Genomic DNA, 72,089 nt, shown 5'->3' with positions numbered 1-72,089 from the left:
ACAATTTGGGAAAGACTATTGAGAATTAGGAGATTAAGATACATCTCTTACTACAACAACTGAATGGAGCCAATGATGCCTTAAGAAGTTTACTAAAGAGAAGGAAAGAGATTGCTATAGCTGAAAATGACAATCAATACAAAGAGATTGACACCTCAAATTTATTTGTAGATGCTAACTCCTATGAATTTGATGTAGTAATTACAAATCTCATGGACAAAAATAGAGCACAAGCTGAGGAAATCACAAATCTCAAGTTGGAGCAAGAATCACAAGCAATATTGTTATGTGAGGTAACTGAACAAAAGAAGAAAGCCATAGAAGACAAGGCCATGATTGAAGAAGACAAAAGAATCTTGGCAAAAATATTGGAAGAAAAATTAGTAGAACTATCTAGGATCTCAAACATGCAATTGGACACCCTAGGCCAAATGATGAATGCCCATCATGAGTTGAATGTCAAGTACATTGAGATAACCACATTAAAGTTGTAGAATGAGAAATTGCAGAATGACCTAAAAAGAGAGAAGGAGTTTGCTGAAAGTTTCAACAAACCAAATGAAGCTATCAAGTACTTTGAACAATTACTAAAATCCCCTAGATCTAGTAAATACACATTAGGATTGGGCTACATAAACACTGAAGAAGGAGAATCATCCAAAGTTGCTGAGGAAAGAAGCAATAAAGGTAAGAACTCTAAACCTACTTGTCATCATTGTGGAAAGAAAGGGTGCACAGCTAATGTTTGTAAGAGCAAAAATGATAGTAAGAATACCAAGCCAAAGAATATGAATTATTGTTACAAGTGCAACAAACAAGGTCATTAGGCACATGAATGCAGAACAAGGACCATGCATGCACCAAGATTTGAAGGATGCTACTACAATTGTCATAAATTTGGACACAAAGCCTTTGAATGCAGATCCAAGTCCACATGGTCATCATACAAGGGAAGAAGCCATGAAAATTCCTATAATTGGGATTACAACACAAGACTTAGCTGTCATTATTGTTAAGAGTATGGACACATCCCTGAGAATTGCATAAGAAAATATTTTAGAGGTGTAGACACCTAAAATTGTCCAAAACCCATTTCCTAGTCAATTAAATAGATATTTATTATCTATTTAATTACCCTGTGTTAAATTAAATAAATTTTCATTTATTTAATTATATTCCCCTTTCCTTGATTTAAATAAACTAAGGTTTATTTAGATCTTAACCTATTCCCCTTGCATCCTAACCCATTCCTTTTAATTAAGTACTTCATTTACTTAATTAATCCTTTCATGCATTTGATCTTGACATCCTATCCATATCTTCCCTTCCATAGTTCTTGTCATGTTTATTTCATCCATTTTCCATCCATACTCCTACATATTTCCATCCCCCTTTCATATGTCCTTGGTCTTGGTTATCCCATACCTTTCCTCCACTTCATATCACACTTTTTATCCATATCATCATCCCCTTTTTCATACCTTCCCTCCCATATTCCTTATTCATTCCACTTTTATAACCATGTTCGTGATCACTATTAGGGGCACAATATCAGAACATTCATACATGCTTTGGAAGAGCACATGCCTTCCTTTCCTCCATATGGTAGCCTTCATTCTATCCTTCCATTTTCATGCATCCTTTCCCACCACATTTTCTTCCATTTTCATATCCTTGGTATGGGGCATTTGGACTCCTTTGAAACATGATCCTTGGCCCCACATTTTTTCGCCACCATATCATTTGGCCCCTCATATCCTTTCACTATTCCTTGCATCCACTAACATCACATTGCTTTTCCTCCATTTACCATACCTTGACCATCCCTTGTCATTGGTTCCATTCTATTCATTCTATCTCACATTCATTCAATCCATTTATTTTATCCATTCTCTCACACGTTCATCTAATCAATTCATTTCTATCCATTCTATTCATTCATATCACTTCAATCCAATTCATTCATCCTCTAAGTCAATCAATTTTCAATTCTTCTACATTCTTTCACATCACATCTATTCTACTCTCATCATTTTTCATCCTATCAATATCTATTCTTCCAATCTCATCCACGTACATTCTTCTATCCACCATAAAATCAAAAAATCAAAAAACATATCACTTGTGCAATCAATACTAATTCAATCAATCTAATCTTGTAATCTTGTACATCAATCTTTAATCAATTCATCACTTTGACCCAATCAGCTGATAATCCATTGACCATATTCAAACATCATTATCATGGGATGAATGCTTCCCAATCCTTGGATGTGCATTATGCTTAGCATTAGCTTTGCCATCCTTAATCAATCATCATCAATCAATCCATTCATGGGTTTTCAGCTTGACTAGGGGCAAAATGGTGGTTTGCTTTTGGTCTTTTGTGCATGGTTTCTTGATTCCTTGTATGCATTAGCATTTTTTGCATGTATCATGGTCTTTGCATCCTATTGTCCCAAGAATCATGATCTTCCATATCATGGTTTCATAAGGCATATGGTTGTATTAGACCCTTTTTATCACGTACTGGACACATTGTCATCTTGGTTCATCATACCTTGGTGCATAGTGTTAAGTACAATATCAAACTTAGGTTGTTCACACCATTGCAGCATAACTTTTCCACTTCCTTCCATCTTCCTATCCATTTCAAGAGAACATCCATGTTCTCCTAACCCACATGTCCTCTTGAGGGGGCATACCCTTCCACCCTCATCATCCTTCCTCATCCTTCCATGACTGGGGCATCATGCTACTAGTCTTATCCTTTCAGCCACTATATTTTATTCTTCTTTGATATAACATTACTAATGCTATATCAAAGAGGGGCAAAATGTAGACACCAAAAATTGTCCAAAACCCATTTCGTGACCATTTAAATAAATATTCATTATTTATTTAATTCCCCTACCTTAATTAAATAAATTTACATTTATTTAATTGCATTTACATTACCTTGATTTAAATAAACTAAGGTTTATCTAAATCCTAACCAATTCACACTTACAACCTTGTCCCCCTTCACATGTGAACCAAGGTGTCTCACACATGTGTGAGAAACCTTGAGCCTCCAACCCTCTTACACATGTCATTGACCCATCACTTTCAAAGGTGTCTCACACATATGTGAGGAAACATGATCTTACACACCTCTTACACATGTCATAGACATGTCACATCAAATATTTCTCACACATGTGTAAGCATCTTGCGCCCTTTGCATGGTCAAAACCCTAATCCACATGGAGTCTACTTGGCCTCCACCTCATGGACACCTCATTGATCCTGAGAGATCCTAGCCATCCATCTTGCATTCAATCTTAGCCGTCCATTGCATCTATTTTCCTATAAAAGGAGAGCCCTCTCCTCATTTTCACAAGCACTATCTACCTCATTGTTATGCTGCTAGATTTGTGAGAAACCACATCCCATGAGTGATGAAATCAATCACTTGATGGTTTCATGAGGTTTGCATAGTGATATTTTGAATGCTTTTATGCTCTTTTTTGTTTCATGTTGCTTATTTACATGTCTTCTTTCATATTTTGAGGTTTTGCATGATAATGTAGGAATGTGCATTAGTTGCTTAATGTTATTTCCTTGGTTACATTTTTATGCAACACAAGAGGTAGCTATAGTAAATGGTTGAGTCAAACTACATGCTTTAGTTGTTTGAAGACTGGTCATATTGGCAAGCACTGCCCAACAAGGACAAAGGCACCTAACTTAGAGTCAAACAAAGGGAAAGGCAAGGTAGATATTGAGCACATCAGAGGAGAGATGAACAAGACATGGAAGAAGAAAGATGGATGCAACACATCAAATGAAGGGATCGCTACACCTGAAGGGTCAAGTGGTCACACTTCATCAAACTAAGCAAAAGGAGGTATGTGGGACTAATTTTTAAATGCCTCATCATACATCAGTTCCAAGATAAGGTGGGTGCCGAAAAGGACAAACTAGAATGAATATATATGAAAGTTAACAAAGAAAAACCAAGGTCAAAATTTTAAGTTTTCATCTTACTGCTGAGTGTGAAAAGTTCTCTTCAATTGCTGAGTAAATTCTAGTGTATACCAAGCTGTTAGCCAAAGCTAGTTAAAACTGAGTTAGTAGTATCTTTTCAGTAAAGGTAATTCCTATTGAAGCTGAGTAAGGGTAATTGTAGTGGCTATTGAGTGATGGAAAGTCAATGGATGTTGAGTGAAGAAAAAATTGCGTGGAAGTCGAGTTTATAGCTGTACATGCACCATGCATTAAATGTTACATTTTGAAAGGGTATAAGGTAAATTTTTGCCCATTTTTTCATCATTACAAACATAGAGAAAGAGCAACTAGAGAAAAGAAGCGATTGGTGAGTAGAGATTGAAGCATTTGCATGGAGTCCAACAAAGATCAAGCATCATTTCATTGATTTGAAAGGTATTCCTCATGTGCTGAGTTACACAGTTTAATATCTATTAAAACCCTAGCTTGTAAAAATGGCCTATAGCTCTAGAAATCCTAAGGATAAGGAACCTTTTGAAGTTTAGTTGGTTAGTAATGAGGTTAAGCAACTAGATTTTAGGCCTATTCCTGAAGTTGCATATAAGAATGACCCGATAGGTGCATTATCAATCATTCCACCTAAGGTCATAATGGTTCAGGACATAAGAAAATGTTAGAACTACAAGGTTGGAGGGATAGAAGACATGGAAATTTTCCAGGCATATGACTAATTGTGTAAGAATGGAGTGTTGAAGGAAGAATTTTAGATCATTGAAAGGAAGGTAACCCATGCCCTAGATTTCCCCATTATCTTTAAGACTAAATGGATACGAATTGTTTTGAGTAGAATCCATGATGGATGCTTATGGTTGGAAGGTGGACCTATCAAATTGTCAAAAAGGATTATGCATAGGGTTACACAATATCCAACCCTAAAATGGCCCAAAACCCTAAGAAGTGATTCTAAAGAAGTAATTGAAAGAATATAGGGGCAAAGTGGAATAAGAGGGGAATGACTATTGACACCATCAAGGATCCACTTCTTGAATTTGTAGTGAGGGTCATATCTCACAAATTCTATTAGTAAAGCCAACTAAATAGTGTGCCATACATAGCAATTGATGTAGGGTACAAAATTGTGAAGAAAGATCATACTTTTGATCTTGCCAAGCTATAATTGCAACAAATCATGGAGAATTTAGAAGCACTAAGGAGATCAAAAGGTGCTCAATGCAAATTTGGTTCAATTTTGATATGTATATTTTTGTATGTTCAGAATGAGTTTCCTTCTTTTGGTAAGGTAGGATGGAAGACTAATAGGTTTGTAGTTGTACAAATTAATGAGTACATAGAACAAATGGGAGATAATTTTGAATCTGTAATGACTAGTTATTTCAAAGACTTCAAGCAAACTGTTGGTGTTTTAAAAAGTACTAAAACTACTAAGTGACAAAATGCTTAATACTAGAATGACAGTAGATACACAATCTAAATACTATCCTATTCTTGTTAACAATTGCATATGTAAGGTATTTGGACCCAACTTCAACAAAACCACAGATGGTTTTCTACTCTTTTGGTTCTGCAAAACCAGGGTGGGTGTACCCAGGGATGGTTCAAAACTGGAACAACTGTATGAGGATTATGTTGGCATAAAGTTATTTGCCATTAGTGACAACACTTTTCTCACAGTATTAACCGAGTAAAGAAGAACTCAGTGTTAACCGAGTTCAGTCGGTTAACATAGAACTTAGTATTAATCGAGTTCAGTCGGTTAACTAAGAACTCAGCATTAACCGAGTTCGGTTGGTTAATTAAGAACTCAATATTAACTGAGTAAAGACGGATGTAGTGTTAACCGAGTTCGATCGGTTAACATAGGACTCAGTGTTAACCGAGCTCAGTCGGTAAACAAAGAAGTTTGTTCTACCGAGTTTGTTTTGCTATTTGGCCGACTCAGTTAAATTTTGTCTACTTTTATTCAGCCGACCATTGCATGTAATTTTAATTTGGATGGTATATATATGTAATGTATTGTATCATTCTAAACGTAATGCAAGGTATGAAAAATGTGTGAAGTAATGTGAAGAATGTGTGCGAAAGCATGTAAGCTGAATTTTGAAGGTTTTCAGCAAGGTCAGCATTGGAGCATAAATGTTTTATCTGTCATATCAAGGACAATCAGAGCATAGCGGATCTTATCAGCAATCAGTTGTATTCAGATCCACTGTTTCATTCTAACAGGTGAATCAGTTTTTATAAATCCTTTAACAGGGTAGACTTAACAGTCTTTGTACTAAATCTCCTAACAGAGTGCATACTTATGAAGTATGTTTCAAATCCTTTAACAAGGTGGATGTAACAATCCTTTATGCTCCTAACAGGGTAGATCACCAGAAGTGATCATTTTATGCCTTAACCGGCTAACTTCCTACTGCAGTAAAGAAGATTTGTGGGTTTCATCCCCACCCCAGTTTTACTTTCTATTTTGGAAGGTTTCTGGGTCACCAAAATCTCTGTGCTTATGTGTTATGAATGTCTACATACTGCAGATTAGGTGATTAAATATTTTACTGGTTAATATGAATTGATTTAAGATTTTATGTTTACTGATTCACCCCTCCCCTCTCAGTAAACTGTTATATCTTGAATAGTTCCAACAATTGGTATCAGAGCTAACTTGGTTCTCAGGACAAAGCTTGACAGCTTGAGCAAAGATCAAAGTCAATGGAGATATTCAGATTGGAGAAAGTTATAGAAAATGAAAAGTTAGATCTTGAAATGGCCATGGTTCAACTTAAAGAAGCAAAGGAACATCTTTCTCAATCCCTAAAAAGAAGAAAGGATCTTGCAAAACAAATGAATGATCATCAGTATGTTGAAGTGAAGATTGAAGACCTGTTACCATCAAGCAATTCAGAAGAAGCTGACCAAGCAATCAAAGAACTTCTAGAAAAGAATGAATCTCTGCAAGAAGAGGTAAGAAAGCTTAAGAGAGAACAAGAAATACAGTCAATCAGGCTATGTGAAGCTTTGGATCAAAGAAACAAAGCACAAGAAGAACTGGAAGATAGAAGTCATGAAATCCGCAATCAAACTCATCAGTATGAAGATCTCATAGACCAACTCACCAATACAAATGAAGAAATCAGGATTCTCAGAGCACAAAATGAAAGAATAAGGAATGATTTGAACATTGAAAAGCAAATCAATGAAAGTCTACAGAATAACTTGAGATCAGAAAGACAAATCAATGAAAGCTTGAAAAATGACCTAATCTCTGAAAGGCAAGTCAATGAAAGGATGATGAAATCTCAGGTAGACGTAAATCAATTGAATGAGCAGAATCTTCAAAGACAAACAAGCAAAGCTGGTCTTGGATACAAGGAAGATGGTGAATCCTCCAAGCAAGGTGAACAAAGGAATAAAAGATCCACTTGTAATCATTGTGGCAAGATAGGTCATACATCAAACAAATGCTGGAGCAATGGAAAAGCAAAATTCAATGGTAAGTGCTTCAACTGCAATTAGCATGGTCACAAGGCAAATGAGTGTAAAGAAAAACCAAAATTTGAAGGCAATTGTTACAAATGCAAAAAGCATGGTCACAAGGCATTCCAGTGCAAATCCAAATCATTCAATCTAGCTGAACAACTTGTCAAAGCCATATTTGGATGGGACTACAACACCTGGTGCAGATGTCACTATTGTGGAGAGTATGGACATACTGGCATGAATTGTGCCAGACATCACCTAAGGAAAAAGGACACAACTGTAAGGTGCTATACATGTACAGAACTCGGTCATATAGCCAAAAATTGCATGAATATCAAAAGAATTGAAGATGAAAAGAAAATCAAAGTAGATAACATTCGAAAGCAAATGAAGCAGCAATGGATTCCAAAATCTACCGAACAAGATAAGTCAGATAGGAGTGTCACTCAAGAGGTGGGTGACTCTACCATTTCCAATTAGTATTCATATAAGAAACATTGGAACTGCATCTTCCAAGATTTATCCTATGCAGCTCCAAAGGAAGAAGATGGATCAAATTAGTATTGTAGATACATTCTGACTCTAGGATGGTTCAATACTTTACCAAGTTTGGTTGGATGTAACAAAGCTTCATTAACCGAGTAGCAGTTATCGAGTTGAGTCGGTAAGAGACTTTGCCGAGTTTGGTCGGTCACAACTAAGTTTCATTGACCATGTTGTGTCAACCGAGTAAGGTAGGTACTTCAATATTTTCTTTCGATCGCCGAGTTGATAATATCTACCGAGCTAGTGGATGACAACCTGTCATTTCTTCTGCCATCGTACCAAAACATTTATGGCAAATTTGTTATCAAAAGGGGCAAAATTTGATCTAAATTTTTACTACGAACAAAGAGCTAAGGTATTTTCTGCAATTTCAGAGCGAGCTTAAGACATTTCCGAGCGAATTTTTCAAAAGAGCAAAAGAATCAATTCAGAATTTTTCTACACCTACCAAGTAACAATGGCATCCGGAAGTGGAAGCTCTAAGACTAAGAAAGGCTCAAAAATGCTGGTTAGAGGAGAGGAATGGAAGGCGCCGAACTTCAAATTAGCACCAGCTATTGCAGAATCTCTGGACCCTAATGGTGCTCAATCTCAAATTCCTTCAAAGGTTCCGAATTCCACCCAAACTAGTTGAAGAATACAAGGAAGACATATGCTTCATGGTAGATTGTGACAAGGTATACATTCAGGCAGCCAGGCCTCGAGTAGCATGGGTGAAACCTTTTCCCTATGAGGTAAAAATTGACGAAGCAAGGGATATCATAGAAGCACTGGTGAATGAACCAGTAGACCCAAGGCAACCAATTTTTGGAACATATGATCAAGCTAAGGCCAGAATTGAGCTCCAAATTAAAATCCCTCAGGCCATTAGCAAAGGAAAGAGAAAGATAACCCAACTGAAGACCGAAGTTGGCTCTCTTATGATAACAGAAGGCAAAGGAGAAGACGAAGAAGAAGAAGAGGAAACCGAGTCAGACAAGGAAAAGGAGCCTCAACAAAAGAAAGGCAAGGTGATCATCACCAAACCTAAAAGGCAAGCCTCTGCAGTCTTCTCCAGGAGAACAAGACAAGGAAAGAAAGAACCTGTACTTGTTAAGCCTCCACTCACATTTGAGGATAGATTAAAGCAATTAGAAGCAGGTGCTAGCTTCACAAACTTCAAAGCATTGAAGTTTGAAACCAGAACAGAACAAGAAAAGATGCAGATTGAGGAACTGGTATTGAACAAGATGGGTAAATGGAAATACTCACCGGACCAGATAGCCTCCCAGATCTCCAAAGAACTATTGGAGAGGTTGCAAATCAGATGGGAAGCTGCAACCAAGACTGTAAAAGACATCTATGAGCAGACACTGAAGAATCTCCTGCCGAGTTTCACTAATGCTGAAGTGAAAGCATCACTGAAAGATCACGAAGGCAATATGATGATTAGATTCCACACCTGTTTGATACTTGTCAAAGACATTGAGCATGTGGTAAATGATGCAACAAACATGTGGAAAAACATCTATCATCTACACAAATCCAGTGATGATACTATTGAAATCAAGGACATTGACAACAGTGATGATGATGAAGATGATGATGATATTGAAGATATTCCAGAGGATCTTCATTCAATCATGTTAGAAGTGGAAGAAGAGGCTAAGAAATAATTAGAGGAAGAAGAACCTGAAAAAGAAATGGAGGAGAAAGAACAAGCAAAGGTGGAAGAAGATCCAACTGAAGTCATTGCATCTCTTCCACACTCTCCATCCAAAATAGTTACATCAACTATGGAAATAGCTTCTACTGGTAAGTCCTCTCAGCTCCGTGTACCATCTATGCAAGTGCTAATCACTTCATTAACCGAGTTGCATCCACCTTCATTAACCGAGTCTCCATCAGTCTCTGCAGTAAGTTCATCATGCACATCAACCTCTACTGCAGAATGTATAATAAGTGTACCTACAGATACTACAATTTTGACTTCTCTTAATCAAATTTTGGCAACTATTAGCTCTTCCACTCCATCCTTTACAGCAACAATTTTTGATACCATTTGCACATCTCTTAGTCTTCCTTTACATAGTCCTATTCCGGTCTTATCAGCCAGCCCTGCCTCATCAACTATCGTCTCAATTCACAAGGGTCAAGATGAAGTCTTTGCTGAAAAAGCAAAAAGATACATGTTTTCCAGCAAGACACTGGATGAGGAAATTGATTTGGATAAGGACATTATCCTTCCTAAAATAGATCTTGATACAGCATCAGTTGATGAAATGAGAATGCTCAGTCAGCTATTAGAGCAGAAGGCTAGGCAGAAACAGCTACGACATGAAAGAGATCTGGAATATAGCATCATTGAGAGTGCTAAAAATATTATAACAGAGGCTATAGGTGTTGAAGTAGATTCTACTCAACACATTTTGATTCAGTTGGAAGAGGCTGTAAAAAAATTCAATGAGGATACCTCCGGCCAAGAAAAGTTGATTGAAAAGGCAGAGAAGAAATTTGACAATAAGGTGCTTGAGCACATTGCTCAGCATATTGCATTAAATCAGGTAGAATTGTCTACAATTTTGAATAATTTTGAGAATTCTTTTAATAATGTAACTTCACTTTTTGGAAAACTCTGTGATGTTACTAAGTATACCAAAGATATAAAAGAAAAGTTGAATAAAATTGATGAGGATATGAAGGTCAGTGCCCAAGTGCTACAATCTGACCTCAGTACAAGTTCATCCCATCATCATAAAATAAGATTTTTGTCAGAGAAACAGGCATAATTGCTGAGAGAGGAAGCAAGAATCAGGTCTACTCTCATAGATATCCAGAATATGATTCTTCCTATCATGACTTCAATGCAAAAGCATATTGCTCATTCCAGAACATTGATTCATGACAACAATTTCTCAGTTGCAGATCATATGATTGAACTTTCTGCAGAAATTCAAATTGCACTCTCCTGCAGCAAAATTTTGCAAGAAAATTGGGATAAGACTTTGGCTCTTATTCTCAAGGTACATTCAGAATTTCTCTCTCATTTTGAAATCTCAGTGTAAATCTATGTTATTTGGCATTATTGTCAAAAAGGGGGAGACAAAACTTTAGAACTTCAGAGCTATCCATGCAAAGATATATGTATTGATCTGTAAATACTGTGCATATTGTATGGGGGAGACATACATCTAATAAGATCTACAATTTTGGAAACTTTTTGAAATGTATGTCAATTTCTGTACATAAACTTTGATACATAATTGTTTTTGTCACTAATGCCAAAGGGGGAGATTGTTGGCATAAAGTTATTTGCCATTAGTGACAACACTTTTCTCACAGTATTAACCGAGTAAAGAAGAACTCAGTGTTAACCGAGTTCAGTCGGTTAACATAGAACTTAGTATTAACCGAGTTCAGTCGGTTAACTAAGAACTCAGTATTAACCGAGTTCGGTCGGTTAATTAAGAACTCAATATTAACCGAGTAAAGATGGATGCAGTGTTAACCAAGTTCGGTCGGTTAACATAGGACTCAGTGTTAACCGAGCTCAGTCGGTAAACAAAGAAGTTTGTTCTACCGAGTTTGTTTTGCTATTTGGCCGACTCAGTTAAATTTTGTCTACTTTTATTCAGCCGACCATTGCATGTAATTTTAACTTAGATGGTATATATATGTAATGTATTGTATCATTCTAAACGTAATGCGAGGTATGAAAAATGTGTGAAGTAATGTGAAGAATGTGTGCGAAAGCATGTAAGCTGAATTTTGAAGGTTTTCAGCAAGGTCAGCATTGGAGCAGAAATGTTTTATCTGTCATATCAAGGACAATCAGAGCATAGCAGATCTTATCAGCAATCAGTTGTATTCAGATCCACTGTTTCATTCTAACAGGTGAATCAGTTTTTATAAATCCTTTAACAGGGTAGACTTAACAGTCTTTGTACTAAATCTCCTAACAGAGTGCATACTTATGAAGTATGTTTCAAATCCTTTAACAAGGTGGATGTAACAATCCTTTATGCTCCTAACAGGGCAGATCACCAGAAGTGATCATTGTATGCCTTAACCGGCTAACTTCCTACTGCAGTAAAGAAGATTTGTGGGTTTCATCCCCACCCCAGTTTTACTTTCTATTTTGGAAGGTTTCTAGGTCACCAAAATCTCTGTGCTTATGTGTTATGAATGTCTACATACTGCAGATTAGGTGATTAAATATTTTACTGGTTAATATGAATTGATTTAAGATTTTATGTTTACTGATTCACCCCTCCCCTCTCAGTAAACTGTTATATCTTGAATATTTCCAACAGATTATTCTTAGTTTCATTCTGATTCTCATTTCAAGATCCTCAAACATATACATAATTCTTACTAACTTGGTAAACACATCTCATAAACAGATATGGCCAAGAATTCTTCTATAGATCTGCAGATGTTTTTAACAACAATGGCGAACTAAAGCTAAAACATTCCATGCAGACAAGTGCTGGCCAACTTTGAAGATCTAAAGGAAATAAAAGTAAAATTTGATTTGATGATGCATTTGAATAACCATTTATAATATATTTCTCCTTCAGCTGAAATAACTTGATCAGTGCCTAATCCATTGGGGTTTAGAGTCTATAGCAAATTCTTAGATCTAATTTGTTGCCTTACAACAAATTCTATCAGCAATTCTTATCAGAATTTATCATTCAAAATCCTTATCAATACTTAAGGAATCTCATCACATTCATCAAAGCCTTTATTTAATCCATTGAATTAACAATAATGATAAATGGATATACAACCTAACTAGATTGCATTCAATTGCACAAGCTTTTGCTCATACAACATCAAGGTAGCTAAGCATTTAAAAGGAGACAAAATTCAGAAAGAATTGATATGGGGACAGTTCATAATTTGTATTCATTTCCTTTGAAAATGGTATATCCTTTACAATAGACTCAGAATGGCCTTCAGAAATAAACACAGCTCATTCTATATTAATGTATTTTCAGAGAATTGACAAAAAAAAAACATTACAAACTTGCTTTCAAAATTTGGACCAAAAACCAGACTAAGCACAATACTTTGAAGAAATAGAATTCGGACCCTTCTTTAGCCTTGGGATCTCACTTAAATAGTGTGAGAGGCAACAAGCTTCCGACTAAAGACAAATGACAAGTGTCCTTTTAAAAAGGCACTCACATACACTTCTGTCAAAAAGACAGGAACAAAATAACAGAAAGGCTTATTACATCAAACAATTCTTTGGTGGGTCCCTTTCTGTTATGCTTCTCAGTTGTTGAGACAAGAAAATATGATCTGATCTTACAATCATTCTTCATCCTCGGAGTACATAGCCATGAGGTCTGAAAGTGATGTATCATCTTCAGTTACCTGCAAACTTACTTTAACCTGGGGATCTTCCATGTCTTCATTACTAACTACGAGGGTAACTATTACTTTTGCATCTTCCTCCTCATTGTCTCCTGACATCTATTCTATAAACTGATTTTTCCATTTATTAAAAGCATCATCATCTGGCCAATCGAAACTTAGAGCTCCTCTTTGTATCTTTATTAAAGAATTTGCACTTTCTTCTAAATCATCAAATTCTTTTCTCATAGCAATATAAAATAACTGTATTTTTACTAGCTCTTCATTTGTCTTTGCCCAGAACCAGTGGCTAGTCTCACTCATGATGTTTATTATTCTTTCATTAAATAACTCGTCCAACTCCCTTTTCCACTTTTCCTTTTCCTTTATTGTATCAACAGATTCTAAAGCACAAGGAAATAAAGTGAATTTTTCAGCAATATGTTGGGAAAAATAGAGTGTTAATCTTCTCTATAAAGAATCTCTTTCATCATCAAAATTCTCTAGCTTATTTAATAAATCAAAAATCTTCTCAACTTGATGATAAGGCATTTGGACTGCAGAGATACATATGATTGTAATATCATTATTCCTCTCCCTCCATTTCTGTGCAAGAGGAGTCAGTTTATCCTTATCTCTATTCAACTCATCCATGAGGGTTACAATTCTCATCAACTGATCATAAAAAGTTGACCATTGTATTTTATCCCTCAAATATACCACACCCTACTTTAATTTTTCTTCCTATTGATTTCTAAATTCTATTTGCAACTCATGTAATTTTGTTTTTTCTTCTTCAAAGTCCTCTGCAGTATAGAATTGGGGCCTTTCAGGGGTGTCAGGTATTTCAATGATAGGGGTTGATCCAACAAATGACTGTGAAGGGTATGCAATTCTAAGTGTACTGGATTCTCCCACCTTTCTTTTCCCAAGTATCTTCTCCAATTGAGATATCTTGTTTTCCAGCTCAATTCTCTTTTTTACTTCTTTATTGTAGGCATCCACCACTATTTCGTACTTACCCTGCAGATCAGTCATTTCCTTTTCTTCTTTTTCTGCAGTGGCCAAGGCAAATTTAGAATAGTCCACATTCATGTGGGCTACCTGTACATGTGAAGTATCAGCGACCCTCCTCACAATGATACTCCCTGTTAGTCCTGAATCATCAAGCTGTAATGGAGTAGTCCTGGATCCTCTTCTTAATGACCACATAACAAGGGCAGCTTGATCATTACTGAATGCTGTTCCCAAGAATTCCTCTTTATCTGGATCCTGTAATCCTAAATTATTTGACACAGAATTAAAAATTAAGGCATCAGCAGTATCCCAATTGGGCAATAATAAAATATTTGCATCTTTCACCATTTGTCTACCCTCTTCAGGGGTTATATTCTGGAACTCTTGTATCATTTGTTCCTTTATTTGATTCTGAATAGAGGCTTCATCCATTTTCGGATGCTCTATTTTCATATTCCTACATCTTTTCTCAAAAATGTGCATGTTTTCCCTCCATGCAAACTGATGGAAAGCCCTAAATTTTACAAAACTGTTATTAGACAAAAATTGCTGACTGGCTTGTTCCAAAATAGGATCTAACTCCCTTCCTCTGAAATCTGCTATAGTTAATTCAAAACTCGTCACAGGAGGCTCCTGGGGGTTCCCTTCATCAATTTTTGCTTGAGTAACAAAAAATCCTCCTTGTGACCCCATTTGTTCAATTTGCTCATTGGTGAGTTGCTCCTCCTCAATTCTGATTTGAGTTTGGGAAGGTGAGTAACCTTTGTCATGGGATTCCTCTTCCCTTATTATTTTTCTTCTTTTAGGAGAAGGTTTAGGGGGTCTTTCTTCAAAAATAGTACTAGTAGATTCAATTACCTGCTTTCCTTTGTTTACAATGGGCATCTGATCCTGAATAACAGTATATCCTGTCCTCTTTTGCACAACCAGTGGACCTGCCCCTATGTTAGGGGTGAAAACCAATTTTCTCATAACTTCCCTAGCTTTATCTGGGAAAGAATCAATAAAATGTTGTTTCTTCTCATTCATTACCTCCATTATTTCGGGGAATGTATTCATGAGCTTATTTATTCTATCTGCATTAGTTGCAACATTACTAAGAGGACTGTAATCTTTGTCAAAACAATTAATAAACTCCAAAACTTTTGAATAGACTCTCCATTTCTCTTTATTTGTTTCTTGCTCCTGGAGAGAATATTCATTTCTTATTACATCTTCAGGGAAATAGAATTCATGCTGACATGGACGCAGCTTGATCCTATGTCTAAGAGCAGAATTGAAGAAATCTTCTATGTCACAAAAATGAGAGTGAGATACTGCCATCTTATATTGATCCAAAAATTTGTAGAGGAAGATCCACCCCTCTTTAGTTATTACAAACTGGTGGGCCACAGTACAAGTAGGAAAAATTTATCCTGTTCCCCTTTTGTGCAAAAAGGTCTCCTCCACTCCTCCCAACTGCCATAAAAATTCAGCTACCTTTACCTTTAAAGGCACCTGATAGGGTAGTACATGGGGTGTCCCTTTGAATCCATAAACCCTAATGACAGTTGAGACTGGATATGGGATGATGTCTCCCCAATTATGTGAAACTTTTAGGCTATGGGATCTGTCCATAGGCCTAACAAGGTGCATTAGTGCCTTAGGAATTCTGGGATTGTCACTCAATATGAGGCATCTTAATTTAGAAGCAAAGTGCCTATCAAATCTAACAAAACTAGCATTTTTTGCTTCTCCAGTCATGTCTGCACTCCATAATTGAACTAGTAGTGCTTCCCCCTCTTGTTCCCTATTTAAAACCATTTCTTTGCCAGAATATGTAACCCCTTTAAAAAGAAACATATGCATCAATAGGGAGTACTGACCCCAAACCTTTTCCACCTTGCCCTTTGCAATCCCCATCAATCCATTATGAATCTCATTAGCCAGGTAAGATGCAAAATCAAAAATTATTTCTACACCGAAAGAGGAGATTTGGGTGATCATATACATGAAGCTCACAGGAATAAAATCTTCTTCACCCTCTCCAAAGACTCTGCACAGGGTCCTGTATATCTCTACTGCCCTGGCATTAAAGCATGATTTCTTGAAAGGTTCTTTAGAAGATGATGTTATTGCTGGTAGGTTTCCAATTCTACCTATGTGGGCCTTCAGTGCACCTTATCTAACTACATCCCTTTTGGACATATATTCTTTTTCTAACCCTATCAAATCAATGGGCACATGATACCTAGTGAGAGGTCCCAGACTGAAAACTTCCCTAATTTCTTCTGGACCGATGGTAATTAAAACCTCACCATCCATTCTTCTCACTACCTTAGTGGCTTGATCATAACTTTTCGCTACAGCTTCAAGAAGGTCATAATCCATAAACACATTGGGAACAACTAGCTTTCCAAGATCAAAATTCCATATATTGGCATGAGGGGCATATAATTTCCTTTCTGCAAACCATTTTTTGAACAAACTCAAACCAGTTTGAGAAGTTTGAGCATCCTGGACCCAATTACCCTTATCATACAATCCATCAGCTATCCTTAGCCTAGGGTTCAAAGAGGTTAACCTTTTAACTTGCATGTCTCTATAGTAGACTCAGGAAGCAACTCAAGCAAGTCATCATGCACATTTCTATCCAAATAGTTTATTTGACCTAAAAATCCCTTCTTTGGAGGCATCTTGGACTATTTTTTAGAATTGGAAAAACCTACAAAGATTATGGCAGTACTACTTACTTGAATTTCGTCTTTGTTTTCCTCTGTATTTTTGCAATCTTTTCGCGAACAGACAATTTTACAAATTCTGCCAGACTTCGGCACACTTTCCTTCAGTAATTGCTTCTGCACAAGAGTGGCTCAAAATGTTTGCTCACGTAAGATGAACTGATGAAATCTTCTGTGTTATACTCTATTTTTTCATGCACGATGCTTTCATGTCTAATTAATACAGAGAGTGGCACCACATTCTATGTTTAAAACTACGCCGTCGATCTTCAAGAATCCTACAATCATGTGATACAGAGAGAACAACTAGGCGTTGCACTTGACATGTCAATCAATTCACCCAATGAGAACTTACCACATACATAACTCTTTCCTTGATCGCACTTATATCTGAACCCACTGACAACTGAGGACATGTGTCATCATGTCGCTACTTCGTTATGCATAAAGAACGAGCAGCTTGCCATAGCGAAATAGCGACAACCATCGATTTGATCTAGAATCGACAGATGATATGTTACTGGGCCTGCTCAAAAAGAAGGTGGTGGGCCCTATTCGCTATGTTGCTATAAATATCTCCCTCACAACTCTTCATAGCGAGAAGACGACGACCGTTGATCATATGTTTAATCAAGGGTGAGGAAACTGCACGTATTCTTTTGATTCATATTCGCTATGTCGCATAGCTTAAAGAGCATGCAACTTTTCAAAGCGAGGTAGCGAGGACTGTTGATTTCGTTCCAATCTAACAATCAAGATCTCTTTGTATATTTGATCAGAAGGGCATTGATGAAATATGAAATTTTGCATAGTTGGCACCTTTCAAGATTTTACTGCAGTCCTAATTATCATCCCACGTCACCAAAGGTCCCATTGACTCTTCAATTTCACGGGGCCTCGCTACTTCGCTAATGGCAAGATGTCCAAGTTTTCTGATAGCGAGGTAGCGAGCTCCGACACTTTAATGAATTTTGGCACCGTGAAATGCAAGGGGGCATCAGATAATTATTTCTGCTATTAAAATGCTTCTGACAACTACATTTATTACTTGTCATGCCACCTGGTGTAGCCATGGTACCGGCAAAATGCAATGTCACCGGCTCTGCATTTCACGGGGCCTCACTACTTCGGTAACGGTGAAGTGTCAAATTTTTCCGATAGCGAGGTAGCGAAGTATTGGAAAAATCATCATTCCGGCTCTGACTTCAGACTGCTTCCACTGGGTCCCCTTTCCTATTTTGATAGTAATCTCAATGTGTACCTAAATAATAAATCAATCAGAAAATAAAGCTCTGACCGCTGTTGTAGACACCTAAAAACCTTTAGAAAATAAAGTTTTTTTATTTTCTGAAAAAGTCCTGATGACATCATCATTTATTAATTAATTAATTATTTAATTAATTAATTTATTTTTATGCCATTAAATCCCTTTATCTTAATTAAAAATATTTAATTAAGGAATCCCTCCCAAAAATGTTTAAATCTTATTTAAACATTATTTCCTTATTTATTAATTATTTAATTAATAAATTGACCAAAAATCCTAAAATAAATAAATTTTTTTTTTTGCCCAAAACTTGGCCAATCTTCTTGAGACCAATAACCTCTTCCAAAATCTTCTAATCCTTCTTTAATTTCGATTAAAGGCTAATCCCATCATTTCCTACCCCTAATCCCAACTCAAAATATTTAATTAAAATTAAATATTAATCCTCATGTTTATTAAAAAAGTTTTAATAAATATCTCCTCAACCCAAACCCTTGAAATAATTAAAACTTTATTTATTTCCTAAAAATCTAATTTATCCTCATCCTAAGAAGTTCTAGACTCTTCTAGAAAGTCTTCATCCTCATCCTAGGAAATTCTAGACTATTCTAGAAAGTCTTTATCCTCATCCAAAGTTTAGACTCTTCTAGAAGATGTCTTTAAACCTAATCCTAATCCCCTCCTAACCTTGTCACATTCCCTAAACATGGGTTAAGAATTACTAACCCAAGCCAAAGTTAACAAATATCTCCTCCTTCACCCACCCTCATTAATTGCAATCCACTATTACTAACCCAAGCCAAAGTTAACAAATATCTCCTCCTTCACCCACCCTCATTAATTGCCATCCACTTGCCTATCCCTAAGCTAATCCTAAACCATCCTAATCCATCCTCTAATCATTTGCACAAGCCTAAACAAGCTTAAAACCTTCCTAATCAAGTCCAAGTCGAAATTGCTCTCATCACCCTCAAAATATCTCAACCATAAAACTTTATGAAGTCCACTAGGCCATAAATGACTCTTCCAAGCCCTTTTATTGCTCTTACAAGCCATTATGAGGGTCTTTATGAAGATTTTATCCCTTGAGCCTCTTTTGTTGACTCATCCTTCCCCTTTCCTCCATCCTCTCACCATGTGACATGTGTCACTCATTGATTGGATATAAGGAAGCACAATCCATGTGCTCTCCTCTCATGCAATCTGAGCCCTCCATAAGCTTTTTCCCATCCTTGCATCTTAGCCCTCAATCCCTCAAGCCTCTTGCCTATAAATTGGATCCTTCCTCTTTGCAAAATAACACAATCCATGAAGTAAAGTTATAATGCTATTTTGAGAGCCAAATCCATACTAAAGCCATCTATCCACACCAAAAATCCACAATCATCCATTGAAGCCTTTGGAAGCATATTGAGCATACATCCTATCCATTTAGATAAAGCTACTCAACAAGAGAGCTTCTTATTGAGAGATTCCATTAATGACTCATATTCTCAATTGAGAGCTCATCTTAGTCTATCTTGAAGTTTATGAATTTTGTTTAGTTTGTAGAAGCTTTATTTAAATTTGGTTTCTATTAGCATACTAACATTGCTCATATACAGCTGTATCTTCATTTTGCGGTCCCGTTTTGTAAATTATTCAGCACTCGCTACCTCGCCATACATAAAAAGTGCCCATGTTTGCATAGCGAGGTAACGACAACGGTAGATCTACTTAGATCGGATGGCTGGGTAATATGAGAGGAAAGGTATCTCGGGGGCACATAAGATAAAAGGCGACAGAATATTCGTCTCATTTGAAGATTCAAAAATTTTGTGCTCGACACTTTATGAATAGAAAGAACGTAGGGTTTTCATAAGGTTTTTTCAAAGGCTAGCCAATGGATGGATCATTTAGAAACCCTATGTTCCACTTAGAAAGAAAAAATCTGACTTTTCTACAATTTGGACAAAAGATTTCTATTACACAAAAAGTCAGACCAACACAAACCATGAAACAAAGACTAAGAATCCTAGTTTCCCTAGTGGAGAAGTATTACAATGACATATGTTTCTTAATAGATATTGATTACACATTTATCTAGGTTGTAGTACCTAGAGTAAGATGGCTAAGGCCATTGGGGTATGAGATTAATATAGATGAAGCATCAACAACCATCATTGCATTACTTGCTAAGGAAGTTGACAAATCTGCAAAGATCTTTGGAAACTATGATGTTGTGAAATCCAAAGTTGAAATGGAGTTGAAAAATACCTCAACTCTAAAGAAGAAAGATAAATTGGTGAAAAAGCTAAAAGCCAAATTTGGTGAATGTGCTAAAGGAGATGAAGAAGAAGAAGAAGAACAAGAAGAACAAGAACAGGGACAAGAACCTCTTTCCCTAACACAAGGTATGGGTAAAGATGAAGAAGAAGGTGTTGAGGAGGAGCAAGTTGAGGAAGCACCACTAGAACCAGAGCCAAAGAAGAGAAAGGCAAAGAAAAAACTTGCAGCTCAGTCCAAGGGTAAAAAGATTGCAAAACCTAGCCCTGCCAAGCCTACTACTCTAGCCATAAGAGCTACTACAAGGGCCACAACTTAGAAGGCTAAAGAGCAAACAGAATAGAAGAAGAAGGCAACTGAGCAACCAGGTCTAGTGCAAAAGAAAATAAGGAGGAAATATTTGTACAACTAGAATCTGACAAAGAAAGGACTGAGTTAGATGACAACAACCAGTTCAGAGTGGTAAGTCATGCACCCAAGTCTAATCTTGAAAACATTTGTGATAATATTAGGGATAATGCAGACTTGACTGGTTTGAAAAACATTGAATTCAATAAATTAAATAGAGAAGATCAGAATAAGATTGAGAAATCAGTATATACCATGATGGCAAAATTCAAGAATAGCCCACCTGAATTTGATACCACAATGCCTAAGGATTTATATTCAATTGTTGAGAATAAATGGCATTATTGCCTAAACATGGAGAAGGAAATAAGGGAGTCTACATTAGCACAAGTGATGCCAAAATTATCAAAGGAGCAAATAACAAAGACAAACAAGAAACATGGAAGAAAGTTTGCACCCAAGTATAGAGCCTTCAACATTCTTCAAAATAAGATTGAAGATGTTTTCAAGAAGTCCACTCAAATGTGAAAGCTAATAAATGGGCTATCTACTGTCAAAGAAGGAGAGGAAGATCCCTTTGAGGGAAGAAATAATGAAGAAGAGGAAGAGAATGACAAAGAAGGAGAAGTTGAAAAAGAAAAGGTAGATAACATAGTGGAGGAGGGAACATAGAAAAATGATGAAATGGCAGCTATTGAGGAGCAACAAATAGATCAAAGTGTGCTGGACACATGATTGCCACCACTAAGCCCTCCACATGACACCAATACACCTGTAGAGACAATCAAAGTAAAAGATGTTCCTGACAGCTTAGTTCATAACATAAATCCACTAATTGCAGAGGATCTAAAGAAGATCGTTGACCAATCAATGTTACAAGCAAAGTTGTGTGACAATCCAATATTGGTCAGTGTAGATGAGTTACAAAAGGTAGTAACTAACCTAACTAGGGACAAGGTGACTACACAAGAACCACCTTCTACCATCCCTATAACTACCAGTAGACAACCTCAAGAGAAAGCATCTAAAGATACATTAGCTAAGGTTAATACCACAATTAAAGTTGTTATGATAAAACAACAAACTCAAACTGTGGAGGTGTCAACAAAAGAACAAACAAGATAGACAAAGGTATTTGTTCCTACTGCACAAACACAAGGTTCACCACAAATAATTATAATTTATCAAGGAAGAATAGAAGAAGAGAAGGAAATTCCAAAGGAAAAAGAGCAAGAAGCAATTCAAACATTGGTTAATCTACCAACTATTGGAACTCCTACAAAAGTTCTTCAGAAGCCGAGCAGTGATGCAATGCTACTCCAAATTTTAGCACCAGGCTCAAGCTCCACAAAGGTTGTAAGGGTACTTCACTATGGAGACCCAACATTAGATGAAGAAATTGTCATACCAAAGTATGATTATGCAACCATGAACTTTGAACAGATCAATGAGATGTAGGAGGCATTGGAAAGGAAAAAGAACCAAGAGATACTTAGAAAGGAGTATAAACAAAGGAAAGCACTACATGAGATAAAAGACATCTTTTAGATGCATTCAATTTGTAAACATTTGATGGAACCAAGCCAATATTGGAACAATTGTTTGAAATTATTGAACTAGTGACAAATGAAGACTACAAAACTAATGCAAAACTTATGGAAATGTCTAAAAAGAAGTTTCAAGGAAAGGTAAATGAAAAAATATCTAGTGGAATAGCACTATCACACATGGAATTGGCTACAAAAATAGAAAAAGTGAAGAAGGTACTTGAGAATATATTCTTACTGTACACCAAATTGTGTGATCCCACACTCTTCATACAGGAAACAAGCCAAAGGATTTTGAGTCTAGAGAGAAACTTGAAAATATCTGGTATGCAGTTACCACAAAATCCAGCTCAAAGTGAGAAGCACTTTCATTCCATGCTTCACACACAAAAGGAACTAGCTATATTGACAACAGAAGAGGCTAATACAAGAGCCAAGTTAGTTCAAATTCAAGCCTCCTTAACCCCTCACAAGGAAATTCTACAAAAAGAACTAGCCTATGCTAAGACAGTACTCAAGAAAGATCCTAATCTTTCAACACTTGATGACTTAGTTCACCTTGCAACAGAGAAAACCATCCAAATCAAGTCACTAGATGTTGCAATAGACAACTGGAATGCTGCTCTAAAAATTGTAATGGAAGTAAATAAGAACTTCTTGGATAAATACACACTTAGTGTATAAATCCTTTGACATCAATGTCAAAAAGGGGGAGAAATATTTAAAGGGGGAGAAGTAACTATGCAAGGGGAGACATGTGAAAGGGGGAGTTACAAAATAAATAGAGAAAAGAAAGGGGGAGCAAACAACAAGAACACAGAAACATGGTATATCAGAACACATTAGATAAAGAGTATCAAAATGAAGATAAAGAGTTACAATAGAGGCAAATCTACTCAAAGAGATTTTGGATATAGCAAAGACATATTAGCTCAGGGGGAGTTATAAGATTTTGAGGTATATAGTTCTTTACAAAATATTGAACAATTTTGAAGTTTTGTATATATGCCAAAAAATATGTATATTATACTCGAGGAAGTTAGATTCATCATGTATAGTTAAGTGTTTTTACCACTCATGTCAAAGGGGGAGATTGTTGATCTCAGATCGGTTTTGACAATTGAGTGCCAACACACTTAAGAAATTTACTAAGTTCATGCTGAGTTAGTAAGATATGTCGAGTATAATATGTATAGATGTTGAGTTGCAATAAGTGCTGAGTAAATAGTAAGTACCAAGTAAATAGATAGAGCTGAGCAAGTTTCAAGTGCCAAGTGAACAATAGATGCCAAGCAAGTTCAAGTGCCAAGCCAGACAGAATTATAGTATGTGCTGAGCACCAGTATCAATAAGTGCCGAGTAACATAGAATTGGCCTAGTTGTTTGTGATGGCACAAACAACTATGTAAACCATTTTGAGCTGGCATATGGATAGATCTTGAAGCTTTGAAGATAAGATCAAATCTATTTGGATTCCCTATGTGATCAACATGCAACCAATCAGAAAAATGGAGGGAATTGAGTGAGAAAGTTGGATGAATCTCAATCATAGATTCATACTTAACCCTAAGCCACCAAAGTCTTTTTAAAGAGAGACAAAGCACCATAATTCATAATGAATGAGAGAGAGCATTAGAGAATGCATGCAAGAAGGTGATGATAGCAGTAAAAAAGGGTGCATTGATCAACATACATTCAAGGTGACTTAGAAGAAGGAAGAAATTACAGAATCAGTAATTAGAATAGAGGATTGAGGATACAACAATTCCATATCAAATCAAAAAGGATTAAGAAGGACTGAATTGAGATTTGAAATCAGCAATATAGTGTATCAGATCAAGCATTCTACTATACTTTCTAACAACTATATTAGTAGGATGAAATCCTTTCTATTAAGGTTGATTTAATAGTCATTGAGAAATCCTTTAACAAGGTGAAATTCCAAGTGAGTGTTTTAAAGTCCTTTAGCCAGGCACACTTCTAATAGGGTGTTAAAATCCTTTAACAGGGTAGGATCTAACAATCCTTTGTAAAACTTTAATAGGGCAGGCCTTTCAAAGGGTAGATCATGAGAATGGTCAAATCATGTAACTTTAACAGGTGAACTTTATTACTGCAGTAGTGAAGAATTATGGATGTCATTCCCACCCTAGTTTTACCTTCTCATTGGAGGGTTTTTGGCTAATCATATCTGGTGTCAAGTGTATATGTGGATGCATTTACTTTACATGTTATTTCAGTATGTTCATGCATGCAATGTTTTAAAAGTTAAAAGTTTTATTGGTTGGAGTTTAGTACTTTTGATTCACCCCCCCTCCCTTCAGAAGTATACATTTCCCATTTTTATTTTCAGCAGTTTTACCTCTAATCAAGGGTTTCCCTAGTTAACAAATCATTGTGTGACTACACATGGTTTATCTCTTATTATGCTTCATTGTTTTAGTTAGTAAAGTTGAATATAATAAGTAGGGTTTTCCATTAGAGATATTTTTGGAGTTTCTACATGGAATTTTAGTTGCTTGTCAAAATTGAAGTTTGTTGGGTCAAATATGAGGCCATCACGTGATTCAAAAGGTTCAATAAATTTAGAATCATCATTTATTTTTTCTCAAATTAGACTCCAAAGGACAACTTTGTAGTTGGTTGATGTTAGAGTGAGGTTGTCATTGCACCAAAAGATCAATATGCCATGAATGCCTGATACAACCACTTAACTTATAGTACATAGGAAGCAGTTAAGCCCTTGTCACAAATCTTAAGGGGAGCTCTAAAGAAATTTACAACAATCTCCCCCTCAATGTTACTTGAGGGTCTAAGGATTTAAACGTATGACAAAGCACTAATACTACTTGCTAGAGTGAGGTTGTCGTCGCACCAAAATATTGATTTGTCAATACCTGATACTGTTGGAAAATGAAGATGGTGTAACTAAGAGGGGAGGGGTGAATCAGTTACCACAAAAACATTTTCAAAAGTCCCAAAGATGCCTTAAACTTAGTTGCTGCTGCTACAAAAATCACTGCTTAAAACTTGATAGGTGTTTAGTTAATTTTTGAAGCATTTACTGAAATAAGAAACTATGCAAAAGAAAGTAATCATTAACACAGTAGACACCAGATTTACGTGGAAACCCAATATGGGAAAAACCACCAGCAACTAGTCACCAATTTTCACTCTTCTGAAGTGAGCCCTGTTAGGAGCCAACCCTGTTAAAGGTTACAAAACACACTGTTAGGTGTGACCCTGTTAGAGGATTTAATCACCCTGTTAGGAGTGGCCTTGTAAGAGGTCTTTTTGAACAATTCAACTGAATTGCCACCCTGTTAAAGGATTTGTGAAATGGCTGTTAAACCAACTCTGTTAGGAGATTTTGGAATCACTGTTACAATGGTTAGAAAGCAACAATGAATGATCTGAAAATACATGCAACTTATTTTGCTGAATACAGATCTCAGTTTAGCTCCACGAGATCCTTACTGATCAAATATATCTCTGCAGCTCCAAGATTTCCCTCTGCTCAATTCTGCTTAGGCACACGCAAGTCTCTTCCTTGCACTTCCTTGCATTTTTCGTGTATTCATTCTCACCTCTTATTTTTTTTTCATCTTGAGCACCTCTTTATATATTATTCATAATACCAGGTCAGCCCAACCAATTTGTTAAAACAATTCCAAAGTCGGCTTGCCCAACCAACTTGACTAAACATATTCTAAAGTCGGCTTGAACAAAAAAAACTTTCACTGGCCGACGCTGCTCGATCAATACAGAACAAAAACTTCCTTCCTGTGTTAACCGACAGAACTCGGTAAGAGCTAAAATTACCGAGAAATTCGGTAATCCTGCCACTTCCTTTGGAAATCGACTGGACTCGGTAAAAGCTGCCTTCGACTTTCGAGTAAGCTCAGTGAAAACTCAGCTTTCCTTAGCTTACCGTGCGAACTCGGTTAACACTTAACCGTTCGTTACAAAATCCTTTGATACCCGAGTGATCTCGGTAAGAACTAAACTTTCCTTAGCTTACCGAGTTAACTTGGTTAACACTAACTCACCGTGTGACATACCGGAATGCTCGGTATACACTGCAAAAGGCTTTTACTGACCAACTGAGCTCGGTAAGCTCTGTAAACTGTTTTCCTGGTTGATAGAACTCGGTAGACTCTGTCTGATAACTGATATGACATTTGTGTAACATCAAAGACAATACACAATTACTTAATTGTATCCAACAGATACAACCATCCAACTTATAGTACACAAGAGGCAGTTAAGCCCTTGTCATGAATCCCGAGGGGTGCGCTAATTTTTTTTTCCAATAGTTGAATCTTATATGTAGAGATAATACCCATAAGTGATCCATAATTTTTGAGCATTTTGGGCCAAAATTGAGCTTTCCATTGTTCTTAAAAGGCCAAAAAACCCACATATCACTTGCCAAATTATCTAAATCAATGTAACTGACCTTGACGCATTAGGAAAATTTTCTCCCAATTGACTATATGAATATCATAATTACAGTTAGGTACCACTTTTTAAAATATTTTAAAAATATATTATTTTGATTATTATAAATTTATTTTAAAAATACAAAATTATATGACATGTAGTCCTTTGTAAATTTTTTATATCAAAACAAATCAAAATATTTTATTTAGAGTATAAATAGATACTATGTAGCTACTAGATCCCTGTTAGACCTATAAGAAAATAACTTAATTTTATAACACTTTATATTATTTATTTCCAAATTTAAATATACAAAATTATTAGAAAAATACCAGTGTGAGTGGGGCCCCTCTATTTTTGCAATTTAAAAAAAATATTTTGCAATTAACCTTTTATTTACACTAGGAAACAGAGGTGTGAGTCCTAATAGTGGGGGTAGCAATCAACCCATCTCTTCAAAGTGGCTCCTATACTTGATACTAGTGATTTATCCCTCCTAGAAGGAGCAAGATAAAGATACATAGGAAGTTGTGACTGAAGAAGAGTGGTTCCTCCTAGATGTTACCCTTAATCTGTTAGTCCTTAGATAGTTTTGACATTTGAGTTTCAACACACTTAATCACTTTTTGTATTGAAGCCGAGCCACAATGTGTGTCGAGCTAGCATTTCAATAGGTGATGAGTGACTTTGGGTGCTGAGTAGTATATAAGTGTCGAGTGAAAAATAGGTGCTGAGTCACAATTGATGCCAAGCAAGCCAAAATGTAGTATATGTTGAGTGAGCTAGAATCATGTATGTGCTAGGCGAAGATAGAGTGTAATAGGTGCTGAGCAATCTAGGATAGTATGTATTGAGGACCAGTAGTCCAATATGTGCTGAGTAACACAGAATCAACATATGAGTTTGTGCCCTCACAAACTCAAATGTAAACTATTTTTGGAGCCGACATAGAGAGATTTCAAAAAGGAAATAGGATAAGGGTGAATCATTTACATTCCCTATGCAATCTACATGCAACCAATCAAAAAAATGGAGAAGGCATGCAACCAATGAGAAAAATGCAAGGTATGAGCGAGAATTTGAAGATTCAATATGGATCGTAGATCCATACCTAACCCTAAGTCTTCACAATCTTTAAAAGGAGGTCAAATACTTCGTTTCATAAGGGGATGACAATAGTATATGGGGAGTGTTGGTTTGATTTTTCACAGTGTAGAAAGCTCTAAAATTTTGGTAAAAAATCATTTAGGTCTTTTTTAAAAAGTAGATTAGGGTTTTCTTTCCTCATTTTTCTCAAATTTTTAGGTTGCCCTAGTTGTGCCTTGTTTCATGTGTTGTCTGTTTCTATTAACTTCTCAAGGTTGGTCTCTTAACTCAGCCATGAAAATGCCCTAAATCTGAAAACCCTAAGTCCCCCATCAATTTTTCAAAAAGAATTTGTAAAGGGTTTAAAGTTCGTCCTTTATGATCTTATGGTGTAAGTTTTCTCGTAAGAACGGAGTACCTTATTCCTTTTGTTCCAATGGTCACATTTCATAGTGCAGCAAAGAAACGTAAAGGATTTCATGTTCTACGGGGATACGCTTTTGTTTTTTGTAGTAGTGGAATGGTTTGGCCAGAGGCTTCCCGATCATACGAATAGCTTTGTAAGTGAAGAAGCATAAAGGTCTATTGTGCTTTAAAAAATCTTGTTACGGGGCTATGAGTAAGCAGTTTGAGCAAAGGGGCAGAGAGACCTATTGAGTTGTGATCTACCCATATACGTTTCAATGGATAGCGTAAAGGCATAATATCCTGGCATGGCATAAAGCTTGATCTGAAAGGTGCATGAAAAGTTTTACGGTTCTATGAGTAAAAAGGATTACGTAAGAGCAAAACTAAGGTTCAAATGTGATTACTTGCATACATTCTTGAGTTTGCAGACAACCATAAAGCCTTATTTTAGCAGTAAAGGTATCGAGTGGGACCTGTTGAAGTGTCAAAAGGGCCCAGTTGCAGGGAATCAGGTGAAGACACGACATTTATGTCAGATGGGCCCAACCCGCGTGGCATATAACTTAAGATATGAATTTTGCACATGCATGAAATCAACAACGATGTTATTTTTAAATTTTCTAAGATCAAATCTAGGTCATTGATATTTGAGAAAGGTAATTTTTGTCATTATGCCCCTACGCTTATGGGTAAGCATATGAACAAAGGGCTGTTTTATCTTTTCTCTGTAGTTACGAGTTTAGTATTAGTGTGTAAGCATAAAATGGTAAGTAAGTGAAGATAAAAGAGAAGGCTTTATGCTTTTATGATAAAAGGTAAATGTAAGAGCAGGATGTCAATTGGGAAGGTTCTCTGAGCATACGAGGTAAAGGGAACTCGTAGAGGCATAAAGGATTAATGAAAGAGAGCCATAAGGTATTTTGATGCTATAGGTAAAGCTAAGAGCATAAGAGCACAAGATAGATTTTGAAGGCTTATGGTGTCTCAGGAAATGAAGTAAGCAGAGTGATGTAGAAGAGATTTTTAGGTTTTTCGCTGATACGAGGACGTGTGAGCGTAAAAGGAAAAAAAGAAAGCCTTGGCAAGAGTTTTACGCTCATATGAAGAATAGTTGAATCGTGAGATTGAAGGTGACAGTCAAAAGCTTCTGATCCTATGGTGTGTAGGGTTGTGTATAAGCGTAAAAGGTGAAGAAGGCTAAGATAAGGGTTTTACGCTTATACGACAAAAGTCTAAGTCGTAAAAATGGAAGTATGCATTGAAAAGGTTTGAGATCTCACGGGGTAAAGGGTGTTGTAAGAACGTAAAAGGGATTTTCAAAACAATGCCAAGGTATCATTACGTTCTTACGATTAGACCATGTTGAAGCATCTTCGAGTGAATGTAGAGATCCATTGAGGGCACTTTCGACATTAAGAAGATTGATGGTTTGACTCAGCGTAAGAACAGAAGACAGTCATTTGAACAGAAAATAGTTGATGTGTCATGCCAGGTAAGCAAAAAGATAAAATCACTGTAACCAAGTAAAATAAAGCTTTGAAAAGTACATCAGAATCAAATTTTGCAGCTGATATACCCTAATGGCAACTTGCATTCATAGTTTTAAAAGCTCATGCATGCTAAATTTATTAAAAAGGCTGGTAGATGTATGATTAAAATATCAAAGATTGATTGAATGTTAGCGTATTTACTACTGTGAAGAAGATTGTTTTCTGTTCCATTCTAAAATTTGAAAGTTTTAGAGCTCTATGTGTTCTGTGCTACTGTGAAAGAATCCAAAATATAGTTTGAAGACAAACATGGCTGACAAAGAAATTGAAGAGATGCATGAAGAAGAAGTTGAAGTCGAAGACAAGGGTGATGATGTTGTAGAAGTCACACTAGAAGGAAAAAGAAAAAAATCTGCTGCTAAAACAGAAAAGAAGACAAGGGTCAGAAAATCAAACAAGCATGCAGAAGATTGGCTAAAATTCCTTCCAGGGTTGTCAAATGCAATTTCTGCAAATGACCATATATTTAGAGACCCTTATGTTTTTGTTCGAGATGCTGAGTGCCCTAGAGTGACTGGCTACAATCTTTTCATGTACTTCTATCAGAATAGAATAGAAAATGTGCCAGTGTGTAACCCATGGAACAGAAACATGGCAAAATTGATAGTTCCAGAAGTATTCATTGATGTCAATTTGTTAAAGGCCCTAATAAATTCCTACAATCCAATAACCAGAACATTCCATAGGCATAATGGGAGTATATTATGCACATTGGATAGAACTTCTTTTGTTGAAGCCTTTGGATTAATGGGACAAATGGATGTACCTATTGACATTGCAGATTTGCAGGGAAAATTTGACATAAATAATACCTATTTTGTGAACAATGTTATGCTGCCACATATTCCTATCAGGGTAAAAAAAGCAGGGTTGATTCCAAAAAAAGTGGGAGATTTTCTACCTTTGAGTAGATTCAAGAATTATTTCAAAAATACAGTGTATGGGTTGCACAAAGTATTGGGGAGTGATGGTGCAGAGGGTTGTGTGTATGGTTCTCTTTTTCTGATGGCATGTGATATCCAGGACCCTTTCCACCATAAGAAGTATGATTATGTGGTCTTCATCATTGACAGTATGCAAATGTAGATTTGTGATTCTAAGAAGGGAGAGATGAAAGACTTCAAGTTCCACCATTATTCGTTATTGATGCACCTTATCCTATACAACAACATTGGATACATCAGCGGGGATTTCATTGATTAAACTTCTGATGAATTTGGTGAGTTACTTGTGCAACTCTAGACTCGTATTTGGCATAAGGATTTCTTTTATTCAAATGCCCTTGTGTTCTTTAATTTGTTCAGTTCTGCTATCATGAGGCAATTAGATCATACATTCTTTAGGGCACCCAATGTTTTGAAGACTCTACTTAGGCCCTCTTTCTTAGATGAAAAAACAAAATTAGATCATAATTGGGGGAGTATCTTTTTGTTTAAGGAATGTACTTTAATCAGAGTATTTGCATGCCCACAACCTTCTCATCTACTACCTAAATATTTACCCCCTAGATTAGCTATTATTGAATTCTTTTGGCAATTCTCATTGATGAATAAAGAAATGATCCCTCCCTCTTTGCATAAGCCTACTTTCATCTGTAGAACCTTTAAAGTAGGAGATTTTGAAATAGGCAAAAATGCATTTGAGGAATTGAGTGAGTATTTAGGTCAGTACAAATTTGCTATTGTTCCCTATAGGATGTATGCCCCTGACAGTTACATTGCAAATGAGGTCAAGGCCATTAGAGGTTATATTTTGCCTCCAAGCAAGCCAATCCTTGTAGAGGATCTAATTACCAACATAGTAGCAACAGGGGAGGCAGATGAGTTATTAAGGAAATATGAGGAAGTAAGGAGAGTGAAGAATGCTTTGAAAAGGACCAACCCTGATTTTAAGGGTTTCTATACAGAGTTTCCATATCCTAATAATTTGGGAAAGATGGTGGACAATTTTGACCACATTATGTCACAAATGCCTCATGATCCAGAGGGAGAGGAAGCCATTGTAAATAGAGAATGCCCTAAGCCAGATACACATTTGGAGATTGAGTTATAAGAGGAGCAACCATCAACTTCAGCCTACGTGCCACAAGGAAATAAGAGACAAAAGACAATGCACATCCCTGAAAAGGTGGTAAGTAGAGCCATACAAGTAATGTCTAGGAATAGTGAGTATTTTGCTGATATTAGGGAAAATTATTTTCACCAAAGGGCTACTGAAGTAGGGAAGGCCTCTACTAATTTACAAATTGTAGCATCAAGATTGGATGATAGGCTCATTCAATCTGAAAAGTTCATGGAGGATGATGATTTCATTAAATCATCAAAGTTAAAAAGTTTTCTTTACAAAATCAAACAAAATGAGCTCACATTGAGTCGCATGCCAGGAGAGGATGCAGAGAAGAATAAGGAATTGGTTGAAAAATTATTGGCTTATGATCCTGAGAGTGAAAGAATGACTTCTGTAGAAGCCAGAGAATTGGTACATAGGAGTGGTATGATTCTAATACCACATTGGGATATTGAGAAGGCCTTTGTGTTGGATCAAATGAGAAGACAAGACAAGGCCATTAGTTATGAAGCCACTAGCAGTGAAGGCTTTAAAAGAGGATTAGGTTTTAATGTAGATACAAAAACCCTAGTAGTATGGAGTGTAGCCCCTGACACCAAGAAGCCCAAAATGATGGATATAGAAGAGACTGCGTAGGGTAATATGATTGTGTGGACATTGGAGAACACGACTGGAAAAGAAATTTCAAGTCTGGTTAAACACTTTGCTCTCATGAATGAGGAAAAATTTGATGAAATTGAGGATAAGATAGCTACAATGTGCAATGAATGCCTTGATATTAGAAGAATATATGAAGAAGAGCTCAAAATGAGCCATGTACAGAAGCAAAGAATAGAAGAGTTGGAGGAAAAAATTAAAATTCTGGAAATAGAAATAAAATCCCTGAAAGAACAACTCAAGGTAGCAGTGGAGGTAGAACGTGCACCAAGGCAAGAGGAAGAAAGAAGGCACAAGGTAGAAGCAGAGGCCCAAACAGAAGAAATACCCATAGGAGTAATAGTGCCAGTGCCTGTGATTAGTGTGAAAACAGAAGTTTCCCAACCTGATAGTAACACCAAGAAATATGCCTTAATGAATGTATTAAATCATAGAATAAGCATTCTAAAATGAATATCTCAAGATGCTTATAGTACATCCATCAATATACAATCTACAGAACAGGTATGCAAGGATGTAGTTCAATGGCTTGAGCCTATTTTTCAACAATGGGGGCCATATATGCAATTCTTTGACAGATTGATACCCTTGTTAGCCAAGAAGCCAAATCTCCTAGATAAATTTATTACTGTGAAGGAGGGTATGGAGAAAGTGAAAGACTTATTGCAAACCTTCACAAGGAAGTTGGCAATAATTCAAAGCAAATTGAAAGTACTGACAAATGGTTTCTATTCTTTAACTCTTTCTGTTACTAGTTCTAATGACAAGCTAAAAGATTTTAATGAGTGGTCTAGTTCTTTTGATCGCATTATAGACTTTCCACAAGTGGTATCTATTTTACAAGATGGTATTGATGAATGTATTTTCAATGAACTAATTGATACCCTTTTCAAGGTTGAAAATGAAATGAATAGGTTTACCATAGAAGGAAGGGTGATTACTAATGCCAGGTGGTAGAAAAATGTTGATGAAATAACAATAGTTAAGGAATGTGAATGACCCACCAAAAGAGAAGCATTTGTTTGGGAAGCAATCTCAGAGATCAAAGCATTACCAATAGGGATTAGTTAGAGAAAAAGACAAAGTTAAAGATTTTATGCTCCAGTTGTCATCTGCTATTGTTTTTATCATTCCTTTTTGAGTTAAGGTGTCTGATTTCTTTTGTAAAGGGGTAACATACCCAATTTTGTAAAAGGACACCTGTCAATTTTCTCTTAGCCTAAAGCTTGTTGCATCTCATACTATATAAGTGAGATTCTAGGGCTAGAGAAGAGGTCCAAATTCTATTTGTCTAAGTGATACTTAGTCTATTTTTGGTCCATTATTTTGATCAAATTGGTGGTGTATTTTCTCTGTCAGATCTTGATAATACATGAATATAGAATGAACTGTGTTTCTTCTGAAGGTCATTCTGAGTCTACTATAAATTGTATACAATTTTCAAGGAAAATGAATACAAATTATGAATTGTCCCCATATTAGTTCTTTCTAAATCTTGTCTCCTTTTAATTACTTGGTTATCTTGATATTGTATAAGTAAAGGCTTGTGCAATTGAATGCAATCCAGTTAGGTTGTATATCTGTTTATCACTGTTGTTAATTCAATGGATTAAGTAAAAGCTTTGGTGAATGTGATAAGGTTGCTGTAGTAGTGGAAAGGGTTTTGAATGATAAATTCTAATAAGAATTGCTGATAAAATTTGTTGTAAGGCAACAAATTAGATCTAAGAATTTGCTATAGACTCTGAACCCTAATGGATTAGGCACTGATCAAATTTGATCCAGCTGAAAGAGAAAAGTATCACAAATGGTTTTCAAAATGCAATATTAAATCAATTTTACTTTATTTCCTGTGGATCTTAAAAGTTGGCCAGTACTTGTCTGCATGGAATATTTTAGCTTTAGTTAGCCACTATTGCTGAGAATACCTATAGATCTATAGAAGATTTTTTGGCCATATCTGTTATATGGGATGTGTTTATCAAGCTATCAAGAATTGTGTATGTATTTAAGGATTTGAGATGAGAATCATAATGAAACTAAAAATAATCCTCATACAGTTTTCACAATCTTGAATCATCCCTGGGTATACCCACCCTAGTTTTGTAGAGCTTGAAGAGTAGAAAACCACCCTTGGTTTTGTTGAAGTTGGGCCCAAATGGTTTTGCACATAGAATTGCTAATAAGAATTGGCTAATCTTTAGATTGTGTGAGTATTATCATCTTGGTATTAAGCATTTTGTTGCTTGGTAGTTTTTTAAAACACCAACAAAATGGCGACTCTGCTGGGAGTTGTCCAACACATTTGTGAAAAATACTGCAATTTCTTTACTCCTATTGTGTACGTGTGTGTCAGGTTATCTAAGTTTTTCCTAGTGGTTATAAGGGAATATTTTAGTGACAAACCTTGAGAATTTGAAGAAAGAATAGCCCAAGTACCACAGCTACACACTGACGTATCCAGCCTATCCAAGTGTCTTATCTAACAAGCAAGAGTTGCAGTCTTACAACATCAGTGATTGGTCTACTTGTGCCAAATATTTTTGTTTCTATTTGTGTGTTGTTTCCTTCAAGTTAGGAATAATTGTCATTGTGTATTTTCCCAAGAATAGGGTGGCGACTCAGTCAAGGTTTTGAAGCTAGTGCTTATTTTAACAAAAGGTGAATATGGCTGACAAGAGAAAGAACACAAGAGCTTACATGAGAGCCAATCTTGATGTACCAATGTATGCTGATTTACCCCAAGGTAGTAGGAAGAACCAAAATAAGAAAAGGAAAAATCTAAATCCCACCTGGAAACCCAGAGGTAATGCATCCGTCAATTCCCAGTATCAACCAGTATTAGGAAGAGAGTCTTCTTCACTTAGTTTTGAATCTGAAACTACAAGACTCTTAGGAGGCATTTTCAGTACCCCATTACCAGATGAGAGAGTCTTTCAGGACAAAGATGTGTCCATGGTAGGAATTGCTTCATCAAGTCCAGATCTTGTAGCAGATATGAACTATAGGCTAGGATTTAGGAGTTCATTTGATAATCCTTTTAATCCTAGAGCAACCCCATAAGTGGAGCCAAATCTTAAAGATTTGGATGATTCTGTTGATTCAGAAGCTACTTTTCCAGATCCTAAAGAAGTGCATTCTGAGATAGGAGTTTTGAAGAAATGGATAGCAGCAATACCAAGGGAAAGATGGCTAAGGCCATTAGGATATGAAATAGATATTGATGAAGCCTCAACAACAATCATAGCATTGCTAGTAGAAGAAATTGATAAGAAGGATCCTCACTTTTGGAGATATGATGTTGTCAAGTCCAAAGTAGAGACTAAATTGAAAATTGCTTCAATTATCAAGAAGAAAGACAAAATGGTAAGAAAAATAAAGAAGACATTTGGAGCCAGCATTAAAGGTGAAGAAGAAGAAGTAGAAGAAGTAGAAGGTGACAATGAAGAAGAAGATGAGCAAGGGCAAGAGCTAGAAGAGCTAACACAAGGCCAAGGAGAAGATAAAGAGGAAGGTGTTGAGGAAGAAGAAGCCAAGGAAGAACCTACACCTACAGAGAAAAAGAAGAGGAAGGCAAAAACTTAGCCTACAACTCAGCCAAAGCCCAAAAAAGTAACAAAGCCAGCTCTAGCTAAGCCAACAACAACAAGGGCCACAACAAGAGCATCAACTCAAAAGGCCAAAGAGGTAGTAAAGGAAAAGAAGAAAGATATTGCACAACCAGCTAAAGAGCCCAAGAAAAGAAGAAGATATGTGGCTCAACCAGATACAGATGATGAAAGGACACAATCTAAGGACATAAGACAATTTAAAGTGGTAAGCCATCCTCCAAAATCTGCAATTGATAAGCTTTGTAATAAGATAAAAAATGCAAATTTAAATGATTTAAAGTCTCTCAATTTTAATAAGCTTAGTAGGGAAGAGTAGAATAAAATAGAGGAATCTATGTATGCCATGATGGTAGAATTTAAAAACACACCTCTATAGCTTGATATTACTATGCCAAAGGAACTATATGAGATAGTGGAGAATAAGTGGCATTATTGTTTGAAGATGGAAAGGGAGACTAGAGAATCTACCCTAGCTCAAGTGAAGCCTGATATGACAAAGGCTCAAATAACTAAGGCAAATAAGAAGCATAGTGAGAAATTTGCACCCAAATATAGAGCCTTCTGCATTCTTCAAAACAAAGTTGAAGATGTTGTAACTAAATCCACACAGATATGGAAAACAATATACAAGATTATTGATGATAAGGTGGAGGAAACCAACAAGGCAAAAACTAGTGCCAAAAATAAGGCAAAAGAGCAGAAAGGAGAAGAAGAAGCAAAAGAAATAGATAATAAGGTAGAAGAAAAGAAAGAGGAGGAAAATAAAAGTGAGGAAGAGAATAAGGAGAAAGAAGAGGAATCAACTAAGGGAGAAGAAACTATGGCAATAGCTGACCAACAATAGGAAGAAGAACAAAGTGTGCAAGACACACAATTGCCACCTCCCAACCCTCCTCACACAACCACTACACCTACAGAGACAGTAATAATTAAGGATGTCATTGACAAGATAGCTCAGAACATCAATACACTTACTACAAAGGATCTCTCAAAGACCCTTCACCAATCTACACAAACCCTGTATTGGTGAGTGTAGATGAACTACAAAGAGTAGTAGCAGCACCACAAAGAGAAAAGGTGAAGCCAAAGGAAAAACCTTTCACATACATTACTACTAGAACTAAAGTTTTGATGCTACCACCACCACCTCCACTAAGTGCAACAAGTGATGATGATCAGATGCTGAGTGTAGAGGAGAGGAAATCAGATGAAAAGGAAGATGTAGCAAAAGAAAAGGAGCAGGCCACAATTTAGACATTGGTAGAGATACCAAAGACTAACACTCCTACTAAGACCATTCAAAAGCTGAGCACTGATGCTATTCCCTTGCAATTTTCAACACCAGGCTCAAGTTCAACAAGAGTGGCTAGGGTACTTCATTATGGAGACACTAAACTAGATGAAGAGATTGTGATACCCTCCTATAATTCCAAAACTATCAAAATGGCACAAATGTTTGAAATGCAAAAATGCATTGGATAGAAGGATGAGGCAGGAAATATTGAGGAAAGAATTTAAACATAAGCAAACACTTCATGACATCAAGGACATCTTTATGGATGCCTTCAGCTTGCAGTCACCAGATGAAGGAAAGCCAATAATTGAGCAACTATCAAACATAGTTGACCAAGTGACGAATGAAAACTAGGACACTAATGTTAAATTCATGGAATGGTAAAAAAAAAAGTTTTAAAGAAAGGTTAATGAAATGATATCAAGTGGAATTGCACTTGAACAAGTAGAGTTGACCAAGACAATAGATAAAGCCAAAATTGTTCTTGAAAACATTTTTTCATTGTATAGGAAGTTGTATGATTTTTCCAATTTCACACAAGAAACTAATAAAAGAATGATGAGCTTGGAAAGGAACTTGGAAATCTCTAGCATGCAATTACCTAGAGATCTAGCTCAGAATGAGAAGAATTTTGCACAATCGCTTCACACACAAAGGGAGTTAGTTGTACAAACATTAGAGGAAGCAAATATTAAGGCAAAATTAATGTAGATCCAATCCTCTATAACACCTCATTTAGAAGTCCTCCACAAGGAACAAGTTTATGCTGAGACAATATTAAAGAAAGATCCAAATCTTTCTACCCTTGATGGACTTTTACACCTTGCTATAGAGACTGCTATCTAGCACAAGTCACTTGACATAGCTTTGGAAAATTGCAATGCAGCTCTAAAAACAATAATGGAGGTAAATAGTACTTTTTTGGCTAAGTATGGTATTACTCCTTAGAGCCCTTTGACATAAGTGTCAAAAAGGGGGAGAATTAATAAAAGGGGGAGATATATGTTTAAGGAAGATATAGCATTTTGATGAAGATATAACATAGGGAGATGATACCTATAAATTTTGATAACCAAGAGGAGGAGATGCAATTTTGGTAATCATATGGAAAATTGCTTTGATGCAAATGCAAAAATTTCATAAGCCCTGATAAAATAGATACAGAGACATAGGTACATAATACAGGTACAAGAAAAAAGACAAAGAGCATTAGGCACATTCAACACAAAATTTTGATTGCAAAAATGACAAGGCACAAATTAGCTCAGGGGGGGTTAAGGTATTCTGATATAATTCTGAACAATTTTGAAATTTTGTGAATAAGGCACTCATAAGGATAGATTAACAATGTCTAGTTAAGTGTTTTTGACACTCATGTAAAAGGGGGAGATTGTTAGTCCTTAGATAGTTTTGACATTTGAGTGTCAACACACTTAATCACTTTTTGTATTGAAGCTGAGCCACAATGTGTGCAGAGCTAGCATTTCAACAGGTGCCGAATGACTTCAGGTGCTGAGCAGTATATAAGTGCCAAGTAACAAATAGGTATCGAGTCATAGTTGATGGCGAGCAAGCTAGAATGTAGTATATGTTGAGTGATCTAGAATCATGTATGTGCCAAGTGAAGATAGAGTGTAACAGGTGCCAAGCAATCTAGGATAGTATGTGCCGAGCACTAGTAGTCCAACATGTGTCGAGTAACACAGAATCAACATATGAGTTTGTGCCCTCAAAAACTCAAATGTAAACTATTTTTGGAGTCAACATAGAGAGATTTAAAAAAGGAAAAAGGATAAAGACAAATCATTTACATTCCCTATGCGATCTGCATGCAACCAATTAGAAAAATGGAGAAGGCATGCAACTAATGAGAAAAATGTAAGGTATGAGTGGGAATTTGAAGATTCAATATGGATCGTAGATCCATATCTAACCCTAAGTATTCACAATATTTAAAAGGAGGTTGAATACTCCATTTCATAAGGGGATGACAATAGTATATGGGGAGATTATAGCAAAATTTCAGTGTGAAGAAGGAAACACTTAGAGGAACAGAGCAATAATTTCATATCTAGTTGATCTATATAGCACAAGGGCAAGGAACATGATCCGACATCAGATCTTAGAGGATCAAGATCAAAGAGAGAAAATCAAGTGACTGAATCCAATAATTAGAGATTGCATACTATCAAGTCAAATGTTCTAATACTTTCTTACCATTGTATTAGATGCTGAAACCCTATATTGATAGGTTAGCTTAACAGCTAGGTAGGAGAACCTTTTGAAGAAGGTGATTGAAAATCCTATTTATTAGGTGGGTTTAATAGCCTATTGTAAATACTTTAAAAAGGTGACACTTCATATAAAGTGTTTTCAAATCCTCTAACCAGGTCACTATTGACATAGTGTAAAGCCTTTAACAAGGTAGACCATCAGAAGTGGTTGAACATTATTGCTGCAGTAATTTTTGTGGGTATCATCTCCACCCCAGTTTTACCTTCTTATTCCTGGAGGGTTTTTGTGTCACCAACTCTCTTGCGTTATGTGTTGATGCATGCTTTCATTTCATGTTTTCTTATATGTTTACATGCATGCAGTTTACTTTTCAGTTATGTAATTTAAATTGTTGAAAAAGGTCAAAAGTGTGGTACTTCTCATTCAACCCACCCCTCTCAAAAGTAATCTTCCCATTTTGAACATTCCAACATAACCTTGTTGATATATGAGCTCCCAAGGATGATTGGAAGTTTTACAAGTTCACTTTTCAAATGCCAACATTCTCTTTTTTTTTCTTTCTTTTTTTGTATGCATGTCAGAAGTTCTCTCTCTCTCTCTCTCTCTCTCTCTCTCTCTCTCACACACACACACACACACACACACACACACACACACACACACACACACACATTTTTAGCTATGGATCCTCCCAAGTTTCCACTCAACATAATTATGCAACATTAAAAATTAATGTGCTTAATGGAAATAGGTCTAAATCATTATGTTGATAGAATAATTTTAAAAACCTTAAATCCTAATCTGAAAATTAAATGACCCAAATATATACTATGGTTCTCAGAATGTTGAGAAAATAAATCACTAGATCTATTTTTGATATTGAAAAGTATTTGACTATCAAGGAAATTTGGGATAAAATTACTTATTTTTATGGTCAAGTTGATGAGATTAGAAGATACATACTTGAGAGTAAACTCCTCGGCTTTAATTATAAAAAAATTTAAAATAATTTGAGATTGTTTCATAAGGAAAATGAACTAAGAGCACAAATAAAATTTTATGGCTTTAAGAAGAAGGATGCATAGTTAGTCATCAACTTGTTAGGAAAGTTTACTTTAGAGCATGCAAGTTTATTCTTTGAGTTTTTAGACTCATTGATTGATAATGGGGAGTGCCTAAACTATACTATCATTTAATTTTTTCATAAATAAATTAATACTTGAGAAATTAAAGTTGATAACTAGTAGTACACAAATTTTTCCTCTCAAAAATAGCTTCAAAATGACCCTTAAATGTCCAAAATGAGAAGAGGAATAGAGCCAAAAGTTAGAAAGGCTATCATGGAGTTGATATCTTTCCTCTAAGTTGTGAGGTATAACTCCCTCTTAAATGATATGCAATAAATCAAATAAATTGGTATGCCTTTAACCCAAAGACACCAAGGCAATTAACATTCATTCATAAATATGAAATGAATTTGATTATCAAGTTTATAAGTGGAAAATAGAGAATGACTAACATACAACCACAAGAACATTTATTGAATCTTTCCTATTACGAAGGAAACAAAAAGAAAACTACTTGTGCAATACAAAGGACGAGTAAACCTACAGACCCAAACATCCATTTAATGTGATATACATGACAATAACTAAAATCTAAAAGAGATTACCATACAATTTATCTCATTCAAAGAAATCAACATTTGGACCAACAAAAATAAAATGATTTAACTCTTTATTTCAGATACAAAATGACATGACCACAAGATTAGATCATCCCTATTATTAAAATCAAATTGTAGATAAAGAAATTATATCCCCTCTGCTATAATCAACACACATAAAATATCTCCCTTTCCCTTAACCGCATGACTCCTAACAAAAAGAAGAACCCCTCTTTCTTGACTCCTATTCCTTTAGATAGCCCATTCCAGAAAAACCATCATCCTATAACTTTTTAGTTGCGTGCATAACTGATTCTTTGTAGTTACATATTTCTATCTTTTATTTTGAAAATTCTACTCATCGGGTATGATATTTTATTAAGACTATGATTACAAAGATAATAATAATGGAAACATTTATCAAATCAATATCTTTGTACTTTTGGCTTGGACAAGTGTCATTTGATTTGTCAATACCTTTCCATCTTACCTTAACCCAATCACTCAATAATTCTCATGCAGTCTCTAAACTCTCTAGTCATTAATTTTGTGATTTGAGATTAAGAATACTTCAAGATTATGAAGCCTAAGAGAACCATGTATTGTCCAAAGATGGGAATTCATGTTGAGATGTTCACTGGTTTCATTTAACTGCCATATCAGTCATTGGTAACCATAAACAAGTGCCACGTAGTGGCTTGTATTTTCCATATAGTTTTTACTTGAATTAAGTAGAATAATAAAGATAAAAATTTAATATCATTTTATTTATATAAAAAAATAGAGCTCATAGAGAAGAGTTTTCTAAAAAAATGTGGCCATGTCTCTCTAGCTCTAATATTCTTCCTCAATCACAATTTCTATTAAAGATGTTCTTGTTTGTGATCTATAAGGATGAATATTAAAGAGGAAACATCAAGAAATCAAAGAGAACTATAAGTAAATTTATTTGTGATTTTTTTGTTGGCTGCCACTTTGAAGGGAACTAGCACATTAATTTATCTTGTAATAAAAAAATTGCCAACATTATATCTTCAACATTAATATGTTACTTTATATACCAACCCATTCAAATTATAAGTAAAATTAAATGATGTATATGTTGATAATTTAAAGAACACAAGTAGAATATATTTATACATTTACCTTTTGTAGATCAATAAGAGAAAAATAACATAACACATAATCAAAATTCATTTATGGTCATAAAATTTAATATGATACTAATTCATATTAAAATTTGACATTAAATTTTGTGATATTAACCATCCATCTCACACAAATTACACTATTTATAATAAATTCCAAAAAAAATAATATTTAAGATGATTTTTAATATAACAACTAAAGAGGACTACTAGAATGTGTTGAGAATTCTTCATTTAATTATTGTCTAATTACACCTAAGATGATGTAACTTAAATGAGATAATATTCATTTTGGCTTTATTTATAAGGAAAACTTCTTGAATTTATAAAGACATTTTAGCATTGTTTAAGGAAATGTGAGAATATTGTAATCTCATGACTTGTATTTTCTGTATAGTTTTAAGTTTGTGAGTGGGAAATGTGGGCCTCTATCTTCACACACACTTCAACATGATCATTATCTAAGGGATCGTCCCAGAATGAACATAGGATTTTTTATCCAAAATAAATCTAACAGGTTGTTCTATTGCCTCCTAACTAGAATGATTATGTTGCTCTCAGACCGAGAAGCTAGCAACCAAACATCTAGAATGAAGGATTTTAAGCTATATGAGATGCAATATTTAAGCTAGATTAGATACAAGTATTAATATGAGAATAAGAAAGAACCATTAATCTAAATGAATGCATTTAAACTAAATGAAATTACTATGCAAGAATAATAATGCTATGAATGCAAATGCTTGAGTAATGAATTTAGTTACATAAATTCAATGCAATTCAATTTCAACCTCTGTAATGAAAAATTGAGAGCTTCTTAAATAGAATCGAAGAATTTGATTAGCAGTCAAGCTCAATTAGAATGGATGGTTGAGATTCGAAGAAGATTCAATCATAATAGAAAGTTTCCTTGTGAAAATGAAGTTAACTAATTGCTTTTGAGTGGAATAAGGAGTTAACTAATTTAATTCCTTTTCTAATTTCAATCCACTTAGAGTTTCCATTTTTGAACTAAAGAGAGAATATTGGAGAAGGTATTTGAAGATTTGATTAAATATTACCTTATATTTGATGTTTTTCCTAATTAATGAACTATTTAAATGAGGAGATCTTATTTAATTAAATATATTTAATTCCTATTGTGTATTAGCTAAAATGGGTGAATTTAATTTAATTAAAGTACTAGGAATTATAATTAAATTAATTCAATTGAAAGGTTAATTTAGCCAATTTAAGTCAATTTTTAGGAATTAAATAAGATTTGTGATTAATACAGATTAAGGATTTTTTGTATTTGAAACTTAGGCCAATTAAAGACAAGTTGTAAAAAATGCCTAGTACAATAGGACTTTAAGTAAGATTGATAGACTCAAATTGGTTTAGCATGGAAATGTGTCAATTTTGGGGTATTACATTTGCCCCTTTTTGAATGAATGTGCAAATAACATATTTGATTCAAAGAAATCAAAAGCATGAACCATAGATCAAGTAATGAGAATGGTTCCGAAATTGATGATATAGAGAACAATTGATCAGGATTTTAAGGTTATCTCCAGAGCAAAGCTTAACCTTAGGGAATCCAGATAGAACACCTAGATGCTGAAATTGATAAGCTTTTTAAGGTTATCTCTAGAATGAAGCTTAACCTTAGGGGAACCAGATAGAACACTTAGATACCGAGATTGATAATATTTTAAAGGCTATCTCCAGAATGAAGCTTAACATTAGGGAATCCAGATAGAACACCTAGATACCAAAATTGATAGAACAAAGATTATCAAACTTCATAGAATCATTCCCAGAGTGAGACTCAATTCTCAAGAGTTGGGGTTAGACTGTCCCAATACTTGCCCATTAGAAGATGAAAAGATTAATCATGATTCATAGAATTATCCCTAGAATGAGGCTTAATCCTCAAGAGTCAGGGTTAGATTGTCCTGACACCTATCCATTGAATAGTGATCAAAAGAAAGAACTTAGACTTATCCCCAGAACAAGGCTTAATTCTCAGTAAGTGTTGGGATTATCTCCAGAATGAAGCTTAACCCTTAGCAAGAATTTGGAATTATCTCTAGAATGAAGTTTAATCCCCCAGAGTCCAGATAGAACACTTGAATGTTAGTCCATGAAAGAGATAACAAGACCTATCATGAGTCATAAAATCATCCCCAAAATGATGCTTGCTCCTTAGGAGTCAGGGTTAGTCTGTCTGAATACTTGTCCATCGAACTCTGACAAGACTATTATAAGATTGATCAATTGATCAAAAGATAAGATAGATGACATATGAAGGAAAAGAGAGGGAAAAAAGATGCCCCTATCAATTAGGACATAAGATTTAGATTGATTTGAAGCCAATTTTTGAATGATTCAATGTTGTAATCATCTTGCCCCCTCGGGAGCAAAATCAAAAGATGACACACCAAAACAGTGATGCAGAGTATTATATTAAAATATATTGAAGAAATCTAAGGTTTGAAAGAATATAGAAGAGAACAAAAAGATCTAAAGAAAATTTGAAGTCGATTCAAAATGATTTCGAGGTCCAAAAGACCAAGTTTGACCAAAGTTGACTATAGTTGACTTTTTCTAGAAATGTTGGAAAATTTGAAGAAAATGTGATTTGAAAATATTCCAAAATTCACAAAGTATTAGAAAGATGGACTACACAAGCATTTGATTGCGTCGGCTCTAAAAATTTAAAGTGTGAATTTGAGCTATTTAATTGTGTCAGATTTTGAATTCAATCCTAAAAATGAGTTTAGAGTAGTTAGATTAGCCATGGGGGTGATTAATTGATCACTTGTGTAGTTAAGATGAAACATGTTACATTGAAGAAACCAACACTCCCTCATTGAAAATGATGCAAGTAAGTCAGTGATTGAACCATGTACTTATGCAATGCAACTCTATACTAGATGCAACCCTAAGTCTGGTTACCAAGCTTCAAAAATTATCACCACTGAGCATATAGCTAAATCCCAAATGTCATGAAATTCCCATTGACATTGCAATCATGAGAATATGAATATGACACATGTTCTAGGTGTAGACACCTAAAAATCCTTTAGAAAATAAAGTATTTTTATTTTTTGAAAAAGTCCCTGGTGACATCGTCATTTATTAATTAATTAATTTATTTTTATGTCATTAAATCCCTTTATCTTAATTAAAAATATTTAATTAAGGAATCCCTCCCAAAAATGTTTAAATCTTATTTAAACATTATTTCCTTATTTATTAATTATTTAATTAATAAATTGACCAAAAAGCCCAAAATAAATAAAAAAATTATTTTTTGCCCAAAACTTGGCCAATTTCCTTAAGACCACTAACCTCTTCCAAAATCTTCTAATCCTTCTTTAATTTTGATTAAAGGCTAATCCCATCATTTCCTACCCCTAATCCCAACTCAAAATATTTAATTAATATTAAATATTAATCCTCATGTTTATTAAAAAAAGTTTTAATAAATATCTCCTCATCCCAAACCCTTGAAATAAATAGAACTTTATTTATTTCCTAAAAATCTAATTTATCCTCATCCTAAGAAGTTCTAGACTCTTCTAGAAAGTCTTCATCCTCATCCTAGGAAGTTCTAGACTATTCTAGAAAGTCTTTATCCTCATCCAAAGTCTAGACTCTTCTAGAAGATGTTTTTAAACCTAATCCTAATCCCCTCCTAACCTTGTCACATTCCCTAAACATGGGTTAAGACTTACTAACCCAAGCCAAAGTTAACAAATATCTCCTCCTTCACCCACCCTCATTAAATGCCATCCACTTGCCTATCCCTAAGCTAATCCTAAACCATCCTAATCCATCTTCTAATCATTTTCACAATCCTAAGCAAGCTTAAAACCCTCCTAATCAAGCCCAAGTTGAAATTCCTCTCATCTCCCTCAAAATATCCCAACCATAAAACTTTATGAAGCCCACTAGGCCATAAATGACTCTTCCAAGCCCTTTCATTGCTCTTACAAGCCATTATGAGGGTCTTTATGAAGATTTTATCCCTTGAGCCTCCTTTGTTGACTCATCCTTCCCCTTTCCTCCATCCTCTCACCCTGTGACATGTGTCACTCCTTGATTGGTTGTAAGGAAGCACAATCCATGTGCTCTCCTCTCATACAATCTGAGCCCTCCATGAGCTTTTCCCCATCCTTGCATCTTAGCCCTCAATCCCTCAAGCCTCTTGCCTATAAATTGGATCCTTCCCCTTTGCAAAAGAACACAATCCATGAAGTAAAGTCATAATGCCATTTTAAGAAGCCATTTTACATCAAAACCATACACTCACACCCAAATTCCAACTCCATTTGAAGCCCTTTTTGAATCATAAGCTTGAGGATACATCCTATCTATTTAGATGAAGCCACTCAACAAGAGAGCTTCTCATTGAGAGAGCCCACTCATATTCTCAATTGAGAGCTCATCTCAGTCTATCTTGAAGTTTATGAATTTTGTTTAGTTTGTAGAAGCTTTATTTAAATTTGATTTCTATTAGCATACTAACATTGCTCATATACACTAGGTTTGTCAATATTAAATGTAAGCATTCGAGGCACAAGAAGCTGGAATGACTAGAACATTTGTCCCTTTTAACATAGCAAGCTAACATAAGCATCAAAGCATAAATACTAAGATGGCCAAAATTTTTCTTGCGTACAAACACACTAGACATATGAGAGATCCTTCTTATTCTAAGCAATCAATAAGTATTATGTTTGTAATGACCCTTGCATTGTAATTGAGATAAAAGTGTGCTAGGTATACTCGTAGTGACCCATACGTTCACTTAGTAGGACACGTATCAATATTTACTATAGCATAGAGAATTCACTCAAACAAACAAGGAATAGAACCAACCTTAGTAAAGAGTCCATATAAAATGAGTCAAGGTATACACGACCATCCAATACAAGATAGAGGTTCTTATAGTGGACACTTCTTTTATATGGATGCTTTAGATTATTGGAACTAAACCAACAAATAGAAAGAAAAGAGAAGATCATGCCCCCAGTCCTTGCTTCTCTAATTGAAAGTGACATCATTGAGTTTCTCAAAGAGACATGATAAAGTGAAAGCAAAACAAACAAAGAAAAGCTCAAAATATCTCAATTCAATATGAATGTCATCATTTTGAGTTTATTTTTTGTGTTATAGGATTGATTTCAAGTGTCAATGTTCAAAACATGTGTGAAAGAAATCTCTTCAGTAGGGTGAAGATAGTAGGTAGATGCAGTTAGAACAACTGGTGACTGAAGTGAAAGAGGAATATTCAGTAAGAAGAACCTTATTAGGAAACTGAGTGATAGTAGACAGATATAGTCAGAACAACTAGTGATTGACATGAGAGAGATCTTCCATGAGAGGAATTTCAATGGTGACATGAGTGATAGTAGGTAGATGCAATTAAAACAACTGGTGATTGACGCAAGAGATCTTCTATGAGAGGAATCTCTAAAGTACCATGAGCGATAATAGGTAGATGCAGTTAGAATAACTGGTGATTGATGCAAGAGATCTTCCATGAGGAGAATCTCAAAAGTGACATGAGCAATAGTAGGTAGACACAGTTAGAACAACTGGTGATTGACATGAGAGATCTTCCATGAGGGGAATCTCAGAAGTGACACAAGCCATAGTAGGTAGATGCAGTTAGAACAACTGGTGACTGACATAAGAGGGATTCCTATGATAATATAGGGGTTTCCCCCAAGTTATGACAAGATTCAATCCATGGATGCATGAGAAAAAGTAGCAAACAAAAGCAAGAAATAAACTGTACAAGAGCTAGAAAGAAATGTGAGTGGGAAATAACATTTGAAGAAAGAGGTTACTAGGTTTTCACCTCCTTGGTAGAGATTCTTTTTTCTTTTTTCTTTTTTGCTACCATGATGGCTGTTTGCCAAGATTTCATCAATGACACTTTTTCGTTTTTCAATTTTTTTGTATTTTTCTCTTGCTTTCTTTTTTGTACGTTTTGAATTTTTGAATGTTTTTGGTATTACCAAGGTGCCTATTTCTATGTTTTGACCAAGGTAATGATTTTCTTAGGACTTTTAAGTATATACAAAGAGCTTTTGAAATTAGATCAGCTATAGAACCACTTCAGATGGAGAGTGTTGATGGGATCCTTGAGCGCCTCTCACTCGATTGTAGAAAGTTAAGCACTAGATCCAAATACTATAGTAACTATATATAGACCAAGCTAATTGGGTTTGAACTTCACATTCTATACCCATTTTTGCTAATTCTTAGGGTTTTCTTTTAGAACAAGATCACCTAGTTGGAAGTCACATGGCTTAACTTTCTTATTATAGCTTCTAGACATATGCTGCTAATAGGCTCGAAGATGATCGCATGTCACTTGTTGACATTCATCTAGAAATTTTAGCTCTTGAAGCTGAAATATTCTATAGTCATCATCAGTAATGAGGCCCTTCATGGATATTCTCAAAGTAAGAATCTCAACCTCAATGGGAAGCACAACATCCATTCCATATACCAAAACAAATGGCATTGTACCCATTGGATTTCTGATACTTGTTCTATAAGCCCATAAAGCTAGATTAACTTGAAGGTTCTAGTCCCTTCCAGATTTGTTAACTCTGTGAAGCAAGATCTTAAGGATCACCTTGTTGGATGCCTCCACTTGACCATTACCTTGGGGATAATAAATAGAAGACCAATGTTGTGTGATTCTAAACTTTTTGCATAATTCATTAAGATCCTTTTTAAAAAAATGTCCTCCATTATTAGTAATGATGGAGGAAGGTACACTATACTTGCATATGATGTAATTCATAATGAATAGAGATATGGTTTTTCCATTTTCTATAGAGAGAGGGACTGCCTCTACCCACTTAATGAAGTAGTCTGTAGCTGTAATAATGAATTTATGTCCTTTTGAAGAAGATGGGTAAATCTAACCCACAAGATCAAAGGCGGCCCATTGTTGGAATGGCCACAATGTGATAGATGGAATTAGCTCCCTGGCTAGAGTGTGAATCAGATTTCCATGGAGTTGGCATTTTTTGTAGGACTTAGCATATTTGATTGCCTCTTGCTCCATATTCGGCCAATAATTACTAGCTCTAATAAGTTTACAAGCTAGTGTCAAGCCATTAGAGTGAGATCCAAAAATTCCCTCATGTACATCAATTAATGCACATTTGGACTCATCAAGTTCTAGACACCTAAGCAGTGTTCCGTCGAGACCTCTCCTAAACAAGTCATTAGCAATGATAAATATCGAGAAGCATTGCGAATAAGGTGACATTTTTCATTTTGGGTTAGATTGTTTGGAATTATTTAGTCACGCAAGTAAGAATATATATGGTGGGAGCAGGATGAGTCATGTCCTATAATACAATGGATCATCTGAGATTTATGGGATTTAGAGGTAGGGTAGAGTAACATTTCCACTGGGAAATCATGTCAAAGATCATTCTTTGGCATTTGTAACATGGAAGCAAGAGTAGCCATTGCATCAGTCACTTTGTTGTTTTCTTGAGGAATTTTTTGAAAAATGATATGAGCAAAGTATTTCTTCAAGTCATCCACCATGTGTTTATAAGGGATAAATTTCTCATCCTTCATCTGATACACATCATTGACCTGGTTGATTATAAAATGTGAATCACTAAAGATATTTAATTCATTCACTTTCCATTCAACTACAATCTTCATGCCATTAAATAGGGCTTTGTATTCTAAAATATTATTTGTACAAGGAAAGATAATCTCGTATGCCTTAGGTAGTGAATACCTCTTTGGTGTTATGAATAAGAGCCTAACACTGGATCCCTATTGTGTGAAGGAACCATTAAAGAACATCATCCAAGTTTGGTGCATGAGCATTAAAATTGATTCATCAGGGAAGTCACTATTTAGTAGAAGAAGATTTAGCATTGGTGCTTCTGCTAATTGATCAATGATTTCTTTTCCTTTGATAGACTTTCTCTCAACATATTGAATGTCAAACTTGTTTAGTATCATGACCCACTTAGCTAACCTTCCTTAAGAGCTACCTTGCCGAGTAAGTACTTTAGTGGATCAATTTTAGCAACCAGTCATCTAATATGAGCAAGCATGTAGTGTCTCAACTTTTGGGAAGCAAAGACAACTTCCAAGCAAGCCTTCTCAATGATACTATAATTCACTTCATAAGAGATTAGTGCATGACTTAGATAGTAGATGGCTCTTTCCTTGTTATCATTGTCTTCTTGAGCTAGCAAGATGCTAAGAGATGACTCTATTGCTGACATGTAAAAAATAAGAGGCTTCCCATAGATAGGAGGCATCAAGATTAGTAGATTAGCAAGGTATTTCTTCATTTGTGTTAGACTCTGATCACAATCTTGGCTCCAATTGTATTTCACACCTTTATGTAGAGTCTTGGTAAAAGGTTGTGACCTATCCAAAAGTTGTGAGATGAATTTATGGATATTGTGACCTATCTAATTGATATTGTGAGGTGGAAGCATGTCCATGATTGCTTGAACTTTCTCTAGATCAACCTCAATTCCTTTTGTAGAGACAATGTAACCAAGTAATTTCCTAGATGTTACACCAAATGCACATTTCTTGGGGTTGAGTCCCAGACTAAATTTCTCCATACGATCTAGGATGGGGCCTAAATCTTGAATGTGAGTGTTGCATTTTGTGCTCTTAACCAAGTTATCATCAACATAGTCTTCCATTGCCTTATGCATCATATCATAGAAAATTGCAGTAACTTCCCTTTGATATGTGGCACCAACATTTTTTAGACCAAATGGCATCACATTCCAAGAGAAGATTTCCCATGCATAGGTGAAAGAAATCTTTTCTTGATCTTCTGGTGTAATTTTGATCTAATTATAACCATAAAATCCTTCCATGAGTGAGTACATTTCATATCAATGTTGAGGAGTGGAAAACTATCCTTCAGGAATGCTAAGTTTAAATCTTGAAAATTTGTACAAACTTTGATAGATTTTTCATGCTTGGAGACTGGAATAATGTTTGATATCCATTTAGTGTAATCAATAGCACAAATGAAACTAGCTTTTAGAAGCTTTTCTAGTTTTTCTTTGATAAGTAATGCAACATGAGGATGCATTTTTCTAAGTTTTTGTTTGACTAGTTTAACTCCTGGTACAATAGATAAATAGTGCATTATGTGATCAGGATCCAAGCCTGGTATGTTTGAGTATATCCATGTAAAATTTATCTTTTTCTCTTGGAAGAAAGACAATGAATTCCTCTTTTTCTTCTAGAGATAATGGCTGTGCAAGATGTATCATGTGAGGTTGTTCCTTTGTTGCCAAGTTGATTGACTATGTTGGTTCTATCAACACTAATGATCTTTCCTAAAAATGACTAGGAAGTGCATCAAATATCTCATCTGTAGGTGCCTCAAAGAGGTTTTCACCTTTGGATACATCTTTTATTTTTACTATTTTAGGTTTTTATACTACCACAATGTGGTTTTTACCATTTTTAGACCTTCTATTTCTTTTCTTTTTGATTGTGTGACTGAGGTATTTGATGTCAGTTTCAGTCATGTTGACACTTTGTTCGTTGGTGGGGTTCGACAATGTTTAAGTAGCAGGCAAGAGCATGGTCATTCAGGAATGTAGGGACTTCACTAAATGCATTGGAATTCTAGTCTATGAGCTTAGGATAGGTGAGTGAAAGAGATGTGGTGGGTTTGATAGTGTTCATAGTATAATCATCAAATGCTTGGACAAGCAATTCGAGACCTATAGTAGTTTCATCTACAAGTGTGTTCAAATGACTTTGAGTTCTAACATCATTAATCAAAGACTCAATGACACTAGTTGAATAAGATGCATTTGACCTAACCCTAGATGATTCAACCACTTCGAGCTAATTTTCATAATCATGAACCTGATCTATATCTTTGTTTATAGTTGCTTTTGAGAGAGAATCAAATTCATATTCTTGAGAATCTGTGCTACATGGAGATAGATTATAGAATTCCCCAGTAGTAATAGGGACCCATTCTCCTTCATTATCTAGATTTTTACAAAGCCATTCAACAAACAAAAGCATGACTAGACTCTCCTTGTTCCTGTTGGATATGGGGAGAATTAGCAGTGTTATTAGAAGAATCACTATCATCATCCATAGTGTTGATATGTAATACAAAGTCATCTGGCTTTGCAAAGAATTTAGCAAGATCAATAGGAATTGGATAAGGATAAGGATCATCATCATCAATTTTGTCCTCATGGTCATCTAACTCAGCTTGTGACTCAAGGTCAAATGAACTTTTAGGTTCTAGTATAAATTTGTTAATCCCCAGATGGAAGGGAACCTCCTTGAAGCCTAGACTAGATGTTGTTGAAAATTGGCTAATAGAGATATGTAATTGTTGTCATTTATGGAAACACATGATGTTTCTTACAAGAAACCTTAGAAATAAAGATACTTAGTGTTTGGTAATTAGAAAATTATCTAAGTATAGAATTTGGTATACAACAATGCATTGTTTTGTTTATGACTTGTTGTTGATGTCAGATTATGACTAGCGAAGTTAGATGGAGATAGTATACATGTTGGTGATGATGTGTATAACCTCAAAAGTCTATATGGACTGTACAAAACAAAGATAATCATGTTTTAGAGAAACAAAATGGTGAAATTGAAGGAAATGATTATTTTGTTGCCAAAATAATATTTTATCCAATTAGGGCCGACATCCCAGATGTTTACTCTAAGTTGGAAAAGTGGATTGTAGTCTTAGCGAATCCAATAGCAATTTATGCAAAGGCATGGTATTTATGCAAAGGACATTTTACGATGAAGAATTGGGAAGTTGTGCAAATATTGTGATGTGCGACTTACAATGAAAGTGATATATGCAAAGTTTTTTATAAGCTATTTTGTGATCCAAGATTGAGCTGAAGATCAAAGATCAATCAAGGAAGAAGATACAACACTTATATTCTAGAAGTTTGATTACTTGTTTAGGCAGTGAGCTCTTCTTGTAATTAGAAGTGCATGTTTGGGTATTGAGCTCATCTTACATTTACTATACCACAACTCCTAATAGGGACTCCTTATATTGAATTTTCTCATTGACTCCTAATAGGGTCCATCCTCTAACAAGGAACTTATATATGAGTATACTATCTAGTGGGTATCATCCCCACTGGAGTTTTCCCTTGGCCAAGGTTTCCCTAGTTAAATAAAATGGTGTTATGAGTTATTTGTGTGCATCATTATTGTAACTATTCAACATTACTTTATTGCTTTATTATGCATGGTTTAAGGTAAGAAATAATATCCAATTGATGACTAAATATTGCTGATTACTGATTCACCCCCTCTCTCAGTAATCCCTATTTCTATCAATTGGTATCAGAGAATAGTTACTTTAAAGAGGCTTAACAACTTGAGGAAGGTCCCTAGGATATGGAACAGTTGATGAAGAACCTTGAAGAAGCTCTTGAACAAATTGATCTCCTTATTGAAGAAAGAGATAAGTTGAAGGACACATATGAAGACTCCAAAGTATAAATTGGTCAATTGAAGGAAAATATTGAACATCTCAAATCCAATCCTAAATTTATTGAATCTAGAACTAGTGATGATGATTATTCAAAGCTAAATATAGAGTACACAATTTTGAAGCATGAATTGAAGATTACAAATCTGAAGTTGACTTTGAGAAATGATCCTAGAAAAGTTGAATCTAATTTGGAGACTAAGAATACATATCTTAGAGAAAGTCTTGCAAAGAAAATATCTAAATTTGAAACATTAAAAGAAGATAATGAAGAACTTCATACATACAATACTATTGTGATAGGTGAATTAATTTAGTGCAAGCAGTAGCTAGAGAAGCTTTATTCTAGCAGAGGAAAAACTTGATGATTCAATGTCAATATAGAGACCTACTTATGATAAGACTGGTCTTGGTTATCTAATTAACATGTCTGCAAGGAAACCTGAGACAAGATTAGATTAGTAAGAAAAAGGTAAATCTGATGATAAGACTAAATCCAGTCAATCTTGTGATAAATCTAAAGAAGTTGAGCAAGACAAGGAAGTTGAAATTTCAAATGAATCAAAACAAGTGGAATCTCCTAAGGAAAGTAGGTATGAATTTAGAGGTAAGTCTTTTTTATGTAATGAAATAGGTCATATGAAAAAATATTGTACAAATAAGTCATTTAATCATGTTAAGGACTTTTGTTGTCATAATTGTCATGCTATGGGTCATAAAGCAATTGATTGTAGAAAACCTAAGTATGATAATGATAGAAGGAATAGTAGAATATCTAGAAATACTAACCCTATAGATAGAAGAAGATCTAATGAAAAGACATTGAGAGAAGGAAGACCTTATGAAGGTAGAAGATAGATCGTGTGTTATAAGTGTAACAACTTAGAACACACTACTTAGAATTTTCATGCACCCGATGATTAGTAGAATTGTAGAAGAAAAGCACCAATATGTCAGTTATCCAAAAAATTTAGACATATAGTGAAGTACTATAGAATGGAAAGAAACTTTGATAGAAGGAACAATGAAAGAAACTTCGGGAGTAGAAGGAATGATGGAAAGAATGTTAGAAATGATAGAAGGAACCATGAAAAGAACTTCATAACTAATAGAGACAATGAGGAACAAAGAAACATTGTCAGTAAACTTTGAGAAGAACTTAATGAGGCATTTGTAAAAGGAGTAGACATCTCAAAAGAAAAGCTAGATGATGATGAGATAGGAAGATCAAATTCAGTTGTTGAGTTTGATTCAACTAAGTTGAATTAAGCTTGTTCACAACATCAGAATTTGAGAACTTCATCCAAAAACCAAATTAGAGGTAGTGAAGTTAGGAAAAGGTGTATTCAATTAAGTTTAGATGGTACCTAAGCTCACTTGTAATTTGGAAATTATCTAAATAAGTTATAAAGGAATTTAGAATTACTGATATTACAAAGAGGGTTAATTCTGTAGTAGAAGATGAAAAGTATGTTTTTACAAAGAATTTTGTATAGCAAAGTTTAGTAGAGTTTTTTCATGATGGAAATAGCTATGGCAAAACTCAAATGGCATTTGAAGATTGGATAAATGATCTTGAGTAGTTATTTGATTTACAAAATGTAATTGACAACTTTTTCATATTTACAAAGTATGCAATTAATGCAAGTTCAAGTTGATGGAATAAATGGAGTACAAAATTGATTTTCACTTCATTGCAAATACGTCCAAAGGAAAGAGTACTAAGAAGTGACTTTTCAAGGAAATTTTGAAGCAAACCCTATTTTCAAAAAAAGGTATTTTATTATTTTTCTACAGATTTGTTCAGTAAAAGTTCATATTTGATAGAATCATGGATATGCCATTAGTGCACAATGTTGAGAATGAGGATAGACCTAAGTTGAAAGTTGTTTCCATAAACCTGCTAAAGGAAACCCTAATTCAACATTATCAATCACTTTGAACAATGTAGTATATCTTAAAGATGTAGGAAGTTATCTTAATAGTAAATTTGAGTCTATTGGTAGTGAATACATGAACAAGGACAAGAAATTACTTTTTAATCATGGCATGACTTTGAAGCCCAGGTTTACACATTTAAAGGAACTAGATCTATGCAAATATCATTTCTACCATGAATTGGACATAGATGAGTGGACACAAATCATATGGATAATGTAATTGATCTTTCTATCAACCTTATTCATGAGGTAATTAGTCTTAGTAAACAAGGCAATGTACCTATAGGTGAGAAAATGGTCAAGATGAAAGTTGAGAGTTATACAAAAGCAACGTATAATGGAAAGGCTATGGTGATTAGCACCATCAAGAAAGATGATGTAAGATTTTTGAGTAGAATCATTGCCTACTATATATGTACAAGATCAAAGACTGATGAACTATCAGTCAGATTCATCTATGCAGCACATAAGATATGTGTAGAAAAGGAACAAGTAAATCTTAGTGAAATTCTAAGAATTCAACTCTTAGAAAACCTAGAAAAGACTAAGAGGACTAAGAATGGTGTGTTTAGATTTTAGTCATTAATCAATTGTATATTTTTTCATGTACTTAAAATATTTCCATATTTATCACTCACCAAGATAATGAGTAGTGATAGATGTACAATGGAAAAGATCACATAAGTATGTAGAAGGCATCCTGCAAATAAGATATTGGATAGTGAAAACTTGATAATGAAAACATTTCAGAATGAAATAAAACAAAGATTTAGAATTGTGCCTACAATTGTAGATAGATTCAAAGAAGACATTTTAATTATGGTTGATATAGATTATACTTATATTCAAGAAGTAGAACCTCAGAAAACATTTCTTGATCCCTTTTGAATAATGATACAACAATTAGTTATATTGATTTATTATTGAAATTAGAGAAAGATAAAGCAGAATATAGATTTGGAACTTATGATGAGATTACCCAGTCAACTCATCAAGCAACCTTGGAGAAGGAATCACACAAAAAAAATAGAGTCTATTATGAAGAAAGCCTTATTAGAGGTAGGTATGATTGAGAGTGAGTCCAAGGTAGTCAGGCAAACTATGAAATGCGACATACTGAATGTGCAACCTTTGTTAGTATATGTTGCAAAGAAATCTTTGGAGAAAAGTGTTCCATATGTAGCAGTGTCAGATGTGCAACCTAGTGAACCGAAGATAAAATCAGAGAGATTGGTGGAAGCTATGACCACTAAGACAAAAAGGGTAAAGCAACAAGCCACCAAGCCAAGCAAAAAGGCAAAAGACATTGTTGACAATTGTTGAGTCTAGTGATGAAGAGGAAGAAGAACAAGAGGTTAAGAAAGCAAAGAAGGTATCATCATCAAAGAAATCAGCAGGAAAAGCTTGGCAAGCCTAGAAACTAAAGATAGAAAAGATTACCATAGCTATTGCTAATGAAGGTAACTTTTTTTAGATGAATTTTTTTAATAATTTGTATAACAGTTTTGAGAAGGATTAGATTGATATCTCTATTGTGATATACATCATAGAAAATAATCTAAAATTGGAGGATATTGAGGGCTTAATAAACTAGAAAGTCTATGATAGACTTATGTAGAAGAAGGCTCCAACAAGAGAAGAAGATCTAGAACTTTGGAAGTCTATGCTTAGAACTATTTGCAAGATCGATGATGAAGAAGAGATTAAGAGATTGTTGAGTAATTTTGCACCTTACTTAAGAAATAAAGTAAGACAATTTCTATTTATGGTGGGTGAAAATGATAAATTAAGAAGTGAGACTATGGCAACTATCAGCCAGATGTTGATAGAATCAAAGGTAGCATCTCCTCCAACACCTAAAAACTCGAAAGTGTTAGTGAGTGGTGATACTATGTAGATAGATCAGACCAATGTTACCATTAACATTGATGCTACTAATCCATTTGAAGGTTCCAAACTTAATGAACCAAATACCAAGGATATTGAAGACAAACTAAGACAAATTGAAGAAGAAAAGAGGCTACTTGAAGAAGAGAAGAAGAAAATAGAAGAGGCCAAGCAAAAATTTCTTGAGGATGAGAAGAAAAGAAAGGAAGAGGAGGAAAAGAAAAGAATAGCAGAAGAAGAAATAAGGAAAAAAATAGAGGAAAAGAAGAAAGAAAATGAAAGAAAAGAAAAAGAAAATAAGGAAGAAGGAGAGAGAAGAATGAAAGAAGTAGCCATGAAGCAAAGGTAGGATGACTTTAAACCTTCTAGTTCATCTACTCTACTTTCACTTGCTAGCTTAGCAACTGATGATGATGATCAAATAGATTTGATCTCATCCCTATCAAAGCTTATTCAAAAGAATAGAACTATAAAGAGCTTGTAGAAGACCTCGATGGAGGTTATCGATAGACTGCACAATACTTTGGTAGTACAACACACATAACTAGATCCTAAATAGAGGGTACTAGTAGTGCTAAAATAATTTGATGAAGAATTTACTAACTTGCTAAATGTTGCAGAAACAAAGGCACATATTTCACATGATACTAACTTGTTTAGCACCATTTGACAGAACATTAAGAATGATTTGGTTAATCTTGATACTTGTATCAAAGAACTTTGGAAATGTCAATAAGATGGGAAATTATTGTATATTAAGTGCACTTTATCATACAAATTGACTAAGGACATTAACAACTAGATAGAAGAAAATATGAGTGAGCTAGAAGCTCTATCCAGTCAGATCTAGCATCCATCATGAAAAGTTGATGATTTTGAAGGACAAGTGGCCAATATCCACAATGATATCAGGAAACTAGAACTTTGGAAGGAGAAAATTTTGAAGAGAATATCAAATTTTAGAGATTCTATTGCTCTGAAAGTATCTTTTGTTGAGAAATAGTTGGAGGGATGTGTCAAGGCAAAGGATACATATTCTAACTTTTTATATTCAGATCTTAATACAGTTGAGATTACATTATATGCTTATCTACAATTCTCACCTCTACTGAATCCACCAAGGAGACATGGATTAAGGGTATGGATAATCTTAAGACAAACTTTGATGATTGCATGAAGATCCTATCAGCTTAAAGAAGGATAGTACTTTTGATAGTTTTGGATAGTTTTTGACATTTTGACCTTTGTCATTGATGTCAAAGAGGGGGAGAAGTACACATGAAAATTGTTAAAATTGTTAAGGGTAGAAGTACATTTAAGAAAGATAAGTATTGTAAAGTATATCGTAAGGGGGAGCATATGAAAAGATGGAAAAATGTAATAGATGCAATGTTATTATACTATTTATGTAGTTTTTGTTACTTAGCCAATTTTCCCTAATTTTGTTGCCATCAATGCCAAAGGGGAAGATTGTTGACAATTGGCTAATAGAGATATGTAATTTTTATCATTTATGGAAACACATGATGTACATGCTTACAAGAAACCTCAGGAATAAAGATACTTAGTGTTTGGTAATTAAAAAATTGTCTAAGTATACAATTTAGTATACAACAATGCATTGCTTTGTTTATAACTTGTTGATGATGTTAGATTATGACTAGCAAAGTTAGATGGAGATAGTATACATGTTGGTGATGATATGTATAACCTCGACAATCTATATGGATTGTATGAAACAAAGATAATCATGTTTTAGCAAAATAGAACAACAAAATTGAAGGAAAGGATTGTTTTATTTACAAAATAATTTCTTATCCAATTAGGGCCGACATCCTAGATGTTTAATCTAAGTTGGAAAAGTGGATTTTGGTCTTATCCAACCTAGTAGCAATTTTTGTAAAGGCATGCTATTTATGCAAGGACATTTTGTAATGAAGAATTCAGAAGTTGTATGAATATTGTGATGTGCGAACTTACTGTGAAAGTGAAATGTGTGAAGTTTTGTATAAGCTATTTTGTGATCTGAGATCAAGCTAAAGATCAAAGATCAATCAAGGAAGAAGATACAATACTTATATTCTAGAAGTCTGATTACCTATTTGGGCAATGAGCCCTTCTTGCAATTAGAAGTGCATGTTTGGACAATGAGCTCATCTTGCATTTACTGTACCACAACTCCAAACAGGGATTCAAAGTCTCCTAACAGGGGCTCCTTATACTAAATTTTCTCACTGACTACTAACAGGGTCCATCCTCTAACAAGGAACTTATATTAGAGTATACTATCTAGTGGGTATCATCCCCACCTGGGTTTTTCGTTGGCCAGGGTCTCTCTAGTTAACAAAATATGGTATTATGAGTTATCTTTGTGCATTGTTACTATTACTATTCAACATTACTTTATTACTTTTTTATGCATGGTTTAAAGTAAGAAACAATATCTAGTTGATGACTAAAGTTTGTAGATTACCGATTCACCCCTCTTTGAAATAATCCCTATTTCTAACAGATGTATCTCAAGATCTTCTAGCTATTTCTTTGATAGGATCGATCAAACCATTTTTTTTGCATGCAATTAGACCATTCCCCTTGTAGCCAAAGAATTTTATGAGTTTAAGACCTGGATCATAATTTTTAGGAGTAATTTCATGAGACTATTGTTACATATTGTGCCCCCTGCCAAATATTTGAATTTTAAATACTTGCCCGCCCAATGGTCACTTCCTAGTTTAATGTTATTTTAAACATCCCAAAAATTATCAAAAAAATTAAATGACGGAACCTTATGATATTCCTTATTTCCTAGGTTCATTTCTGTAGGCTTGCAGCTTCCCCATCATCAGATCAAAAGATATCTATGGTTGGCCTTATCTCGTTATGGGAAGTTGCACAATCCTTTGCCATAGCAACATAGCACCTTCTCGCCATGTGGTAGATGGGTTTGCAATTCACAAGACTGAGGTTATCATGAGGGTGGCAAAGTGACGACATCGGAGGGCAGCATGGTGCTATTGAGAATTTTGTTCTTCTCATCGTTAGCGACATAGCACCCGACTAGTAAAAGAACATGGTGGGACCTCAAGCAATGTGGTAAAGTGACTACGATCGAAGGAGGATTTTGATTTGTCGCCAGCTATGCAGATCTTTTGATGTTAGCAGTAGCCTGGACCCACACGTCTTTCAAACACATGAAGATTTACTCACCCTTGGATCAATCTAGATCAACAATTGGTGCCATCTCACTATGGGAAATTGCTCAGAGGTTACCCATAGCGACATAGCGCCATTGTGCCACATGGATCAGTGGGGCCAGATCTCGCCAAGATGAGGATGCCAGGTTGTGCCAGGTGGTTGCCAAGTGTTTTCTAGGCCCAAAATTTTGAGGAGGCAAGCGCAGTATTATGAAGATCTTCCATGATCGTTGATCTCTACGAGATCAATGATCGGTGCTTTCTCATGAGATAAAAGTATGAGGACTTGTCAGACAAGTTAGCATGTGGCCAGTTTCTTATTGGTTGGTATACTGATAGGTCAGATCCATCTTGCTCATTGCTAGATCTCAAAAAATCAACGGTGGGCACTATCTCACTATGGAAAGCTGTGAGGATATTACCCATAGCGACATAGCGCCTCAGTGACGCGTGGCAGGGTGGGGCCGAGTGTTATGAAACCGTAGGGATGGTACTAGATTGGGCTGAGTCAGAAGCCAAGTGTGCTGATGTTGGTTCATGGGCCCAGAAGTTTTAAGGGTAGAGCGCAGTAATACGATGAGTCTTCATGATTGTCAAATCAGTCTAGATCCACGGTGGGTGCTATCTCGCTATGGGAAATTGCTCAGAGGATATGCATAGCGACATAGCGCCTTGGTGACATGTGTCCTAGTGGGTCTGGTGGAGCCAGTAATGGTTAGATGCGCTGGCAGTTAATGTGACTATCATATTTGGAGTTTGAGAAGATGGCACAGTAAGTAATGAAAGGGGTGGTCAACTCGGGAAAACCTTGCAAGGTGGCAGAAAGGAAAGAGGTTATTGGTCCATGTAGCCCATTTTGGATGTAGAGTTTAGTTGACTTGCTGACCCTACTAGTTCAGGTGCTGAGGAATGAAGAAAGTGCAGATTTTTTATGCGATTTAATCTTTGTAATCAATCCAAACCAACCCAGAATGAATGTGAGACAAGGAAGAGCACTCCATCGCCCCACCCAGTTGATCCATCTACCTGATTAGGACAATCAATGGCATTGTTTCCATCCTCTCAAGGCATTATTTGACACAAAAGATTGGATATCATTGCATCTAGATCCATATCTAGATTAGATTTTCTCCATGATTGTTCTCTATAGGAATTAATGGCAGGTTGTTGCGAAGTAATTACAGTTGGAGGACATCCTAGTTATGCCTGAGCTATAAAGGCAAAATTTTATGAATTTTGTAAGGTCGACCTTTCTCTATTTTCTCTATTACTGCTCTACAAATTCTTAGTGTAAATTCCCCCGTGCCTCTAAACTACATGATTTTATGTCTTATCTCTTTCAGCCATTGGTATTAAAGTGCAAGAACTCTTTGCCTCTTACTAGTATTTTGTAGAGATCTATGATCTGCATGACTGTATCTTTTTGGCCTATGAATGATAATATAAGTGAATCTCTCTTTCCTTGTGTCATTCATCTTGGTCTCCTAATCTACATGTGATTATTAGATTAAAGCAAGTCTAAATATGTATATCTTTAGTTTCATTCTGGTTCAATAGTGCATATATGGGTAGATTTTGGTTCGAACACTCTATTTTGGTGCATCACCTCTTTAGATTAGATTAGGTAGATTTGCTTCATGCTCTCCTTCTCCCTTTTCCTCTCCAAGAATAATTAGGTGCTCCCTAATAGTAAGAGGAAGCCGGACTTCTTCGGAGACTCAACGTCACAGTTCAAGTCCCATAGCTTGGAGGTTGTTTCCATGTTTCACTAGGTTGTCCTCATGCATAGGCTTTGGACAAGGGTGCAAACCTAAGTGACAACAGTTTTTGGCACGCCCAGTGGGACAACATCTTAGAAAAATTCAAGCCTACTGGTGTCAAAAGGGGAGATTTCAAGACCAATACCGAGGAGATAGTACTGGCTTTAGTGTTTAAGCCTTCAAGAGGCTCATTCTTCAAGTACTTGGCGACTCTGAGCTTCAAATACATATCTGGTTCCAGACCAAAGTTGTAGTGATTTATTCCCAAAGCAAAAACAAGGGCATCTTCTAGAGGTAAGTTTCAATATCAAGAGCTTTCATTTTCAAACCCTAGAAGAAGGAAGACTAGAATATCTTTATCACCAGTTAGGAGTGCAATAGTAACAAATACACCTACAAGATCTATCTCTACTCCTCCTGCTATTAGATCTCAACCTAGACTGCCATCAATACATATCAATAGATCATTTCTCTATATGGCATTGCCTAGAGCTCATACTTTTGCCACCTTTAATGGTGGGAGCCCTCTCTTATTAGCCCAAAGACATGACATACCAGTAGCTTCCCTCAAAAGTATACCAGAGTTTACTGGTGAAACTTCTATCTCCCCTCCAGAACACATTCAAGAGGTTGAAAATGTCTACAATATCCATGGTATTATAGAGGATGATGTTGTAGTTAGGCTCCTAGCCTCATCCTTGAAAGGAAAAGCACTACAATGGTATAGAGGTTTAGCTCATGGTTCTATAATAGATTGGGATGGATTAGGAGCAAGATTGTGCAAACATTTTGAGGATAAAAGTGACTATTTGTCACATTTAGAGCAGTTGACTACTATAAAAAGATCCCCCCACGAATGTATGACTGATTCTAATTATAGATTTCAAAAGACATGGGATAGAATACCTACTTCAGTGAAGCCTACCCCTGGTAATGCCTTCTTTCATTACCTTAGAGCTTTTAACAGTGATATTGCCACTACAATCCAAACTATGGGAGGAGATACCTTGCCTAATGCTTATGACATAGCAATAAAATTAGAGAACATCCTAATACAAGGAAGTAAGCTAGCTCTAAGGCCTCCTATGCCTTTCTTCCTTGATGTTCCAAATAATCAACCAACAATGGCTCCTCTTCCCACAACTTCTACATCACAATCCCTTACTCTAGTCCCTTAAGCTTCCACATCCTCAAATGGGATAGATGAAATCAAAGAGATGATGCAATCTATGATGCAGAACATGGATAAAAGGGAAAAGAACCTAGAGAAAAAATTGCAATATTATGGGAAGAAGTTGGAGGATAACTCCTCTATGATGCAGAAAGTAAGAAATAAGGTGGTGACTTTAGAAAAATAGAAAGCTCAAGGTAGTAAGCCTCATCAAATTCAATATCAAACTCCAAGCAGTGGTAGGCCTCCAAATCCTAATCATTGGAACAATTCTTTTGATTAGAGTAGGCAGGATGGCCATGCTTCAACCTCAAATGTAAACCAAAGTAGGTCCATAGTCCCTCAAAAAAATATGGCTCAAGATCAAGATTTTTGTCCCTCTTGTAACTACTCCTATGCCTATTGTATGTGTCAAAAGGCTGAATCTTTTATGGCTTTGATAGTCCAAGAACCTGCAACAAAACAATCATACAAGGAGGGCCAATTTAAAGATGCCTCAGATATGCAAAGATAGGGTGATTGCTCTTTTATGAATCATCAGATGGAGGAGCATTGTAATGTAAACTAAGATTCCATTTCTCATAACACTAGAAGAAAAAGAAGAGCTATGGAAGATGTTGTCCCTCCTACTCCCAATTAGGCCTCAACTTCAAATTCGATATCTCATGAGCAAGCAGCAAATAATCAATCAAGTACCTTTCAGCAGCAAAGGCAAAATCATGGCAAAAATGATGCAAGTGATCCTCAGGTTATTCCATCTCAACCTCATACAATCACAGCTCCCAAGGATTCTACCAAAACACCTGCTATGCCATTCAGTGTGGTATTGCTACTATACCCACGCAAAAGAGGTTGCTGCAGCAAGAATTGGAAAGAATTGAACCAAAGGATCAGGCACTCAGCATGGAAAGTGCCACAAGCCTAGTACAACCATCAAGGGAGGTGGAAACAAGTAAAAAGGTTAGACCTCCTCCATTCTATGTTTCTCTAATTATAGGGAGCAAACTAGTCCATAATTGCATGACTGATTCAGGGGCTAGCAGTTCAGTGATTCCTAGGTGTGTTGCTGATGCTTTAGGAATGAAATATGAACCCATATTTAGGGATGTATTATAGTTGGATGGTAGTACTATCAAGACTATAGGGATCCTTAGGAATGTGGAGATGGCCTTACATGCATGCCCTGGTTGTACTATAACCCAAGATATCTCTGTTGCTGAGGTCAAGCCATATTTTGCCACCTGTTTATCAAGAGACTTTACTGCCCAAATAGGTGGTTTCATATCTTTTGATTGGTCATATATGTCTTTTAAAATGAGATATGGAGCCAATGCTTCAGTTAGAGCAAAGCCTCAACTCCTCCATCATACTGAATCTTACACCCCTAACTCCATCAACATGAATTTCCTTATCCTAGAGATGGATGAGAACAACATAGTGAATAAGCCCACTACTCCCCTAGCAGAGATACCTAATTTATTCTTGGACAAGTGGGATAATGCATATCAATTTGATCTTATGCTAGAAACACTTGAGGCAGGTCTGAGTACATATTGTATATTGGAGAAAGATGCTATGAGCTCCCAATCTTATGGAGACTAAAGAAGATATGAGTGGGATATGGAGTATGTACTTTGATGGATCAAGGAATAAAAATGGATCAGGGGCTGGTGTGATGTTGATTTCTCCTACACAAGTAAGGTACTACTTCTCCTTTAGGCTCCAATTCAGTTGCACTAATAATGTAGCTGAGTATGAATCCTTGATTCAAGGTCTCCTACTTGCTCAAAAAAGAGGAATTCAAGCCTTAAGGGTATATGGAGATAGTGAGTTGGTGGTTAATCAAGTGAGAAATCAGAATACCACCAAGAATGGTTTGCTCAAGTCTTATAAAAATAGGGTATGGGATTTGCTTGAGGGTTTTAATGCATTTAATATTCAAAGCATCCATAGAAAAGAAAATAGATATGCTAATAGACTTGTAGCAATAGGTGCATCTCATGATGTGCCAAGGAATCTTGAAGAAAAGAAGAAGCAACAAATTAGAGTGAAGTAAGGCCTGCTATCCTTGATAACAACATCCATTGGCAAGTGTTTGAATCTAATGAGCAAATTGTGAGCTTCTTGCAGAATGAGGCAGAATTTTTAGAGAGAAATTAGTCAAGAATGTAGGATCAGCATGGTGACCAAATCATTAACCTTATCTCCAACAAGTTACTTAAAGGTCTCATTACTCTAGGGAGTGTTTTTAATCCTGATGATCAAGCAAGAGGCAAGGCCATGAACCTAGCTACTGATGAAGATGACTACACTCTAGTTAGGATTGTCGATGGAAAGTCCTCAAGCATGGGGAAGGTATGTTCTAAAATTGAACAAGAAAATTTAATTCATCTATTTCAAGAATTTAATGATGTATTTGCTTGGACATATGATGACTTATAGGGCTTTGACCCAAGGTTGTTTCAGCATACCATAGATTTAATTAATGATGTAAAACTAGTAAGACAAAAGCAGAGACCAATGAATCCTAAAATTGAACCCTTAATGAGAAAGGAGCTATCCAAATTGATTGAGGCCCACATAGTTTTTCCCATCAAACAGTCATCATGGGTAGCAAACCTTGTCCTTGTTAGGAAGAAGAACATTGAAATTATATTTTGTGTGGACTTTAGAGACCTTAACCAAGCTTCCCTTAAAGATCACCATCCTCTCCCTTCTATGGAGCAGATTTTGTCCAAGGTCAGTGGTTCAAAGAGATTTTCATTTCTTGATGGATTTTCTGGCTACAATCAAGTGTTGGTTAAAGAGTCTGATAGATACAAGACTACATTCACCACTAAACGGGGTACCTATTCTTATTGTAAGATGCCATTTAGGCTAACCAATGTAGGTGCTACATTTTAGAAGGCAATGGAGATGGCCTTCAAAGGATTGATTGACAAATTTGTCTTAGTTTACCTTGATGATATCACTGTGTATTCAAAGGATATAGAAGATCATTTTGATCATCTAAGATAGGTATTCCTAAGATGCAGAGAGTTTGGGGTTTCCCTTAACCCAAGCAAGTGTGTCTTTGCTACTAACCAAGGAAAATTATTAGGAAATATTGTATCTGAGGATGGCTTAACCATTGATCTAGAGAGAACAAAAGAAATACTTTCCCTCCCTCTTCCTAAACACAAGAAAGGGCTGCAAAGTTTCCTAGGCAGGATAAATTTTGTGGGAAGATTTATTCCAAATCTTGCTACAATGGTGAAACCTCTTACAGCTATGCTCAAGAAAGGTATGGTCTTTGCATGGACCAAGGAAGGGAAGGAAAGTTTTGAAGAGATCAAGAAAGCCATAGCCTCAGCCCCTACTCTCATGAATCCAAATTTTGAGAAAGATTTCATCCTTTATACCCTAGGTGGTGAGTCAAGCATTTCTTCTATCCTGACTCAAAGAAATGATAAAGGTGACGAGCAACCCATAGCTTTCTTCAATGAAGGGCTTAAAGAGTATGAAGATAAGTATAGTTACGTTGGGAAACAAGCCCTTGCAATCATCAGAGCTTTGAAGAAATTTAGACACCTCCTGTCTCATACTAAGATTCATTTGTTAGTACCCCATGCTAGTGTGAAGGATTTCCTTTTGAGAAAAGATATTAGTGAGAAAAGAGCTGGTTGGATTACTAAAGTGATAGAATATGATATTGACATTCAGATCACCAAGCTGGTAAGAGGGAGGGGGTTGTGTAAATAGATGTTATCATCTCAAGAACCTGATGAGGAAGCTGCTATGATACTGACAGAGCAACATGACATAAGAAATAGTGACCAAAGGAGTTGGATGGATGATATGATGAATTTATTATTAGGAAATGGATACCCTCAAGGATTAGATAGAACTAAAAGGAGACAATATAGATTACAGTCAATTCCTTATGTCATAGTTGATGGTGTCCTCTTTAGAAAATATTTTATGGAGCCCTATTAAGATGCCTTGATACAAACCAGGCTGAAAGAATGATCAAAGAACTTCATGATGGTCTTGATGGTGGCCACTTCTCAGCAAGGACAACTAAAATGAAGATCATGAGGGCTAGTTATTACTGGCCATCTCTATTTCATGATTGTCATAAGTATGTGAGGAAGTGTGAAAAATGTGCCTTTTTCTCTGGCAAACAAAGACTTGCAACTCTTCCCCTTCATCCTATTCAGGTGGACCAACCTTTTGCTCAATGGGGATTGGATTTCATAGGCCCTATCAATCCTCCTTCTAATTCAGGTCACAAATGGATTTTAGCTGCTATAGATTACTTCACCAGATGGATAGAGGCAATTGCATTAAAGGATGCCACTAAATCTTTAGTTGTTGAGTTCCTTGATGGAATTGTGACCAGGGTTGGTGCCCCTTCAACCATTATTTTAGATAATGTAGTCTTTTGTTGGAGCTTAGATTTGTGCATGGGCAATGGATCATAATATCTATTTTGACACATCCTTAAATTACTATCCTCAGGGTAATGGTTTGGCTGAGTCCTCCAACAAGAACCTGATCAGAATCATGAAAAGGACAATAGAAGATAACTAGAGGTGTTGGCATAAAAAATTGAAGACTGCACTATGGGCTGACAAAATAATGCCTAAAAGGTCAATAAGGAATTCACCATTTGTGTTAGTCTATGGCAGAGAAGCAAGGCTTCCAATTTCATTGGAGTTCCCACCCTAGAGCTAGCTCATCAGCTGGAGTTGATTCAAGACGATGCCATGACAATAAGAATGGCAGAGCTGATGAAGATGGAAGAGAAGAGAAATAAAGCCATGCAGACCCTAGAGACACACCAACAACAAGTAAAATAGAGTTTTGATAGGAAGGCTAGAGTCAGAATCTTCAGGGAGGGAGATTTGGTTCTGAAATGGGATGTAGATAGGGCAAAACCAGGAAGACACTCAAAGTTTGATGCATTGTAGAGTGGCCCCTATTTGATTATCAGTTGCAAATACGCCAATGCTTTTTAGTTAAGTAGGCCTAGTGGTGAAATTTTGCCCATCCTAGTCAATGGGATTTATCTCAAACCATGCTTTTGATGAAGGTTGAAGGTTTCATGTATATAAGTAGAGTAGTTTCTTTTTTTTAAGCTCTCCTATTTCCCAAGAAGTGCACAAGAACAACTATCTCTCTATGAGATAGCCATTTTTCTTGAAGTTTTGTGGTTGTAGAAAGAAGGTTTCGTCTCTGGTTCCAATTGCAGAGACATGGGTTTTAGAGTTTTTCTCTCACAGGTAGGGTTAGGGTTTCATAGTACACATAGGATCTACATCTTTTCAACTCTGTAGCCCAATGGATGCTTCATGCCACTGGTCTTATGCATAGCGGGCTAGCATCCCCTGTGAGTCGCCAGAAATGTTACATATTGTACCCCCCACCAAATATTTAAATTTTAAATACTTGCCCGCCCAACGGTCACTTCCTGATTTAATGTTATTTTAAACATCCCAGGAATATCAAAAAAATTAAATGATGGAACCTTATGATATTCCTTATATCCTAGGTTCATTTCTGCAGGCTCGCAGCTTCCCCATCATTAGATCAAAAGATATCTATGGTTGGCATTATCTCACTATGGAAAGTTATACAGTCCTTTGCCATAGCGACATAGTGCCTTCTCGCCACGTGGCAGGTGGGTTCGCAATTCACAAGATCGAGGTTATCATGAGGGTGGAAAAGTGACAGCACCGGAGGGCGCCATGGCACTATCAAGAATTTTATTCTTCTTGCCGTTAGCAACATAGTGCCCGACCAGTAAAAGAACATGGTGGGACCTCAGGCAATATGAGAAAGTGACTGCAATCGAAGGATGATTTTGATTCATTGCTAGCTATGCAGATCTTTTGATGTCAGCAATAGCCTGGACACACGCCCCTTTCAAACACACGAATATTTCCTCACCCTTGGATCAATCTAGATCAACGATTGGCGCCATCTCGCTATGGGAAATTTCTCAGTGGTTACCCATAGCGACATAGCGCCATTGTGCCAAGTGGATTAGTGGGGCTAGATTTCGCCAAGATGAGCATGCCAAGTTGTGCCAGGTGATTGTCAAGTGTTTTGTGGGCCCAAAATTTTGAGGAGGCAAGCACAATATTATGAGGATCTTCCATGAGATCAATGATTGGCACTTTCTTATGAGATAAAACTATGAGGACTTGTTAGATAGGTTGGCATGTGGCTAGTTTCTTATTGGTTGGTATAATGATAGGTCAGATCCATCTTGCTCGCCACCATATCTTGAAAAATCAATGGTGGGGGCTATCTCACTATGGAAAGCTGCAAGGATATTACCCATAGTGACATAGCACCTCAACGACACATGGTAGGGTGGGGCTGAGTGTTATGAAATCATAGGGATGGTACTAGATTGGGCCGAGTTGGATGCCAAGTGTGCTGATGTTGGTTCATGGGCCCAAAAGTTTTAAGGGAAAAGCACAGTAATACAATGAGTCTTCATGATCGTCAGAGTCTAGATCCACGCTGGGTGCTATCTCACTATGGGAAATTGCTGGAAGGATATGCATAGCAACATAGCACCTCAGTGACACGTGTCCCAGTGGGTTCGATGGAGGTAGTAACGATTAGATGCATTGGCAATTAATGTGATTGTCACAGTTGGAGTTTGAGAAGATGACACGGTTAATAATGAAAGGGGTGGTCAACTCGGGAAGACCTTGCAAGGTGGTAGAAAGGAAAGAGGTTATTGGTCCACGTAGCCCATTTTGGATGTAGAGTTTAGTTGACTTGCTGATTCTGTTGATTCAGGTGCTCAGGAATGAAGAAAGTTCAGATTTTTTATGCGATTTAATCTCTATAATCAATCCCAACCAACCCATAATGAATGCGAGACAAGGAAGAGCACTCCATTGCCCCCCAGTTGATCTATCTACCTGATCAAAATAATCAATGGCACTGTTTCCATCCTCTCAAGGAATTATTTGACACAAAAGATCGGATATCATTGCATCTGGATCCGTATCCAGATCACAATTTCTCCATGATTGTTCTCTACAGGACTTAATGGTAGGTTGTTGCGAAGTAATTATAGTTGGAGGACATCCCAGTTATGCCTGAGCTATAAAGGCAAAATTTTATGAATTTTGTAGGGTCGACCTTTCTCTATTTTCTCTATTACTGCTCTGCAGATTCTCAGTGTAAATTCTCCTATGCCTCTAAACTACATGATTTTCTATCTTATCTCTTTCAGCCATTGGTATGAAAGTGCAAGAACTCTTTGCCTCTTACTGGTGTTTTGTAGAGATCTATGATTTGCATGACTGTATCTTTTTGGCCTATGAATGATAATATAAGTGAATCTCTCTTTCCTTGTGTCATTCATCTTGGTCTCCTAATTTGCATGTGATTATTAGTTTAAAGCATGTCTAAATGTGTATATCCTTAGTTTCATTCTCGTTCAATAGTGCATATATGGGCAGAGTTTGGTCCAAATACTCTATTTTGGTGCATCACCTCTTTAGATTAGATTAGGTAGATTTGCTTCATGCTCTCCTTCTCCCTTTTCCTCTCCAAGAATAGTTAGGTGCACCCTGATAGTAAGAGGAAGCCGACCTTCTCCGGAGACTCAACCTCACAGTTCAATTCCCATAGCTTGGAGGTTGTTTCCATGTTTCACTAGGTTATCCTCATGCATAGGCTTTGGACAAGGGTGCAAACCTAAGTGACAACAACTGTTCTATGAGGTCAACTAGAGTTTCCTCTTTGTATATCCATGTAGCAATGGCTCTATTTTTATCTTTCTTCTTGAGAGGTACAATAGCTTTAACAAAGGTACCATTGTACCTAGTTTTAGGTGACAACACAAAAGGTCTCTTTGCTTTAGATGGTCTCCCATAATGATGGGGAGACTCAGGAAGAGG

Source organism: Cupressus sempervirens, chromosome 9 (genome assembly GCF_028749045.1).
Source record: "Cupressus sempervirens isolate cs-2001-9-10 chromosome 9, ASM2874904v1, whole genome shotgun sequence".
Taxonomy (NCBI): domain Eukaryota; kingdom Viridiplantae; phylum Streptophyta; class Pinopsida; order Cupressales; family Cupressaceae; genus Cupressus; species Cupressus sempervirens.
Note: the sequence above shows the minus strand (reverse complement) of the source record.